Raw genomic sequence first — 60948 nt, forward strand, 5'->3', positions numbered from 1 at the left:
TGTCCAAATAACAGTTCAGAGTCACCCACATTGCTGTGGGTCTGGAGTCACGTGTAGGCCAGACCAGGTAAGGATGGTAGTTTCCTTCCCTAAAGGGTGTTAGTGAACCAGATGGGATTTTCCCAATAATCTGGCAATGGATTCATGGGCATCATGAGGTTGTTAATTCCAGATACTTATTGAATTCAAATTTCACCATCTGCCATGGCAGGATTCAAACCCAGGTCCCCAGAACATTACCTGGGTCTCTGGATTAGCAGCCCAGCAATGATACCACTAGGCCATTGCCTTCCCTTTGGTCCTAACCTATCTCGTTTATCTTCATACCACAGTCCTGCCACCCCAGGAGTCAGTCTGCTAAACCTTTGCTGCACTCCCTCCATCACCAGAACATCCTTTCTTAGAAAAGGGGACTAAAGTTCAGTGCATTACTCCCGGTGCGGTTTCACCAAGACCCTATACCATTGTCGCAAGGCAGCCCTGCTCCTGTACTTTGGCTCCCTTAGAAGTCAAACAGCTAAAGGTGGGGGGAATTAATGTGGTTTGAATTTTGTGTTCTGATTATGCAACATGTGTGGATAAGCATTCCTCTGCTTACCAGTGTATAAGGATGTTATGATTAAAACGACACATACATTTTCTCACCTGGCTGTACATTGCTGACCGTATGAATACAGTTTACAAAATACTCTCTATTCATTGTTCCCCCACAGTCAGAAAGCTTTTCTAGAAATGCCTGAAAGCTGTCAGTTTAATCTACAAAAATTGTGCTGACCAGCTTCAACAAAATTCTCTCCCTTAATTCTGTTTAATGGCTTTTCGAAGAATCTTCACAGTGTGGAAGCAGACCATTCGGACCACATTGATCCTCCAAAGAGCATCCCCTCAGACCCACCCCATCCCTGTATCTCCCCCACCACTAATCCACCCAACCTGCACATCTTTGGGCTGTGGGAGGAAACCCACGCAGACACGGGCAGAATGTGCAAACTCCACACAGACAGTCACCAGAGGGTGGAATCAAACCTGGGTCCCTTGCGCTGTGAGGCAGCAGTGCTCACCACTGAGCCAGAGTGACACTTCTAGAAACTCCTTCAGAGGATCTAAAAGGGTCCTACTTTTGTTGCCCATCCCTACTTGCCCTTGAAGTGGTCACGCTCAGTGGCCTTAATGAGCTGCTGTGGCACTGTCGGTACTCCCATATCGGAATGGTGTGTGGCAACTTTCAGGCTGTTGGTGCTCCCATGCATCTGCTGTCCTTGTGCTTCTAGCTGGTCAACGTCGAGGATTGGAAAGTGTTGTTGAAAAAGCCGTGCATATTGCAGACTGTACTCACTGCTGCCATCCTGAGTCAGTGATGAGGTTAGTGAGCCTTGAGGGTGATGGATATGATACCAATCAAGCGGCTGCTTTGCCCTGAATGGTATCAAGCTTCTTGAGTGTTGTTGGGGTTGCACCCATCCCGGCAAGTGGGGAGTATCCCATCGCACTCCTGCCTTGTGCCTTGTAGATGGTGGATGGGATTTTGGGGAGTCAGAAGTTGAGTAACTTGTCACAAAATTCTCAGTCTCTGATCTGCGCTTGCAGTCTCAATATTTACCTGGCTGTTATTGATCTTTGGTAAGCCCCAGGATGTTGCTGGTGAGGAATTCAATGATATTGATATCTTTGAACATCATGATAAGATAATTGAGTTCCCTCTTGGTATAGGCAGTTTTGCCTGGAGCATATGTAGCATACATATTATTTGTCCCTTGCTCAAGCCTAAATATTGTCTAGAATTTGTAGTGAATGTTTCTGAACAATCATTCATGAATTTCCCCACCTTCTGACATTTTGACAGAGGGCCAATCATTGCTGAGGTAGCTTCAGAAGGTTGGACTTAGGAGGGATTTCCAGAAGAACTCTTGCAGTGAATTCCTAGAGCTGAGGTGATGAACATCACAAACATCTTCGTTTGTGCTGGCTCGGACTTAAACCAGCAGAAAGATGGTCCCCTCAATTCCCATTGGCTCCGATTTCACTCCAATTCCGTGATGCCACGACTTGATTGCTTGATGCCAAGGACCATCACTCTCACGTCACTTCAGACATTCAGCTTGTTTGTGCATCTTAGAGCCAGTGCTAGAAATTTGAAGCTGAGTGGCCCTGGTGGAACCCAGACTGAATATTGGTGAGCAGGTCGCTGCTATATAGCTGCTACTTCTGGTGTACCACAAGGATCTCTTCTGGGTCGTCTTCTATTTGTGATTTTTGGAAATGATTTGGATGTAGGAGTGGAAGGGTGGATTAGTAAGTTCATGGATGATACGAAGGTGGGTCAAGTTGTGGACAGTGCGGAGGGCTGTTCTAGGTTACAAAGGGACATTGATAGGATGTAGAGCTGGGCTGAGAAGTGGCAGATGGAGTTTAACCCTGAAAAGTATCAGGTGATTAATTTTGGAAGGACAAACTTGAAAGCAGAATACAGGGTTAACGGAAAGATTCTTAGCAGTGTGGAGGAGCAGAGGGATCTTGGGGTTCATGCTCAGAGTTCCCTGAAAGCTGCCACCCAGGTGGACTGAGATGTTAAGAAGGCGTATGGTGTGTTAGCTTTCATTAATAGAGGGATTGAGTTCAAGAGCCGTGAAGCTATGCTCCAGCTGTACAAAGCCTGGTTCAGCCACATCTGGAGTATTGTGTCCAGTTCTGGTCGCCTCATTACAAGAAAGATGTGGAAGAGTTGGAAAAGGTGCAGAGGAGATTTACCAGGATGTTGCCTGGAATGGGGGAAAGGTCTTACGAGGAAAGGTTGAGAGAGCTAGGGCTTTTCTCTTTAGAACAACGAAGGATGAGAGGTGACTTGATAGAGGTGTACAAAATGATCAGAGGTATAAATAGAGTCGACAGCCAGAGACTCTTTCCTAGGATGGAGTTGGCTTTAACGAGGGGGCATAGTTTTAAAGTGAAAGGAGGTAGATGTCGGGGAGACGTCAGAGGTAGGTTCTTTCCTCAGAGAATGGTCGGGCCGTGGAATGCATTGCCGGAGAGGGTAGTGGAGTCAGCCTCGTTAGCGGCATTTAAGCGGCTAATAGATAGGCATATGGATGATAGTATAAGGTAGGGGTGGATGTCAGATAGACCTTAAGTTTAGGGTAAAAGCTTGGCACAACATCGTGGGCCGAAGGGCCTGTACTGTGCCGCACTGTTCTATGTTCATACCAAGGAGTCATGGAGTCATACAGCATGAAAACCGAACTTTCAGTCCAACTCGTCCATACTGACCAAGTTTCCCAAACTAAACTAGTCCCACTTGCCTGCATTTGACCCCTATCCCACTAAACTTTTCCTGTTCATGTACCTGTCCAAATGTCTTTTAAATGTTGTAACTGTACCTGCACCTATCACATTCTCTGGCAGTTCATTCCGCATATAAACCACCTTTGAGTAAAAAAGTTAACCTTCAGGCCATGAATAAAATTGTTCTTCCTCCTCTCACCTTAGAAAAATGCCGCTGCTTGTCACACTGCTAATTATTGGGAGTAGACTTTTGGGCCAGATTGGATTTCTCCTGCTTTTTGTGGACAGGACATACCTGGGGAAGTTTTCACATTCCAGGGTAGATTTCCGGGGCTGCAGTTGTAACAGGAAAGGGTGCAGCTAGTTCTGAATCATGCATTCGAGTCAGATCCCCATAAACCTCAATATCCATAGCAATTAGAAAATGTGCTAACATCTGGCTTGAGCAGACTCAAATCAAGACAGTGACTATTGCCAGCTCTCCAGGGTACACAGTTCCAAATATTCACAACCATTTAAGTGAGGTAATTTCTCCACACCTCAGTATTAAACAGCCAGCCTTTACTATAAGACTTCACAGTGGAGAGAACCACTGTCTCAGCATTTAACATATCATGCCCCTTAAACAATCTATATGTTTCAGTTGTATCATTTTCCATTCTTCTAAACCCTAAGGAATATATACTAGTCTATTCGGTTTCTCTTCATCACAGCTACAGACAGTTCCTTCACCCCAGGAACGAGCCTAGAGAGCCTATGTTATATTCCTCTAGACCACGAATGTCCTTTCTGAGGTAAGGAAATTCAGCACTAGAAGGGACATCAGCAATGTCCTGTATGGTTGTAGCGAGATGTCTTTACTCTTATGCCCCAATTCTTTGTAATTAATACTAACATAACACTTGCCACGCATTGCTTGCTGTATCTGCGTGCGAGATTTCGCTTTCATCTATTAGGACACCCAGCCTCCTTTGAATGCAAATACATTTCCAGCTCATCTTTGGAAAGATAATGTGCCACCAGTTTATTTTTTCTAACAAAGTGGACAGTTTCCTACCTCTCACATTGTGTTGCATGTTGCCCACTTGCCAATATCTCTCTGCAGCATCTTTATATCCTCTTTACCACTTATTCTCCAACCTCACTATTTATCGTCAGCAAAGCTGAATGTATTACCCCACGTGATTCATTAGTGTAACTGTAAATGGCTTAGACCCAAGAAAAGTATCCTTGCGATACCACAACTGTTCGAGCCTGTCAATCTCAAAACGCCCCATTTATTCCCACCTTCTGTTTTCTGTGAATTGACCAATCCTCAGTACTGACTAACATATTAACCCCCCTGCTGTGAGTCCTGATTTTACGTAATAACTTCTTAAGTGGAACCTTATCAAAGGCTTTTCGAAAATCTAAGCACGCTGCAGCCACTGGTTCCCTCCATTCACCCGACTAGTTACATCTTCAAAAACCACCCACAGAGATGTCAAATACTAAAAACAACAAAAGCTGGAGACCACAGAGAGTCAGGCAGCATTCACGGAGAAAGAGGAAGCTAGTATTTTGAGTCTAGGTGACTCTTTGTTGAATATTAATTCCGTTTCATCAATCTGTCTTGACTCTGCTTAGTCGTGATATGATTTTCACAGTGTCCTGTTTTCAAGTGCTTATTGGATTCTAACGTTTTTCCTGTTACTAATATTGGGCTAAGTCATATATTATGTTCCTTGTTTTCTCTGTATTTTTCTTCGATTACATGATTACATTGGCCCCTTAAGTTTCCTTTGGAACTATTTTAGACTGTAAGGAGTACAGCCAGTCAAAAACAGTGCACATGCACACACAGATGGTGCCACACACAGGCAGTTACATGTTATGTTCTTCACAGGCAGTAATATTTTGCTGAGTGCTGGGTTCATATGACCCCAGGCACTGTAATACCTGTGTAGACAGGACAGAAACACAATGTCAGATGTGTCGTCATATTTCCACTGAATACAAATTAACTGATTATTGCGATTTTGGCAGGAACTCTTTTATTTTTGTGGAGTATAAGTTTTACAAAATGTTCCACAATAATCTCATCAATTAATTCTTGGCTGCAGGGTGACATTGGAGGGTTGAAAATTCTCCGAAAAAAGTAGTCGAGTCTCCTGAAGACTTCATTAGTGTGCAATGATCCAGCAAAGAAGCTTCACTTTGATGTGATTCAAGATGCCTTTATGTTGCAGCGAGGCCCCCGTGACTGCAAGAGTACAGTTTTTACACAACATTCACCTCACAGTAGTAAGCTAAAAATGAACCCGAACACAGTCATGCCTATAAGTGGTCTATATAATCATATATAGAATATTTTACCTACATCAAAAGTCAATAGGTATGTTGAAATGGCAGGACCTCAAATGCCCAGACAGTGAAAGAGACAAAAAATAAAACTCATGAACACAAAAAGACTTGGATAGTTAGCAACAAGAGGGCACATGAGAAAGGCACAATCTCATATCTACAGAGGGTAAAGGGGGCTCACAGTGAAGGAATATGCATAAGTCAACAGAAATGTGCCCTACTATTGACTGAACATCAGGTCTGCAGGGTCATTGTTACACTCTCCCTAACTTGCCAACTTGAGACCTTGGTCATTTTAACATCTGGGCTTTTTGGAATGAATCACTAGAGCCTGGGGGATAGGTGTATGCTGTAACAGTGATTCGGGATTCACCAAGATAGTTTTTGACAAGGTTTGGATGTAAAATGAAAACCCCTGATGTTGTGGGTGATGTACTGACATGGATTGAGAACTGGTGGGCTGACAGGAAACGTGTAGGAATAAATGTGATCAGAGATAATGGGAACTGCAGATGCTGGAGAATCCAAGATAACAAAGTGTGGGGCTGGATGAACACAGCAGGCCAAGCAGCATCTTAGGAGCACAAAGGCTGACGTTTCGGGCCTAGATGAAGGGTCTAGGCCCGAAACATCAACTTTTGTGGTCCTGAGATGCTGCTTCGCCTGCTGTGTTCATCCAGCCCCACACTTTATTATCTTGGATTCTTTTCAGCATCTGCAGTTCCCATTATTACTGACACATTTTAACCTCACTGCGAAGCCTCTTCCAGGGATGCCTAACCTGAAGAAGTTACCCTCCTCCCTCCGGACCAACCTCAGGGGATCTCTCTCCCACTGCAACTCTCTTGTAATCGCTTCAGCCTTGAAACTGCTCGACCAGGTACCACAGTCACATCACCTTCCTCAGCACCTGCCTACGGAACTGGATCATTCCCATTGGACTACAGTCTACATTCAAGCCTTTCCCATTTGGCCCCAACCGTGACCACCTCTATACCCAGAAAATTCAGACCCTTCAGAAGCGTTTCTCCCTGCGAGTCCTGAAACAGACACTCACGGCCACGCGCCGGCACCTCCAGGCACTGCAATCCAACCTGCCCCAGCTCAGAGCCTCCCTCTCCCAGACCTGCAAAGGACATCTCCTGTTTTTTATCCTCCACAGGATCCACAGACTGAACACCCAGCTCTACTCAGCTTCACTGGACACCAAAAATCATAAGTACAACAAACTCACTGGCTCCTGCCACCTTGAGCAGCATTCCTGCACCTCCCAAATCCCGAGCCTGTCCTTGACACTCCCCCACCATGCACCCGCCACCATTGACCATGAGGACATGGCCGGTGAGCCCACCGATGACGTCACATCCTCCACCGCCAGGCACACCACTTCCGGGACCGCTGCTGCAGTCACCGCCTCCACTTCCAGTCAGAACACCGCACACAGCACCCTCACCGCAGCTGCTGCTGCCCTCCCCGCTCCTCCCACCACCGACGGAACCCCGCCCACGGCCAGTGCCGACGGAACCCCGCCCACGGCCGACGCCAACGGAACCCCGCCCACGGCCGACACCGATGGAACCCCGCCCATGGCGGACAACCTCATCGCTCCGCTCACAACCTCCACAGCCAGCAACCCCAGAGGAGACAGCCACACTGAGCTCTGCCGCATCTTCACCTTCCCCCCAGACCTCCCACTGACTGAGGACGAACAGTCAGTCCTAAGCAAGGGGCTTACCTTTGTCCCCCTCCACCCACACATCAACGAATACCAGTCACGTTTGGACATCGAGCAGTTTTTCCACCACCTTCACCTCCACGCTTACTTCTTCAACCAGGAACCTAACCCTCCCTCCACTGACCCCTTCTCCCTCCTCCAACACAAGTCCTCTTCCTGGACACCACCCCCAGGGCTCCTACCCTCCCTTGACCTCTTCATCTCCAACTGCCGTCGAGACATCAACCGCCTCAACCTCTCCACCCCTCTCACCCACTCCAGCCTCTCCACCGCATAATGGGCAGCCCTCTGTTCCCTCCGCTCCATCAAACCCGCAGACAAGGGAGTCGCAGTGGTAGTATGGCGCACTGACCTCTACATCGCCAAGGCCAAATGCCAACTCTCCGACACCTCCTCCTACCGCTCGCTCGATCATGACCCCACACCCGAGCACCAAACCTTCATCTCCAACATCATTCATGACCTCATCACCTCAGGGGACCTCCCACCCACAGCCTCCAACCGTATTATTCCCCAACCCCGCACGGCCCGTTTCTATCTCCTTCCCAAAATCCACAAACCTGCCTGCCCCGGTCGACCCATTGTCTCAGCCTGTTCCTGCCCCACCAAACTCATGTCCACCTATCTGGACTCCATTTTCTCCCCTTTGGCCCAGGAACTCCCTACCTACGTCCGTGATACCACCCACGCCCTCCACCACCTCCAGAACTTCCAATTCCCTGGCCCCCAACACCTCATTTTCACCATGGACGTCCAGAAAAAAAGCTCTCTGATGAAGGTTTTATTTGAGATCTCAGTATCTGCAGTTCTTTGTTGTATTTAAGTGTAATTTCTCCAGGTTTGCAGATGATACAAAGCTGGGTGGGGAGGTGAGCTCTGAGGGAGAGGAAGAGACGATTCAGTGTGATTTGGAAAGGCTGAGTGAGGCACGATGGAGATGGCAGGTGTGGACAAATGTGAGGTTATCCACTTTGGTAGCAAAAACAGGAAGCCAGATTATTATCTGCATGGTGATAGATTGGGAAAAGGGGAGGTGCAACAAGACTATATTGAATGGCAAAACAGGCTTGAGGAGCTGAATGAAAACTATTTTGTATGTTTCTAAGTGATGCAAGCGGTCATCAACAGTGCTATTCAAACATCGGCAAAAGCCCTGAACTACAGGTAGGAGGTGAGAGTGGTTAATTTTGACATTCAGGCCACATTTAATTGAGTGTGGTGTCTGTGGATCTGATTTGTCCAGTAGTAAAATCAGCTGGGTCACTACACAATTTTTCTTTAATAAGGGACCAAAATGTCACAATGTTTAAGATGTAGTCTCATAATTGTCACGTGTAACTGAAGCATGGCATTCCAATGCTTGTGTTCAGTTTTTCTTCCATAGATTAGAGAGATGAGGTGGATTTATAAAGAGTATTTAATTTTGCTTGTCACAGTGATGGTTCTTTTGTACCTTTCCTTTGGTTCCGTTGTGTTGAGTCCCCTTTAGGAGTAAGCCCATGTCTGCAATGAGTGTGTACAGCATTATAAGCATCAATTATGCCTTGAATAGGCCTGATAAGGAATACAGATCTGAATGTTCTTCTTTGTGTCAGTACAGAGGTCAAGTTCCATCACCAAGAGCTGGCAGTGTAAGAACCCAAATGAATTTGGAAACTAAGACAGCATAGATTTCCTCCCTGTGCTGACAGGTTAGTTAGTGAGTAACCAAGAAACCCACTAATCTATAACTGACATTAGCACTTTTAGATTAGAAGTCAAACAGGAGCAGGATCTCAGCTCCTTATCATTGAATTTTGCTAGAAATGCACAATGTGTGATGTTCTAATTAAAAGCCTGTGATTCCCTTCCCCCCCAGGCTGTACAACCTGTTGACACTTGCTGTCTAAGCTTACGCAATGGAGGATGGCCATTTAGCTGAGAGAATGACAAAACCATTGAATTGTGTGCCTATGAAGAATAACTGTATTCCAGAAATACGGAAGAAAACTGATGGCAAAACAGAAATGGGGGAGGGGAAATAATGTCAGTTCATTTCCATCGAATCCCTACAGTGTAGAAACAGGCGCTTCAGCCCAACAAGTCCACACCAACCCTCAGAGCATCCCACCCAGACCCATCTCCCTTTAACCCACCTCATCTACACATCCCCTGAATACTATGGATAATTTAGCATGGCCAATCCACCCTAACCTGCACATCTTTGGACTGTGGGAGGAAACTGGAGCACCCGGAGGAAACCCACTCAGACACGGGGAGAATGTGCAAACTCCGCACAGACAGTCACCCGAGGCTGGAATCGAACCCGGGTCCCTGGTGCTGTGAAGCAGCAGTGCCAACCACCGAGCCAGCGTGCAGACATGGAAGGCATTTAGCTGATTGAATTCACACCACTCTGCGAGAGTAATTCAACTGGTTCTATCACCCCGTCTCTCCATAAGATCATAAGACATAGGAGTGGAAGTAAGGCCATTCGGCTCATCAAGTCCACTCCGCCATTTAAATGATGGCTGATGGGCATTTCAACTCCACTTCCCTGCACTCTCCCCGTAGCCCTTGATTCCTTCTGAGATCAAGAATTTGTCGATCTCTGCCTTGAAGGCATCCAACATCCCGGCCTTCACTGCACTCCGTGGCAATGAATTCCGCAGGCCCACCACTCTCTGGCTGAAGAAATGTCGTCTCATTTCCGTTTTAAATTTACCCCCTCTAATTTTAAGGCAGTGCCCAGGGGTCCTAGTCTCCCCACCTAACGGAAACAACTTCCCAGCGTCCACCCCTTCTAAACCATACATTATCTTGTAAGTTTCTATTAGATCTCCCCTCAGCCTTCTAAGCTCTAGTGAGTCCAATCCCAGGATCCTTAGCCGTTCATCATACATTAAATCTACCGTTCCAGGGATCATCCGTGTGAATCTCCGCTGGACACGCTCCAGGGCTATTATGTCCTTCCTGAGGTGTGGGGCCCAAAATTGGACACAGTATTCTAAATAGGGCCTAACCAGAGCCTTATAAAGCCTCAGAAACACATCGCTGCTTTTATATTCCAACCCTCTTGAGATAAACGACAACATTACATTCGCTTTCTTAATAACGGACTGTACCTGCAAGTTAACTTTGAGAGAATCCTGGGCCAACACTCCCAGATCCCTTTGTACTTCTGATTTGCAAATTTTCTCACCATTTAGAAAATAGTCCATGCCTGTATTCTTTTTTCCAAAGTGCAAAACCTCACATTTACTCACACTGAATTTCATCAGCCATTTCCTGGACCACTCTCCTAAACTGTCTAAATCTTTCTGCAGCCTCCCCACCTCCTCAGTACTACCTGCCTGTCCACCTATCTTCGTATCATCGGCAAACTTCACCAGAATGCCCCCAGTCCCTTCATCCAGATCATTAATATATAAAGCGAACAGCTGCGGCCCCAACACTGAACACTGTGGGACACCACTTGTCACCGGTTGCCATTCCGAAAGAAAGACTTTTATGCCAACTCTCTGCCTTCTGTCAGACAGCCAATCCTCAATCCAAGCCAGTAGCTCACCTCGAACACCATGGGCCCTCACCTTGCTCAGCAGCCTCCCATGAGGCACCGTATCAAAGGCCTTTTGGAAGTCTAGATAGATAATATCTACTGGGTTTCCCTGGTCTAGCATACTTGTTACCTCTTCATATCATCCTGCTTTTTAAGTAAATCTTTTAGGTGTTTCTCCAATTTCCTTTTGTAAGCCATAATTGAATCTGCTTCTACCACACTCTCAGATAACTAATGCATTCCAGATCAGAGCCACTCATTGCAGCAAAAAGTTTCCCTCTCGCCTTGACTCTTCAGCCAAGCACCAGAAGATCTGTGTTCTCATCTTCTCGATCCCTCACGTGAATAGGAAGTTGATGAACTTCAACTGAGGCTGTCAATCTGTTGGGAATACTTTATTAAATGTTCACATCATGAAGGACCATTGATTTTCCCTGGCCACTCCTCTCCAAAAGAGTTGCTTATGTTGACCAGGCACGATCTACTCGTTACAACTGCCTTTCTCTGATTAGCTGAAAAATGATTAGTTATTCAGTCATTCTATCCTTAATCATAGACTTTAATAACTTCCCAACAACAGATGTTCGATTTGTTCATCTGTAATTCGCTTTAAACAGTGGACTGACATACATAGTTTTGCAATAGAAAGTAACAATTCATGATTTGAGAGAAATTTCAAAGGTTATGGTTAGGACCAAAATACCTTCGAATTATTTTATGTCATGTGTGGCCAATTTAAGTGCCTGAGCCCTTTAAAGCCTATTGTGTGGCTCCATGGGTGCAGTAATGTTGAGGGTTTTGATTTGTGCAGAATGTTAGGGTTGCTGTATGGCTGTTTCCCTGTGCTTTCTCTTGGGGACAATGGTTAGGGGATCTGCAATCTGTTCACCTACTTCCTTTCAAACCCTGAGCTGGAAGCCATGCTGTACTGTCACCCTTTTATGGCATCATGTTTTGTCCCTGTTGTTTTGTTTAAACTCATTTTGTTCAGTCCCTGTCCCCAATTTAATATTAGTTTCCTTGGCAAGTCACACACGCCATCCTCCTTTCTACACACAAATGTATTCGCATGTGTGTAGAGATGTGCTCATCAGAGCATGGGAACTGGAGTAGGCCATTCAGCCCTTTAAACCTGTTCCACCACTCAGTGAGATCATGGCTGGTCTGTTGCCTAACTCCATTTACCTGTCTTTGGCCTATTCCCCTTAATACCTTAACAAATATGTATCTGTCTCAGATCTAAAATTAACAACTGACCCAGTATTTTACTGTCATTGTGGAAGAGAGTTCCAGATCTCTCACATCCTTTGTCTGTAGAAATGCTTCCTAGCATCTCTCTTGAATGGCCTGGCCCTAGTTCTCAGACTAGAATCTCCAACCAATGGAAATAGTTCATTTTTGTCTAACCTGTCTTTTTCTATTAATATATTGAAGACTTGGATTAGATTGCCCCTTAACCCTCCAAATTCTAATTTGTATAATCTCTCCTCATAACTTAACCCCTGAAGGCTAGATATCATTCTTGTTGTACTCCCTCCAAGGCCAATCTACCCCTCATAAGGCGTGGTGCCTAGATCTGCTCACAGTGCTCCAAGTGGGGTCTAACCAGGGCTTTGTATAACTGCTGTGTAACATCTCCATCCTTGTACTCCAGTCCTCTAGATAGAAAGAGCAGCTTTCTATTAACTTGATTATCTTCTGCACCTGTTTCTGACATTTTATATATCAATGCACCTGAACCTCCAAGTTTCTTTATCTTTATACCATCTAGCAGGCTCCCTGATCTGTCCTTTCCAAGTGCTCACAGTTGCTTACATTGAAACCCATCTGCTACAATCTTTTTCATTCACTTAGTTTGTCAATATCTCTTTGAAATTGCATGGTATCATCTACACTCTATATAATGTTGTCTAACTTTGTGCCATCAGCCAATGTGGAAATATATCTTTCTAATGATCAAGTTATTAACTAATAATGTGAATAACTGAGGCCCTAACCCAGATTCTTGAGGGACAGCTCTGGTCACATCCCGCCAATTTTGGCAACTTACCCATTATGCCTACGTTTTGTTGCCTATCATTCAACCAATTTACCGGCCACATCAGTAATTAAGCACAATTCTACAGGCTTTTACCTTATCTAACAGTATTCTATGTGGGGCTTTATCAAATACATCAGGAAGTCCATGCAAACAGCATCCATAGACATTCCCCTGTCCACTAGTGTGGTCACTTCTTCATAAATGCTCTGAGGTTGGTCAGGCATGAGCTACCTGTCTTGAATCCATACTGGCTCACCCTGATTAACTGAAAATTTGCGATATTCGGTTACCCTATCCTTGATGATAAACTCCAACAATTTCCCCACCACAGATGTGAGGCTGACTGGTCTGTGAGTGCCTAGTTTTTGTCTTTCACCCCTCTGAAAAAGCAGCCAGGGCTGGTGACCAGAAATTCACAGTACACCCAAATCGTTGCAGTGTAAGTAAACTCCTGGGATGGAACCCATGACATTCTGATCGTAGGAACGAATGAGTCCGATTAGATCCCCTTTTGTGCCAGGCTTCCTGGTGGTTATTCCATGGATCAGTTGGGAGAGGAGTGAGTATAGCTTGGGAATTTCAGTCAAAGTGCCATGACCTCATGCCTGAGGAGGATGAAGATGAGCAGTTGATGCAGGATTATGTCGTGCACGGGACCTGTATCTTCGCACAATAAGACTCTGATTGTAACTGCAACTCGGGAGCTGTGACCATTTCTAGCCAATTATCATTTCCATGAAGTTAATATGTGCCTGGTTGTCAAACACTTTCTGATACTTTGGAATGTGTAGTAATTTGTAACCTGGATCAAGGTGGTCGTGAGAATTCTGTGCCCTGCCATCGCCATTGACATGTCACTGATCTCCCAATTCAACACCAAGGTCAACCCAGTCTCCTCTACACAAGATGGAGCAATCTGCAAACTAAACAGACAGCTGGAATTCCGATCCTAAACAGCTGCTGGGATATAATTCCAGCCAGCATATAGAAGTTCTGTTTCACTGCATATTCCTTTAACCCATAGTTGTGCAACACCGTCTCTTCCCTTACTAATTAGCCGAAAATGTGACCCAAAGATGAAACTGTGCTGCTGAGCAGTCAGACCAGACAGATTGCTAAAGTATGTTCAGCTGAATAAGGCAGGGTTCAGCAGTTCACAGCTGAGAAATGGAGCTGTTAAAGCTGCTCATTTATACTGCCACAGATCAGAGCAGGAGAAATGGGAAACTATTGAAACAGCACGTAGGGATCTGCTGCCTGGCTTTGGCAAAGTGGTGTATTTATTTTAGTACATTCACAGGCTGGCTGGGCAGCTTTGTTACCCATCCCAACTTGCAGTTAAGAGTCAACCACATTGCTGTGGGTCTGGAGTCACATGTAGGCCAAACCAGGTAAAGATGGCAGTTTCCTTCCCTAAAGGACATTAGTGAATCAGATGGATGCCCTCCCGCAAGCAATCAACAATGGATCCACGGCCATCATTAGATTCTTAATTCCACATTTTTATTGATTTCAAATTCTACCATCTGACGTGCCAGGATTTGAACCCAGGTTCTCAGAGTGTTGACTGGGTCGACAGTCCAGCGATAATACCACTAAGCCATTGTCTCCCACGCAGAATTGAAGCATTGACTTGTTTGTGTTTAAAAGTGGGGAAGAACGTGGAATTTTATACAAAAAAGTTTACATAAATTCATGAATGCTTGTGCGAAACAGACAAAACAAAACTGCCAGGTGCAGTGAATCTGCTCATGTCTCAGGCATGACTCCTGTGTTATGAATGGAATGCAAACACAGACAGATAATAGTTCAAAAGGAAACAGAACAGTTTGCGTGTTTTTCCTTTAAACAAATAAATATATGCTCCTTTAATCACAGGTGTTATATTAGACTGGATATTAATTTACTTGTCATTAGTGTTCTTTCTCCTGTCCCTTCTCAATCTATTGGTGTGTTTGAGTCTGTAAGTACAAAACCATGGAAGAGGGTTTCGGTAGTAGATTGGCTGTAGTAGATTTGGTGGTCAGTGCTGTTAGTTGGCTGTTTGTGCAGAAGAAGATATGTGATCAGAAGCTGTGTTCTGGTTTGAATTAAACAGCAAGCTTACAAACACTTCTTCAGTCTGAGGTGATGACTGGTTTACTGGCTGGGATCTGTCGCAATGATGTGGCGTTTTTGGCTGGTGCTAGTAGTTTAGGTTTGTCGAAGTTCATCAGTAGATCCAAGGCAAGATGTGGGATAAGTAATCAGAGGCAGCTCAGCAGCTGGAACACAGTAGGACAGAGTCTCACTAGCATACTCAATGAAAAGTAATCCTGCATCTACGGGATTTTCTTCAGTGTCACTCATCATCCCTTCAGTGGGTCACTGGATCAAGATCCTGTAACTCTGTCCCCCATGGCATTGTGGGTCCACCAACACCAAACAGACCCTGGTGCTCTAAGAAGGCAGCTCACCACAATTTCCCAACAGCTACTAGGGGACAGGGCATTACTGCTGAGCCAACCTGTGAAAGAACTTTAAAATGACAATGTTATCGAGGTGCGTTTGCAGATGGGAAAGAGGATAAGGCCATGGACAGATCCTTGCAGGATCCGGAGTGGATGATACATAGCCTGGATTGGAAACCTTTTGTACAAATACTGGGAGGTAGGTGGGACTGGCAAAGCCAGAATTTGCCAACTGTCTTGTTGTGATCAGATAGGTTCATGTGGAAGCAAACAAGCTTCATCCTGTCGAGCTGGAGAACGGAGGAGAGGCTTTGGAATGAGGTGGTAAGCTGGACTGTTTGAGGTTAAGTAGCGAGTCATACAGTGATAGAAACAGATCCTTTTCTCCACCTCGTCCACGCCAACCATGTTCCCAATCTAAATTAGCCCCATTTGTCTGCTTTTGGCCCAGATCCCTCCAGACCTTTCCTATTCTTGTGCTTATCTAAATGGCTTTTAAACATTGTAACTGTGCCTGCACCCTTCCCTTCCACTGACAGTTCATTCCAAAAATGAATTACTCTCTGTGTGAACAAATTGCCCCTCATTTAAAATTTAAGTCTTTCCCCACTCACCTTAAAAATATAGCCTGTAATTTTGAACTCCAAAACCTTGGGGAAGAAATCATTGCTATTTATCTTATCTGTGTCCCTCATGATTTTATAGGGTCACCCCTCAACTTCCTACACTCAGTGAAAAAGGTAACCTCAACCCCTTCCAGCCTATTTTTATAACTTAAACCCTCCATTCCTGGCACAGCCTAGTAAATCTCTACTGAACCCTCTCCAGTTGAATATTATCCTTCCTACTGCAGGGCGACCAGAACTACACACAGTGCTCCAGAACAGGCCTTACCAATGTACTGTACAACCACAACGTGACATCCCACCTCCTATATTAAATGGTCTGATCAATGAAGGCAAGTGTGCTAAAAACATTCTTAACCACCCTGTCTACTTGTGATGCAAATTTTAAAGAATTATGTACCTGAACCCCTAAGTCTCACTGTTCTACAACACTGCCCAGAACCCTACCATTAATTGTCTAAGTCCTGCCCTTGTTTGGTTTACCAAAATGCAATAGTTCACATTTATCCAAATTAAAGTCCACCTACCACTCCTCAGCCCATTGATCAAGATCTCTGTAAAATCTAAGATAACTTTCTTCATTGTCCACTATACCAACAATTTTTGTGTCATCCACAGATTTACTAATCATGTGTCCTATTTGCTCATCTAAATCATTAATATTAATTGAATTGTATCACTTGAATGCTTGTCTGATGTTTGTCTGTCCTTCCAACTTCATTTACAAGTTACATCAACAATCTCCTCTTTATCATTGGCAGATGATGGTCAGTTACACAAAGCTGGTTCCAGTAGTCACATCATTGAGGAGAAGAAATTATTCAAAAATCCTGAACCTATTCTGAGATTTGAACACTACCAGGTATGAAAACAACCATGAGGACCAATCTCTGTGCAATTGTTTCTGGGGAAGGGTCCAAGCCCGAAACGTCAGCTTTCCTGCTCCTGAGATGCTGCTTGGCCTGCTGTGTTCATCCGCTCCACACTGTGTTATCTTTACGAGGATGTTGCCTGGTCTGGAGCGAAGGCCCTATGAAGAAAGGCTTGGGGACCGCTTTGCAGAACACCTCTGCTCGGTTCGCAACAAACAACTGCACCTCCCAGTCGCGAACCATTTTAACTCCCCCTCCCATTCCTCAGACGACATGTCCATCATGGGCCTCCTGCAGTGCCACAATGATGCCACCCGAAGGCTGCAAGAACAGCAACTCATATTCCGCTTGGGAACCCTGCAGCCCAATGGTATCCATGTGGACTTCACAAGTTTCAAAATCTCCCCTCCCCCACTGCATCCCAAAACCAGCCCAGTTCTCCCCCTCCCCCCACTGCATCACACAACCAGCCCAGCCTGTCTCCGCTTCCCTCACCTGTTCTCCCTCTCACCCATCCCTTCCTCCCACCCCAAGCCGCACCTCCATTTCCTACCTACCACCTCGTCCCGCCTCCTTGACCTGTCCATCTTCCCTGGACTGACCTATCCCCTCCCTACCTCCCCACCTATACTCTCCTCTCTACCTATCTTCTTTTCTCTCCATCTTCGGTCCGCCTCCCCCTCTCTCCCTATTTATTCCTGTTCCCTCTCCCCATCCCCCTCTCTGATGAAGGGTTGAGGCCCGAAACATCAGCTTTTGTGCTCCTGAGATGCTGCTGGGCCTGCTGTGTTCATCCAGCTCCACACTTTGTTATCTTGGATTCTCCAGCATCTGCAGTTCCCATTATCACTGATACAACATCCTGGTAAATCTCTGCACCTTTTCCAATGCTTCCACATCCTTCCTAAGGAGCAACGTTTTTACACAGAGGGTGGTGCATGTATGGAATGAGCTGCCAGAGGAAGTGGTGGAGGCTGGTACAATTACAACATTTAAAAGGCATCTGGATGGGTGAATGAATAGGAAGGGTTTAGAGGGATATGGCCATATGCTGGCAAATGGGTCTAAATCAGTTTAAGATATCAGGTCAGCATAGATGAGTTGGAGTGAAGGGTCTGTTTCTGTGCTGTATAGCTCTGAAGGACAGCCAGTCTGCTCATCTTCTCTTCAGAGAATAACCTCGCAGTTCTGGTCTCACCCATGCACTTGTCTTTTGATGTTTTCTTGTAGCTTGTTGCAGTCTTCTCAGTGATGATCTTCCTCCTAATTTGGTACTGTATTAGATTGTGTGCAGCCCTGGAGTGGAAATTAAATCATATTAGCCCAAGAATTGATTTTAAATGTCCATCAGGCGTTCTACATCGGGCTGGGAGTGGGTGGGTGGGAGTGAAAGAACCATTCAGGATTCCTGCTCTGGATTACAGTCAGGTCGTCTTTGGTCGAGAGCAGGACCGCATTTAGCTGGATGCCAATCTATGGGTGCAGAGGGGGCTGACGAGACAGATCCACAGAGGAAGGGCAAGCCACTTGGATTGCTTTTGGAATTGTGCTGATATGATCAGGGTAAGTAGGGTGGGAAGTGAGAGCCCAAGATGAGATATTATGTAATATTATGTGTACAGGTTGACTTTAAGGGACTATCAGTGTTCTGTTTCTCCCTTGTGCAGGGGCTTCTGTGGCTCTCCCAGCAGAGTTATTCAAGTTGCAGTGGCTGATTGTGATCAGCACAAGACATTGCACGACTGCATCTTTGCCCCGAGTGCCCAGGCTAGGTGGGTTAGCCATGGGAAATGCAGGATTACAGGAATAGGTGGGATGCTCTTAAGGGAATTGGTGTGGATTGAATGGGCCAAATGGCCTGCTTTCACACTGTAGGGATTCTAAAATTCTATCTGTAGTCTCCCACTTTACTCAATGTGATTCCTGCCGCATGTGGAACAGTCAATTTGAATTTAACCATGATATGACCTGCTTCTAGTTGCCTATATACAAGGTGAGACCTAACATAACCACTATCAGGAACTCAGATTTATGAATGGATTTATGAATTTGGCTCTACTGCTCAGTTCAAACAGTTTATTTAATCACGGTAGTTTACAAAGAATGAGCAAATGGTGCCAACAAATTCCTGCTCCCTTTCAGTTTTTGAGATTTGTACTTTCCCAATGCTACCCAAGGCAGGACAAAGTTAAATCATTCTGTTTTGTCCAAATAAAAACCAATTATATTTCAGACGAAAGCCAACAACTTATATTCCTTTCTTAAAAATATATATTTTGGGGACTCTGAAAAAAATTATATACACTCAAGGAGCAGAAGTAAATCCAACTAAATCTGAATTCCATTATTTTCAGTACACTGAATGAGACAATGAGTTTGAGTTCTACTATGGAGGGAAAGCTAGCTAGTCAGGTAAACTTCTACCATGGAATAGATATTGGCCAGTGCCTCTTTGGATGAGCGGATCTGTTACTGTGCCTCGCAGTGGCTAAAATGTGCTCTGCAAATGCTTTGCTGTATTTAATTGTTTACATAACACACATTCCACCCAGTGGATGATAAAACTCCTGTATTATTTCCAACTTTTCCGACATTTTTCTCTCTTTAGGGTTGGTCGATGATGTATGATGATTGGATATTGAAGGGTTGAACTGTTCATTAGCAAGAACTAAATCAGAAAAAAATCTGGGGAGAGTCAACAGGTAAAAGAAGTGGGAAGGGGAAGTGAGAGGAAAGATGCTTTACAATTTGTCTGCATGCATTAATGTCCTCTGGAGAAGAATTAGCTCAATTTTCTTAGCAGGAGCTTCCAATGAAATAGTATTTGTTAAAGTGGGGCAAAGTTCGATTGTCTGAATAAGTTTATTCAGCGAGTTTTACCAAATATGGCAAGGTTTCTGTTGTCACAGCTGAAGATGTCGTGATATTGAGGAATGCAGCAGTCACTTATTACAGACAGTCACCAGGTTACCTGTTCTGCAGTCAGTTTTTTTTTCTCGCACGATGCAGGATAAAGTACAACGGTGACTCATCAGCACATCTTTGGAGCAGGTGGGATTTGAACCTGGGCCTCTTGGACTTGTGATAGGCACACTACCACTGCGCCACAAGCACCCTCAGATACATCCCTCCCTGTGTAGACAACAAGGCATCATGTAGACTTGTGGCACTGGCCATTTCTGGCACTTCTGCTGCAACTGTTAAACCAGAGAATAATGGACTAGAGGTTAATGCAGCAAAGCCTAAACCATACTTCACTTGCTGTTCACTCTTAGGACCCTTTACAGCTGAGGTCACCTCCCTGCCTTAGTCAACATAATTCTCATCTAACTGTGGCTTTCCTCTTGCGGTATTATAACAATATAATTGCTAACTTTCACCAGATAGTCATGTTGTCCCCAATTCTTGAATACTTACCGACTTGAATGATTGGTGGTTAAGTTCAAAAGTTAATACAGCCGTTGTTAATTGTAGCTTGAGTTAAACCCAGGCAACACAATGTGAGTCAATGTGCCCGAACACACACTTGTAAGTGCCTTTTCTTGCTCCATCTATCACTTCTGATATAATGCCAGGAATCCTTTTAACTTCTTGATGGAAGTCTGCTACATTAGTGTAAATTTAATACCAAGCTGAATTGTGGACAGTTGTAGACCCTTGGATTCAACACAACATACAGATTGTGTTTGAAGCCAGGGTGTGCTGTGGAAGGGCAATGCCTAACCCAAATGACCATCCAGCGCTTCCTTTAAAACTGAATCTGTGCCAATTGTTAAAGGTAATGGCTGACTTTTGCTGTGCGTGTGACTCCCTGAACCTTTCTAATGAGAGCTGTTTGAATGAAGGTAACATTAGGCTCTCTTCTGTTACATTGAACCTGGATGTTTCTTGCTTCTAGCAGGGACGTTTTACAAGATGCTAAAAAAAAGGCAGTGCTTTAGTGGTGTATCAGTCACCAACAAGTAATACACTAATCTGTCCATCAGTTGTGGGGGCGCTACCAAGCATGTTGCTCAATGATTTAAAGCAGTGAGCTTTAGAAAGGACACACTCCACATTTTGTGGTCTCCATCTGTGCAAGTTGGCCTGGGATTGGTCGTATGATTAATTGTTTCAAAAATAACCATATGGGTCTATTGTGCCTCGTCTAACACTCAAGGAGGCAAGATTGTGGAATAGTCATTCTTTTTTAATGGAATTGTGTCAGATGCCGTAGCATGTAGGAAGATGATAAAGAATTAAGGGAGAGACGTACCTCTTTTACAGTACAGCCATTTGCTCCGTCGTGTCTGTACTGGCTCTCAAAAGACCTACTCAACTAGTCCCACTCTCCTGCCCTATCTCTGCAGCCCTCTAATATCCAAAACTATATCCAGCTCTCTACTGAAACCTGTAACAGAATCCGCGTCCCAGACAGTGCATTCCAAATTGCAACAACCCTCTGAGGAAAGAAGTTTCTCCTTGTCTCACTCCTAACTCTCCTGCTGACAATCTTGAAACCGGTGTAAATTTTCATCGCCTTACTGCAGCTCTTTCCCACTGACATTCTGATCAGGCTTTGGTTCAGCTTCAGGGGCAAATTCTGGAGAACAACAGTTAATTGAAACAAATTTAGAATGACCACGACGCCCAACAGTTTAAAATTATTATTTGTTTTTCGTGCCGATGTGTTGCCATAATATTTTCTTGCATTTCACAACCTGCAACAGAAACTATTCTGGGGTTGTGGATGATCATTCAGATGCATTGCTGAACTGTAAGATCCCCTCAGTAACCCATTGTGAATGAAGAATATAAACGTTGATCACCAAGGCAATTAGTACGAATAGCTGTTTTGAATGGCATCCATCAGATCATGGTGTCCAAAAGCCTCCAAACTCAGTGATCACCAATTCTATTGACTTTGTTCATTTTGCCTGTTGCATTCTTCTCAATATTTCTCACTTTCTCAGGAACTCAAGAAAGACTTGATGTTATGTGGCCCATGACAGATCCTGACAGATGCTCAGCTTTGTAAGAAAGGGCTTGGAGTACAAAAGTAGCTTTTCACAATTGATTTATTTTAATCTACAAGTGATTGTAGATACTTAAGCTGGAGAGGGTTCAGATGAGATTGACCAGAATGTTGCTGGGTATGGAAGGCTTGATTTATAAAGAAAGGCTTGATAGGCTGGGGTTTTTTTCACTGGAGCACAGGAGGTTGAGAGGCGACCTTATAGAAGTTAATAAAATAATGACTGTATGGATAGAGTTAATGGTACTTGTCTTTGACCTAGGGTGGGGTATTTCAACTTTAGGGGGCACATATTCAAAGCGTGAGAAGAGAGATTTTGAAAAGACACGAGAGGCAGTTTTTCTATACAGAGGGTAATTTGCATGTGGAATGAACTTGCCGAGGAAGTGGTGGATGTGGGTACAATGTTCAAAAGACGTTTGGATAAGTACATGAAGAGAATGGTTTGGAGCAGATAGGCTGCGTGGGACTAGTTTAGTTTGGGATAATAAAAACAGAAAGAACTGCAGATGTTGTAAATCAGCAACAAAAACAGAAGTTGCTGGAAAAGCTCAGCATGTCTGGCAGCATCTGTGAAGAAAAATATCAGAGTTAACGTTTCGGGTCTGGTGACCCTTCCTCAGAACCCCATGTCTCCTACTCAGAGATGTGGTCATACGCCTCTGCGATAGGTAGGAATTGAACTTAGGCCTCCTGGCTAAGAGGTAGGGACAGGGAGAGAAAGAACTCTGTCTGATGTAAACATTGATGTGCGGTGATTTTATTTTTTGGTGTTCTTTCTATATTAAAAAGACAAACATGCCTCTGCTTTATTAAGATGATTTCCCTGTGAGGAAGTCATTATCGCTTGTTTATATGCCTAACAATCTGTACAAAATGAAACTGTTTGTTTGTTTTTGCATTAACATTGTGAAGTGTTGTCCATAATGATGGTAATTTGTGGTCATTGTTCATTGGGAGTCAGGTTTCTCTGTCTTCTGAGGATCACGGCCTTGCTTAAAATTGCAAAGACAGTGGGAATGAGGTTTTCATTCAAATTCACCAGAGCCAGTAATCGTTCTATTTTCATCTTTAGTGTGAGGACGGCAAAATCGTTTAAATTCATTTGCTGCATTCTGTATGGGTAGCCCGAGATTCGCGGCATGTTATTCATCTATTTACTGGGCATTTTGATGATCAAAGTCAGTAAAACCAAATTTAATGCAGGATATTTGGGATCCTTCCTCTTGGCATTATTGGTGAGGTGGAAGTATAGCTTACACTTCCCCAGCCTTCCATTATGATGAATATCAGAGCAGCCTTTTCCATAAGGAGAGATGGAACGTTAAAGGAAAAGATGCAGTGGGCTAAGTAATTAGAAGGTGAAAGCTATATGTGATAAAGAGAGAGCAAATCTATTTCATTTATAAGTCACATTTGGGGTGAATCATTGTTATCCCACAAGTAACAAGGCATTAATCAATTTCCTTTTGGAAGCTGTGAATCAATATCCAATTTTACTGAGTGATTCACTGTGATCTGGAAATACTTTGCTCTTCTGTGCTTGATTCTTCATTTATAGGCCGTGTCAGGTCCTCAGGTGGTCTTTATCCTATCAAAAGCGTTAGTATGCCTATAGGGACTAATAATCTGAAAAGGAAGGAATTTCCAAACAATCCCTGATGCAAGGAATCAATGGAAAAGATAGCTCACTTTTTCCATTCAATGGATTTGCTTTCACTAGCAAACATATTCTACCAAGATGCCCAGCATGGTTAATGCCCAAATGCAATATTTATGTAGATTCTTATTAGCTGGGTTCTCAAAAGACTTGATACCACAAATTCCCCAGAGACTCTTTTATTCAACCCCTTTAATAAATCCTGTAAAACAATGTGGCTGACTGGCAAAGCTGAAGCAATAGCAGTATTTACAGACCAGTTTAGAATTTCTACCCTAATTCTGGTTTTCTGCTTGTTTAAGTGTTTCTCAACAACTATTCAGTGAATTACTTCCTCTCTGCACCAGGGACCCAGGTTTGATTCCATTCTTGGGTCACTGTCTGTCTGGAGTTTGTATATTCTCCCTGTGTCTGCATGGGTTTCCTACGGGAAACTTCAGTTTCCTCCCACAGTCCAGAGATGTGCAGGTTAGGTGGATTGGCCATACTAAATTGTCCATTGTGTTCAGGGATATGTAGTTTAGGTGCATTAGCTATGGGAAATATAGGGTTAGGGAATGGGTCTGGTTGGGATGGTCTTCAGAAGGTTTGGGTAGACTGGTTGGGCCGAATGTCTTGTTTCCACACTGTGGGGATTCAGTGATTCTATGATACTCGATAAGTGGCTTTAAATTTTTAAAATTTCAATATCTAATGAATGAATACAATCTCAACTTACTCAACGTCTCCTCATAAAACACTCCCTCCATGAGATTAACTTAGGGAACCTGCTCTGGCACACATCTGATGCCAGTCTATCATTCCTTAGATAAAGGGCCCAAAACTGTTCACAGTATTCTAGTTGTCATCTGATTGATGTCTTTTGTAGTTTTAACAAGTTCTCCCTAGTTTTGTGTTCAATTCCCTCTGAAACAATGGCCAACAGTTTATTTGCCTTCCTGTACCTTTTTAACTTGGATGCTAGTTTCTTTTCAGTGATTCATGCACAAGGGCTCTGTGTCTTTTTACTTTTATTTAATCTGTAATTTTGTCAGCTGAAACAAGAAAAAGAATTGTTCCAGGACCAGGAATTGCAAGGATTGCTGTATAGTTTGAAGGTAAGTAATATATGTTAGTTGTGAACATTGCTGGAATTGCTGTTAGAACAGCTGGTAGTAGGCATAGGTGACTATGGCTGAGGATAACATACAAATGGAGCTTCAGTTGGCAAACAGGTGGCAGAATGGTTTGTGCATTAGTAACTAATTGCCAATAACAAGGAACTTCTGCCTGCCAACAACTATATGATTGATTCTCATGGGGCTGTGAACAAGATACAGAAAATCTTTTGGACCATGACCAGCATAAGAGCTCTCCTTCTGTTCTGTGCAGTATGAAACTATATCTGATGAAAACTAGTTAATCTTTCTTTCAGCAGTTGCTGTAAGCTCTAACTTTTACAAATAAATCAGAAAGCCCGAGTCTTTTGCAAATCAGTTGATGTAAAAGCAGTGTTCTGAATAGCACAGAATCATAATCATCCCGATAGATCAACGGAATACAACAACCAATAGTGTGTGTGTGTGTGTGCGTGCGTGTGCGTGTGCGTGTGTGCGTGTGTGTGTGTGCGCGTGCATGCATGCGCTTAATGGGGAGTTTACAAAAAGATTAGAGTTTTAATTTGCAGAGTTAAATACCATGGATTCAAAACTGTTTACATGTAGCTACAGTTTAATTGTTAGCAATAAATAGCAATGTTTGTTCAGTATAGAAACTAAGTCCATGCTTTCTGGGTCTAAAAAATGTCAGTTTTGGGATTTTGCATGTTTGTTAAAGCTTTAGTTTTGTGAAGACTCTGGGAATGGTAGTCCTTCATTTCCATCATGCTAACCCACTGAGGGGTAACGACACTCTGAGCTAGAGTTCCAGCAGTGTTTTGCTGCTTAAATAATATTCAGCTTTGCTACTCTTCCAGCCAAAGTCAGAACCTCACATTTTCCCACATATTTCATCAGCCATATTTTTGCTCAATCACTCAACCGTGTCTATATCATACCCATAGATTAATTGTGGCAGGAACCGTGTCTATATCATACCCATAGATTAATTGTGGCGGGAACCTTAGCTATATCATACCCATAGATTAATTGTGGCTAGAACCTTGTCTATACCATACCCATAGATTAATTGTGGCAGGAACCTTGCAAATCTAATTTCTGAAAAGTCTTATAGCCAGGAATTTCAACTACCCCTCTTTCCAGCATTCTCTCTTAGTTCTATAGAAACGTAGAAAACTGGGAACATGAATAGGCCATTTGGCCCTGCCGCACCATTCAGTATGATCATGGCTGATCATCTAACTCAGTCTCCTGTTCCTGACTTCACCCCTTACCCTTTGAACCCTTAGGCCCTAAGAAAGTTATCATTCTCCTTAAAAACAAAATGTGAATTTGGATTAAAATGATATGTCACAATCACAAATTTTTGGCAAGTAAAGAGTTTGTCTGTAACAGGTTTTTGGATTTTTAAAGTAGATAATTCTTATGGCTTTATTATTGTAATTTGCTCCTGGAAGAGAATTTCATTGACCCCTGTATTTAGCCATGTATCTAAATAGGCAAGAGGAGAATGAGAGGATCAAACAGAAACCCTTTGTCACGATGCCCTGACTTACTAAAATGCATCTCATTCTGCCAGTGAATTCTCCTCATCTTCAGATTAAGACACGGGGCGGCACGGTGGCTCAGTGGTTAGCACTGCAGCCTCACAGCACCAGGGACCAGGGTTCGATTCCAGCCTCGGGTAACTGTCTGTGCAGAGTTTGCACATTCTCCCTGTGTCTGCGTGGGTTTCCTCCGGGTGCTCTGGTTTCCTCCCACAGTCCAAAGATGTGCAGGCTAGGTGGGTTGGCCATGCTAAATTGCCCATAGTGTTCAGGGATGTGTAGATTAGGGGGATGGATCTGGGTGGGATGCTCCAAGAGGTGGTGTGGACTTGTTGGGCCGAAGGTCCTGTTTCCACACTGTGGGGAATCTAATCTAATCTGGAAACCAATAGTCTATTTTATTTGACACTAAGCAGGTCAATGAATAGTCAGTGGAAGGCAGTCTACACATTGTGATTTCCAAATGGTACTCTGCATTGTCTGTCAAATCTCAAAGATCCTACCCTGAGCTATTTTTCAATGTATCTAACTCCTGAAAATGATTGCTTATTTCCTACATATTGAAACATTGTGATAAACTCAAATCAGCACAAGCTTTCTAGTTGTATATTCACCTTTTAAGCTTAATACTGCTGCTGAAGTATACTTTTAAATTGTTTGATAGTGAGAAGAATCGGAAGAAATCTGCATTTCTCTTTATGATGTGAATGGGGCAGATTTGTTATCCTTTTGATGTTTATAATTAAATGAAGTGGTTAATTGATCTATGTGAAGTACTTTCAATTGCCAGATGCTTCCTTTCCATATTCACTGGCAGCCACCAGACCATGCATACCAAGGATTTGCAGAGCTCTGTTTGTTTCTGCCTTGCCCTAAGGTGGAATATTAGTCAGGCTGTAAATTATTTCCAACATGTAACAAGCAGCCTGATGACTGACTTACAAAACCTTCAATCTAAAATACTTTTGCTCTTGTCGCAGGGAACTACTAGATCTGAACATTTTGATCATTTGCAAAGCACAATGACGTCTTTCTACCGAGAAATGATCTCGCTGGAGGAGAGGAGATTTTTAAAAACTGCATCAATCAAAAACTTCAAACAGGGTCATAGTCAAGAAAAAGTGTCCTTAAGTTAGACCTGTAAAGGGGCTGTTTGTTTTTACTTTACTCAGTCTAATGCTGTTACAAGAAAAGAAACCCTGTTAAGAGTTCGATACTGATCAATTCTTTCGTCAATTGTGGTGAACATGATGATAGCAATGTCACTGTCAAGGGATTGGTCTTTCCAGTCATGACAAAGTTCATATCTAATATTTGATCATGTCGTTACGTGGTGTAACTCTCATTATGTACAACTCGGTAAGCAAGAGGACAAATTATTTTATTACATATTGTTGTATAAGGAAATGGTTCCAATTAGGCTAATGTTGGTGATTGCATTCATCACCACTAATATGAAGATGACATAAGGATTTTTCTAAGTTACAAATGTTACTTCTATCTAGTTGTAATCATGCAATAAACTATATTTTGTTTCGGACAAGAATCTGTTGTAGACACTCTAGTGGTTTTGCTCTTGTTGTGGTTGCATCACGGCACATACAATCCATATAGCTCCCTGTAGAAGTACACAGTGAAAGAAATGGTACCAACGAGCATGACAATCAAAATGGAAACATCAGCGTGGTGTTTTTGTGCAGGTGTGGGAGAACGTGACTTGTGTACTTTTGTAGCTTCCAACTGTCCCGTCACATAGCCATCTAGCGCGGTCAAATCTCAATTTCCTATTTAATCTTGAATGATTTGAGCCTTATCCATCATCAGGGCTGTCTATTTGCTCAGCAATGTCATGTCAGCCTTGCTCTGCTGAGACACTTATCCATACCTGTCATCTCCAAATTCACATCTGTCAAAGATTTCTTCAGTAGCTCCCCAAGCACCATTCTGAATTAATACCAATCAAATAATTTATTCATTCTCTCTCAAGTACCCATTGTTTGCTGGTTCTCAGTCCAGTTTCAAAAGCCTATTTTTTCAACCTTTGATGACTTCCCTAATTATCTTACTCGCACTTAAGTATTATACAAGCGTAGGTAGCCAATAGTGGCCTTTGCAAAGATAGACTCAATCCTGGAGTCTTGAAAATCTGACTCCTTTTACTAACTCAATCAATGACATGATTGATTTTCCTCCTTCAGTGTTTTTCTCCATTTCAAGTACAGTGCAGTGCAAGTTGTTGTAGTAAAATAAGATGCCTGTATGTAAAATATATCAATGTATACACACAACGCTATATATTTTGCTAACAAGCAATATGTTTTATGCAACAAGAACAGAAATTCCTGGAGAAACTTAATAGTTCTGGGAGTATCTGCGTACAGAAAACAGAGTTAATGTTTTGAGTCCAGTGGCCCTTCTTCTGAACATAAGAACACGGAATGTATGTTTTATGCAATGTGTACTTTTTGCAACATTTAGCTGGTTCGAAGGATGCACTATGAGTTATCAACAGGAGGATGCCACTTGGCCCCTTGAGTCCCTGCCATTCAATAAGATTGTTGCTATTCTGTTTGCAACCTCAGTAGCGTGATAGTTCAGAGGTTAGCACTGCTACCTCACTGCACCAGGGACCCAGGTTTGATTCTATCCTCAAGCAATTATCTTTGTGGAGTTTGCACATTCTCCCTGTGTCTGTATGGGTTTCTTCCCACAGACCAAAGATGTGTACGTTAGGGTGGATTGGCCATGCTAAATTGCCCTGCAGTGTCCAGGGATGTGCAGATTTGGTGGGTTAGCCATGGGATATGCAGTGTTACAGGGATAAGGTAGGGGATTGGTCTGGGTGGGATGATCCTTGGAGGGTCGGTGTGGATTCGATGGGTTGAATGGCCTGCTTCCACACTGTAGGGATTCTATGAATACCACATTTCCACCTACTACTGATAAATTTCACCCCCTGCAACTGGTATTCCCTTGCTATATTATTCCAAAATATTTTGAACTGTATTGTAATATGTAAGTATACACATCAATGGAATGACTCTCGATCACTCCCATATTAAAAACGAAACCAATAGTGTATCATGGATCAAAAGCCCAACTGGTCCATCAGTGAAAGAAATCTGCCTTCCTCCTTCAGTTTGGCGCACATATACCTCAGGCCCATTGTGACGCTGTCGCTCAAAGCCAGCAAACCATGGCATAGGGTGGATCAGAGCCAACAAGGGCTGGCTGCTAACAGTTGGCCCAGCCAGCAACACCCAGACATCCAGATTGGATGAATTTTAAAAATTCTGGAATAAATCAGAGTAAAATGAGTGAAAGGCATGAAGCAGTTGGAGGAACTGCACTGTGCATTTGTTTTGAGTGAACCAATCTTCAAAATACTGATCCTGTGAACGATACAGTAACTGCATAAAGTCTCATCGATGGGATTATCAATGACTGTATCCCAGTTCAGGAGAATCACAGGGATGCTGAAACAACAGGACAAACAGAGAGGGGGATGGGGTGAGGGTTCTGGAATAAATAGGGAGAGAGGGGGAGGTGGACCGAAGATGGGGAGAAAAGAAGATAGGTGGAGAGCAGAATATAGATGGGGAGGTAGGGAGGGGATAGGTCAGTCCAGGGAAGATGGACAGGTCAAGGAGGTGGGATGAGGTTAGTAGGTGGGAAATGGAGGTGCGGCTTGAGGTGGGAGGAAGGGATGGATGAGAGGAAGAACAGGTTAGGGAGGCAGAGACAGGCTGGGCTGGTTTTGGGATGCAGTGGGGGGAGGGGACAATCTGGGCTGGTTGTGTGGTGCAGTGGGGGGAGGGGACGAACTGGGCTGGTTTTGGGATGCAGTGGGGGAAGGGGAGATTTTGAAGCTGGTGAAGTCCACATTGATACCATATGGCTGCAGGGTTCCCAAGCGGAATATGAGTTGCTGTTCCTGCAACCTTCGGGTGGCATCATTGTGGTGGCACAATGATGCCAAAACCAGCCCAGTTCGTCGTCCCCCCCCCGCCCACTGCACCACACAACCAGCTCAGCTCTTCCCCTCCCCCCACTGCATCCCGAAACCAGTCCAACCTGTCTCTGCCTCCCTAACTTGCTCTTCCTCTCACCCATCCCTTCCTCCCACCCCAAGCCGCACCCCCATCTACCTACTAACCTCATCCCACCTCCTTGACCTGTCCGTCTTCCCTGGACTGACCTATCCCCTCCCTACCTCCTCACCTATACTCTCCTCTCTACCTATCTTCTTTTCTCTCCATCTTCGGTCCGCCTCCCCCTCTCTCCCTATTTATTCCAGTTCCCTCCCCCCATCCCGCTCTCTGATGAAGGGTCTAGGCCCGAAACGTCAGCTTTTGTGCTCCTGAGATGCTGCTTGGCCTGCTGTGTTCATCCAGCTTCACACTTTGTTATCTTGGATTCTCCAGCATCTGCAGTTCCCATTATCACTCACACAAACACTGAAGTCTCTCTATTTAATCACTGTGAGGATTGCCAGTGTTTAACGTACAGAATACCCATAATGTAAAGTGACAATAGTTTCCTTTAAAGTACAAATGATTACTTTCATTCCCGTTGTACTGTCTGATTTGTAAATTATTTCTGGGGTCTTCAGTTATTACCAATTAATTTTTCTATTTTATGTGACTTATTAAAGTATACATAGACAGTATGTGTATTTAACCTATACAATTCAGCACATATAGATATATACATCTATAATATATCAATGTATATGAATTATATATCACTCAGTGAATGGTCCTGTCACACACAGGGCCCTCGGGGGGAATGATCTAAAGGGGCGGAACGTTTGTTCCGGCCGTGGGGACAGTCGGACTCTCGATCCGGTGGCGCCAGCAGGAGACCGGCAGGAATTGTGTTCCCGGGGCTCGCTGCGGCCTGAGACCACTGGGGGTGGGGAGGCCCGACAGGAACAGCATCAACTCACCGAGAGTGGCCTGGGGGATCAGCTCCACCCGAGAGACCGTCACCACTACCCCACACACCGGGTCTGTGCCCCGGCGCCTTGGGGAGGGGAGCTCTGTGTCTGTCCCTCGGGGGGCGGGGGTCTGTCTGTGTGTGTGTCCCTAAGGGTGGGGGTCTGTGTCTCTGTGTCTGTCCCTCAGGGTGGGGGTCTGTGTCTCTGTGTCTGTCCCTCAGGGTGGGGGGGTCTGTGTCTCTGTGTGTGTCCCTAAGGGTGGGGGTCTGTGTCTCTGTGTCTGTCCCTCAGGGTGGGGGGGTCTGTGTCTGTGTGTGTGTCCCTAAGGGTGGGGGTCTGTGTCTCTGTGTCTGTCCCTCAGGGTGGGGGGGTCTGTGTCTCTGTGTCTGTCCCTAAGGGTGGGGGTCTGTGTCTCTGTGCCTGTCCCTCAGGGTGGAGTGTCTGTGTCTCTGTGTCTGTCCCTCAGGGTGGGGGGATCTGTGTCTCTGTGTGTGCCCCTCAGGGTGGTGGGGTCTCTGTCTCTGTGCCTGTCCCTCAGGGTGTGGGGATCTGTGTCTCTGTGTCTGTCCCTCAGGGTGGAGGGTCTGTGTGTGTGTCCCTCAGGGTGAAGGGGTGTGTGTGTGAACCTCAGGGTGAGGGTCTGTGTCTTTGTCAGTGTCAGTTGAGGTGAGGATCTCAGTCTGTATCTATTGACAGAGATTAATGTTTCATGGCCTGTGTCCAGTTATAGAGGTGTGAGTCTCCATGTTTACCTGCTGCTTTGACAGGAGTGATGATCCCTGGATTTGTCTCCTTGCATCAACAGGATTGAAGATCTTTGGATGCTCAACAAAAGGGTTTAAATCTTTGACTACATCTCTCCATGATTGAGACTCTGGGTTGTTCCATTGGCATCTCCCACTCCTCTTTGGGTCATTGAGTTCGCTAATCCCTTGGCACAGTACTTCAGGCTGAAGCCATTCGACAAGCCTGGAACCATATCTCTGGATGGTTGTTGACTTTGACAGAAACATTGAGAACAGAAGCCAATCCACGCCAAGAGAGATGATGATGACAGAAACTGACTAAAAGCTGAGTGAGTGAAGGAAGATGATGTACTCCTCCAGACGCAAACCTGTCCTCTATTTCACTAAGGAAGATAGCAGGTAAACTGGAATGTAGCATGCACACTGAATAAGAGAGAACTGAAATCTGCATTTTATTTCTCAAGGCATTTAAAATAACTTGAGTATTTCCTAAATGGTGAAATATTCTGCGCTGGCTGATTGCTTTTCCAGTAAAGCATTCACCTAGTAAGTGAACTGACCCAAGACTAGTTAGTTTATGGTACAGTGTAGATTAGCAGTATGAATAGCTTTTGTGTTATGATTTGCTGGTTGTGCAGGTCTACAAGTATAGAAGATGATAAAATGGGTAAGTATGCTTCGGTTTTAAATCTTGCTGCAATAGGGAGTTTTTTTTAATCTTGCACTTATTAGGACAGATGAATGGCAAACGACAGAGGGAACAACAGTTTGTCTTGCATAGGACATGGTGTTGCTTGGTTGGCAAGTGGACTCTGGTTGACATGGAGAAGGAACCAGAGATCAGTATCCTTCAGGTGGTAGTAAGAGCTGCCGATGCTGGAATCAGAGATAACACAGCACAAAACTGGAGGAACACTTTAGTTCAGGCTCATTTCTGAAGAAGGGTCCTGACCCAAAACATCAGCTTCCTTGCTCCTCAGATGCTGACTGACCTGCTGTGCTTTTCCAGCTCCATACTTATTGACTATAGCTTCCCACATCTGCAATCCTTACTGTCTCAAAGAGATGTGCTAAGTGATGCTAGTTTTGGGGGATTTAAAGCCTGTGTACCTGGTATCACAGTGACAATGAAATTCGGGTACCATATTACTCATGTGGGAGGATGTCATCTTTTTGGCTTTATGGCATCATCCTGTTCACAGTGACTGTCTTGTAGCAGCATGAAGTGACCATCTTCACCTTTCGTTGACAGTTTTAACCCATCTTAACCTTCCACAGTAATCCTAAGGTGGACCGAAAGTGTTTGGCTACACAAGACTGAAAGTGGTTGGCTACATCTCCCTCCTTGTCTGTCTACTGATTTCTGCACCAAAGTTATCACAGCTTGTAATGTTTCTGATTCATGGTTAAACCGCTTTGCACTTTTGGCACACTGCACAACATCCCTGCTTTAGAGTGTGATTGAACATCTACCACCCAAAAGCTTGATGGGCCATCGACCTAGGATATGAGTATACGTCCACGAATTGTGCATAATTATCAGCATACCTTACTCATTTGTCTCAAATTCAGCCATGGGATGTGTTAGGACAGACATCACTGACTGCTTGTGAAAATGTCATGATGAGCTGTTGCTGTGAACTTCTGCAGTGCAAATGGTTTGATAAAATTTGTGGTTTGTTAGGCCATTTGAGAGTGTAGTTAAGAGTTAAGCACGTTGCTGTGGATCCAGAGTCTCATGTAGGTCAGTTCAGGTCAGGCCAATTGAAGACCTACAAGAGGTTGTGCCTACTTTGTTTTTCAAGGTGCTACTGAATGTACTGTGTTGAGATGAGCATTTTGCAGTGTACAGTTAGTGTTCAATGCAGTATAGAATCACTGTAAGGTGCTGTGTAACTCATAAGTATGAGGTTATATGTTGCAATTGTTTTTGGCAAATATCATACAGAACCTTTCAAGGTACAGCATGGCTCAGAAATAATACATTTTTAAATATATGGGGTAGCAATGTGCTTTGTTGGCGCTGTTTGCACAGAGCCCTGTTTGGAATCTGTGTGTCACCATTATGTTCAGTGAGCTTTGATTGCTGTGTTTGTACAGTATTCATCTTCCTTAAACAGTAATTTGTACTTTAATCACTGGTAGTTAAATAAGTATTTACTTCTGCCTTTTTCTGAAATGTGGGTTTGTTTTTAATTTGTGTCAAATTGGCATTTTGAAATTGTGTCTTGCTACTGTTAAGGTCACTGTTTCACTCTTGTCTTTAAGTAGGAATTTGCCTTTTATAAATAATAAGTAGATATTGGTGATTCGAAAAGCATGCTTATAAAGTCCCTAATCCTCCTCCTCCTCCCCCCCCCTCATGCTGTCTCTTCTCTTACCCCCACCCATTCCTGCTCCCACTTAGTTAAACTAGAGTAACGCTGCAAAATGGGATTTGAGAAAACAGTGAGCATTGACATCAATTACCCAACATTTCGAGCAGACAGGACCCAGGTGGAGTAGTCTGGGCAAATGCAGCACGAAGTAAGCAGCTTAGCGACGCATAAATGATTGAAAAAATATCACGAGCAGTGACTTCACCACTGGCTGGTGTTCTTCATGTATTGTATGCTTTTTAATCGAGTTAAGAAAGTATGGAAAAAGATGGTATTTTGAGACATTGTAAAACACCTTATTTATCACATCTGCATGAAGGCCATTGTTCCAGCATAAACTCAAACCACTTGTTACAGAAGGGGGAAGTTAGTGGATACAATCCAGTGACTGTTAAGAATTTAGTACTACTTTAATGCTCTCTCGCTGTGCATGCAGCAGCTTGTATTGAGCATTAATGGCCACTTGAGTGATCAAATTATCTCATTGATATATCTTTTAATTGTTTGGTTGTTTGGCAAGGCTGGTGCTTGAGTCAGTCTCTCCATAGATCTTGTTCTGGGGAGGGGTCACCAGACCCGAAACATTAACTCTGCTTTTTTCCTTCACAGATGCTGCCAGACCTGCTGAGCTTTTCCAGCAACTTCTGTTTTGTCTCCGTAGATCAGTCCAGTTTGTGAGTGGCTTATGTTTTTGCGCTGCTGCATATGAGCAAGTGTTGTATAACGTCAGGATCCTAATTTTACAACAGCAACAAAAACAAAGTTGCTGGAAAAGCTCGGCAGGTCTGGCAGCATCTGTGGAGGAGAAAACGGAGTTAACGTTTCTGGTCCAGTGACCCTTCCTCAGAACTTTACAGCATGTGTAACTATCCAAAAATACTAAGTGTGTGTGTGTGTGTGTGAGAGAGAGAGAGAGATGTCCATGTTAGTGTATCAGTACTCTGCAGTTAGTACTGTGAACATACTGACTTGCACATGAGCCCAAGTTCTGAGTGTTTCTTGTTTTTCCCACAAAAGGTTCCTCTATCAGAAGCATTATGTTTGTTGTTCTGCTTCTGTTTGGACTGATTACTTTTCAGCAATTTTAAAATTTTGTGCTGAGGGTGATGAAAGACAAGGCTACTTTCAATGACACAGACTATTCTGGGAAGAACACACATTCATTTCTAGAGATAGTAAGAACTGCTGATGCTGGAGTTCGAGATAACACAGTGTGGAACTGGAGGAACACAGCAGGCCGGGCAGCATCAGAGGAGCAGGAAAGCTGACGTTTCGGGTTGGGACTCTTCGTCGGAAATGGGGGAGGTGGAAGGGGGGCTCTGATATAAATAGAGGAGGGGTGGGCTGGGAAGGTAGGTGAGATGGTGATAGTTGAGTGCAAGTAGGGAGTGGTGGGGATTGAACAGTGAGGTGGGAGGGACGGATAGGTGGGAGAGAAGATGCAAGGTCCAGGAGGCGGGGATGAGCGGGAGACAGGTGGGAGAGAAGACGGACATGTTCACTTCACGCGTGTTTTTACACCAGGCCTTCAGTAACCACTTGAGACTACTTGTCGTTTAATATTTCTAAATGTTGCCAAGCTGCAGTATGGTAATGTCATTAAAACCAAGCACACTTTGTTTATTTTGAGTGGGCAAGGAACACTGCCTGGGATGGGACTTCTTTTAAAAGCTAATGATTTTACATTTGGAACAACACTTACTAAGCTTGACAGTTGATGTTGGAATCCAGATTTGAATAAACTGCATGAAGTTGTGTGTAATAATAAGTGTTAACCTGCAATAGTATTGTTTCTGGGTGTATGCATTTCTCAATGTATAGGCATGCCAACTGTCTTGAGTGGGCTTAGGAGCTAATGAATTGCAAAATATAGAAATATGTTTTGAATTGTTTAAACTTGCAGTAAAGGCTGCAACATTTAACACCTACAGTACTTTGGCATAAGCAAGACTGTCTCTGGTTAGGACCTAAGCCCATTGCAATCAGGAAAAACAAGCCGTAAGCATTTGCAACACCTGTTTTGGTATTCAGTCCCACTACCACGAATGTTTTCTGTAGCTTTATTAAAACTTGCTCTTTCTAGGCGTGCCTTTTAGTCTGTCTGGAAATTAAAGTGTGTGTGTGTGTGCTGTTGTGTTTTTCAGGTCAGGCCTGCTCCTTAGGATGTTACCAAGAAGATGCTCCATCTTTAAACTGTTCTGTTCATTAATAATGCTCGGATTCTTCTCAGTTATATGGTTGCACTACAACTGCACGATAAACAGCAGTCAGAGCCGCACTGACGATGCGTTGGTGCACGAGTCCTGTCAGGAAGAGACAGACAATTCTGCATGGGGCCCTCACAAAATCGCAATCATTGTCCCTTTCAGGGAACGTTTTGAAGAACTATTGACTTTTGTGCCATACATGCACGCATTTTTAAACAGGAAGAAAATCAGACACAAGATCCTTGTAATCAACCAAGTTGACCACTTCAGGTACTGGGCTTTAATAGACGGGGTTGACAGAATCACTTTTGTATAATCTTTTGTCAGTACGAATCAAATACTTTTAGTAGTAACCATATATTTAAGGAAAGTCCCAGCAGGCTGAGAGTTTTTAATCGAGCATTATTGGAATCCTGCCTTTCCATTATCATAGCAAGAGCTATTAAAGATATCTGAAATTAATTTGTCTTTTTTCAACACTTCACCTCAGACCACGTTCCTGCCATTAATTGCTGGTATTGTGCTGATCGCTGCTCTGAGATCTCAAAAAGTAGTGAGTTTTCTGCCCTCAAAAATGATTAATGAGATTCTTACGATGCCTCCACGGAAAACAGTCTGCTTTCAATTCAGACCAGAAGAATACAGCCACTGACCACAGTCTAAATGGAGATAATATGTTATATGTATAACTAAGGTGAAGAACATACAGATGGAGGTCATCCACCAGATGATTTCTTGAGCATCTGTAGAGAGACACTTGTTGCCATTGGTGGTGGGTTTGGAGCTACAGACTTGTACGATTTCAATTTGTGAATAAATTTAAAACTGAGTAAGGATTGACTTCTGGCCTCCTTCACCCATTGGCTGTCAGGAATTTAACACAGTGGGGCATGTGTGCATTTGGTGAATGAAGTAGGAGAGGCACAGCCAGGAGGCAGCAGAGGCTGTCTGTCTGTTTGTGACTGTCCTGCGCGAACACCCAGGATTTAAATTTGCTACATGTTATGTACATGTCCCACTCTGGTATATGCATGTCTATTCAAAAAGGGTATTTTAATTGACACGCTCGGACATATTGTGACACATCTCCTGGGCAAGTATGACTTTAACCCGGACCTTCTGGTCCACAGGTAGGGACGCTACCACTGCACCACAAAATGCTTCCTTTCCAATACACACTTCAAATTTATTTTTGGTTGGGTTGTTTTTGGGCTTTCTATTTTGTCTGTTTTGTGTGTTTATTTTTCACTTAATAACTTGCATCTGCTAATGATTTCCAGTGTATGATCTGCATACCTATAACTGTTTATTTTCCCTCCGGTAGTAAATCTTCCACTTTAGTAAGATAACTCCTGCAATATCAGTAGACGGGGTTTCTGGTGGAGGTAACTTCAGGCCAGCTGGGGGGGAATAGCTAAACAGGAATCAGGAGTTCTGTGGAATTAGGCACCAACTCGATGTTACATCCAAGTGCTACCTGTAATTGCAAAGGCAGCAGTGGTCAATTTTTTTTTTCAGCTTTTACTTAGCTAATCTTTCCACTGCCTCCAGCTTTCAAAGGAAAGCTCTCTAGCCCGTCACACAATCAATAATGGTGGTGGTCAGTAAGGCATGATGTATGAATAGGACATTCCATGAATATCCTATTGTCTGCTTTGGTAAACTATACGAAAGTGAAAAAGACAAAGCCAAAGTGTTGGCGAGTACCTTTAGTTAGAAGTGCTGAGTAAGCAGTCATATTTGTCTCTCAGTTGTGAAAGTTAGCTGAATGCAATGGAAACAGCAAAGCCTATGGGTCCTGGCAATGTTCGGAATGCTGGAGACTATGCACTGCAACTAGCCATCTCCTTACCGAAGCTTTTTGAGGCAATTAAACTGGCACTAACCAGACATTGTGAGGAGACTCCAAGATAATAAAATGTGAGGCTGGATGAACACAGCAGGCCAAGCAGCATCTCAGGAGCACAAAAGCTGACGTTTCGGGCCTAGACCCTTCATCCTGATGAAGGGATGAAGGATGAAGGGTCTAGGCCCGAAACGTCAGCTTTTGTGCTCCTGAGATGCTGCTTGGCCTGCTGTGTTCATCCAGCCTCACATTTTTTTATCTTGGAATCTCCAGCATCTGCAGTTCCCATTATCATTGTGAGGAGACTGTCCAAGTGTGTTCAAAGCGCAGAAGGCAGGAGGAATCTAAAACTAACCAACAGTCAGCCTTTTAGTTTCCTCATAATCATCAGCTAAACAGTGAGAAGAATTATCAACCTGGTGATTGAGACTCAAGTTTTGCTAACCTACCTTGCTGTTGTTCAGCTCCTTCCTGGAACTGCAGCCCAAACAACAATCTACTTTTATAAATGCAAGAACAGAGGCGACAGTTCTTTGCACCCACACACAACGAACCCCCCCCCCTCCCCCGCGCGCGCGCACGCACACACACACACACACACACACACACACACACACACATTCTTGTTATCTAATGTTTTGCTCCTGAAGCTACATTTGCATTATAAAGATTTTGACCGTGTTCCTCAATCCCATCCTGCTACCTTAACTGCATCTGTACAAAAAGCCAGATTATTTAGATCAGGCCTCAAGGTAGATGGCAGCCCATGAATTGATTGCTCTGATTCTCATAGACAAGGCTGTCCTCTGTGTGTACTTTTTTTTAATGGTATCTCACAAAAAGGAAACTGGCTTTGATGAAGCAACTGCATTCTTTAGAACTAGTTAACTATTCAGCCATTGACTTCAAATCAGTGATCAGTTTTATTTTAAACTTAGAATCTATAGAGAGGATCCTTTTTTTAGAAGGTAAGAGAGGGACCCTGAATATGTGTTCATCTTAATTTGTATCTTCAGGTTTAATCGAGCTTCTTTGATAAACGTGGGCTTCCTGGAGAGTGGCAATGATACAGATTACCTCGCTATGCACGACGTGGACCTGTTACCCCAGAATGACCAGCTGGATTATGGCTATCCTGAAAAAGGGCCATTTCATGTGGCTTCTCCAGACCTTCATCCTCTGTACCATTACAGTAGCTATGTAGGAGGGATACTCCTCCTGACCAAGCAGCATTTTGAACTGGTGGGTAATAATATTACTCAGAGACCATAACTGTGAGGTAGCGTTGGTTCAATGGATCAGTAGGGACTGGTGTTAGATAGATAACTTAGTAATTACTGCCACTGTGAGCAATATTACAATCACTTGTCATTGGTGCACAATGAATCCTCAGTTTAGGAACTATCCTGCAGGTCTCAGTAAGAAAAGAAAAATAATTTTATTTTTAGAATGTCCCAAGTTCTTTGGATCCTGTGAAGTACTTTTTAAGTGTAGTCACTGTTTCAATGAAGGGAAACACAGCAGCCAGTTTGTACTCAGCCAGATCCCAGGAAACTACTGGCAAGATATTCTGTTGTAATTCTACGTGAAGTATAACTACTTCTCTTCGTTCAGTATGATCTTTTACCCCCGCCTGAGGTGGAAGACAGTGTGTTAAACATCAGCAGCTCTGACACTGAAATACTGCTTCATTCTACTGTTGAAATATCAGCAGAGATTATGTTTCTGAAATGGAACTTGAATCCACAAACGAGAGGCAAGGGTGCACTACCAGTTAGTCAGTCATGGCTAAGGTCACTGGATCTGAAGCGTTAACTCCGATTTATTTTCTTTGTAGATGCTGCCAGACCTGCTGAACTTTTCCAGCAGCTTCTGTTTTTTTTATAACCACACAAAGTAGTTTCCTTTAGTAATCATAGGGCTTAGTGATCATAAAGCTTACTGGAGCCTCACCTCTTAAAAACAATAGTATATGTTTGGGGCATAGGCCTTTCAATCCAATACAGTTTCATTCTCATATTTTATCTCCATCATTAGTCACCAAATTATATCCTTTATAAACAGTCCCTGGGATGTGTTATATTGAAGTGATGAGTGTTAGATTGAAAAGGCACATTCATAAATGCCCTCATTACGTTTATTATCTAAGCTTCAGTGTGCATTTAGTGTAACATGTTTCTTTTATTATTGACTAAATTCCTTGATTAGTTCCCTGTCCAACATATTCAGATCGCAGCCACTTTTCAATAATTATAACCTGAATAAGGAAGACAGGAGAAACTTCTATACTCCGATGTTAACAGGACTGTGAAACTGGCTACCAAATGAAATGTTGAAATGATTAATGTATACTAAGACAGAAAAACAAATGAAGGTCAAGAGAATGGAAGGATTTATTGTGGGATGAGTTGAAGTAAGTTGTCAGCAAGCATGTACTTGTGGAAGCTCTGATATTGATGTATCATCCGAAGTGGCATGTTTCTTTATTTTGGAATCTGTGTAATTTCTGTTTGTTCTTTTACAGTGTAATGGAATGTCGAACCGGTTTTGGGGATGGGGCCGTGAGGATGATGAATTTTATCGTAGAATAACAGCAGCAGGGCTGCAGGTAATCGCTTTGCACTGCCATACACCAGAAGTTGAGATAGACTCGGACCTTTCAGTGTTTTGTGTAAGCAAGTCTGAACTCTGACATACAGTGAAATTCCTGCTTTGTGTGACCTTGGTAATTTCTCATTCTTGATTGCTTTGGCCTGAATGGTGATTGAACGTACAGGTGGGAAAGACTTTACGGAGTAGCACTGCCAACGTTAAGTGATTGACGTTCCAGCATCAGTTCCAGTTTTCTTCTTTCTTCTCCTCACTTCCCAATTCTCACTGGGATGAAAACATCAGAAATAGCTGAAGGAAGCTTATTAACCCCCTGCACCCCTCCATTATGCAGTAACAGGCAAGCAATCGTGTACGTCCATGCAACATGAGAAATTTATTAGAGTTCTTTGAGGCTTTTAAAAAGTTGTCTAAATAAAGAGGGGCCAGTAGATGCCATCTTTTTGGGTCTCCAAAAGGCAGGTGAGGTGCCAGATTAAAGGTTATTGCACAGCAAGATCCAGGGTCATACAGCACAGAAATAGACCCTTCAATCCAACTCATCCATGCTGACCAAGTTTCTCAAACTAAATTAGTCCCGCTTGCTTGTGTTTAGTCCTTCTAAATATTTCCAATTTATGTACCTGTCCAAATGTTTTTTAAATGTTGTAACTATACCTGTGTCCACCATTTCCTCTGGTAGTTCATTCACACATGAATTAATGAATGGTGGTGCTGGCTCGAAGGGCCGAATGGCCTACTCCAGCACCTATTGTCTATTGAATTACTCTGTGTGAGAACAAGCTGCCCCTCGGGTCCCTTTTAAATCTTCCTCCTCCCGTCTTAAAAATATGGTGTCTAGTTTTGAACTCCCCCCACACTAGGTAAAATACCTTTGCTACTCACCTTACCTATGCTCCTCATGATTTTATAAACCTCTCTACCTCCTTCATTCCAGTGGAAAAAGTCCCAGACAATCCAGCCCCTCTTTATAACTCAAACCCTCCAGTCCTGGCAACATCCTTATAAATCTTTTTTGCACCAACTTCAATTTAATAATATCCTTCCTATAGCCGGGTGACCAGAACTGCACATAGTACTCTAAAAGTCGCCTCACGAATGTCCTGTACAACAGCGACATGACATCCTAACTTCTATACTGAATGGTCAGAACAATGAAGGCAAATGTGCTAAACAGCTCCTTATCCCTGTGTACCTGTGATGCAACTTCCAAAGAATTAGGTACTTGAACCCTCATGTTGGATGTGATTTATTAGCATGGACAGAGGCTTAGTTGATAGAAGGAAACAGAATTAATATATACCGGTCATTTTTAGTTTGGCAGACTGACTACTGGAGTGCCACAGCCATTTAGTGCTTAGCCTGAGCCACTTATAATCTAAATCAATGACTTGGAAGAAGGATCCAACTGTGTAGCAACCAAATGTACAGGTGATACAAAGTGAATGCTTGAGGATACGAAGAGTTTGCAAAGGTATGTTAAGATAATGGGCAAAAAATTGGCAGGTGGAGTATAATGTGGGAAAATGAGGTTTTCCACCTTGACAGCAAGAATAGAAAGCAGAGCAGTATTTAAATGGAGTGTGATTTTAGAACGCTGAGAGACTGGGAGTCCTTGTACATGAATCACAAAAAAGTTAACAAGTGAGTACAGTGAATAATTAGAAATGCAAATGGAAAGTTGGTCTCTGTTGCTAGTTGGGTGGAATATAAAACTAGGGAATTATACAGAATATTGATGAGACTGCACCGGGAATGCTGTGTGATGTTTTGGTCTTACTTAATGTATCATATGCATGCATTGGGAGCGGTTCAGAAATGTTTACAGTCATTTCCTGGAATGGAAGGGACTGTCTCCTGAGGAGAGGTTGAGCAGATTGAGCCAATATACTCGGAGTTTAGAAGAATGAGAGGTGATCTGACTGACCAAGATAGGACGCTTGATTTGGCAGATACCGAGAAATTCTGTGCAGATAAGGGAATCTAGAACTTGTAGACATGCGCCTGATTGGAGATAGAACACTGAACTGTACAGCAGTGGCGGCACGGTGGCACAGTGGTTAGCACTGCAGCGCTAGGGACCCGGGTTCGATGCCAGCCTTGGGCCACTCTCTGTGTGGAGTTTGCACATTATCCCTGTGTCTGTGTGGGTTTCGTCCGGGTGCTCCGGTTTCCTCCCACATCCAAAGATGTGCAGGCTAGGTTGATCGGCCATGCTAAATTGTCCGTAGTGTTCGGTTAGGTGGCTTATAGGGGGATGGGTCTGGGTGGGATGCTCTGAGGTTTGGTGTGGACTTGTTGGGCTAAACGGCCTGTTTCCACGCTGTAGGGATTCTATGATCTATGATTGAGCACAGGAACAGGTCCTTCGGCCCACAATGTTGTGCTGAACATGACGCCAAATGAAACTAACAGCAGAGGATGAAAGAGAAAAATGGAAAAATGTAGTGGAGAAGAGCATAGATCTGATTGGAGAGAGAAGCAACAGAAGAAAGGCTGGGCGTGGGAGAAAAGTACAGGCCTGATTGGAGACAGCAGACTGCGAGGTGCTCTAGTTTAAAAAGTGGAAGAGGAGAAATCAAACCATGACGTTGTGGGAAATTGTGTTGATCGGCTGGTGAGTACTGCAGCTTTGTTTCCCTTCTCCAAAGTAAATGACTTAGGCTTAGGAATTGGGAAATCAAACATGGTTTTTTTATTTAGATAATAATACGGACGTCCCTAATCCGAACTAGTTAGCTCATGGGTCTTTACTTCTTTTAGGTATTCAGTATTATTAGCTCATACGTAGAGGAATGACAAGCCATTTCCAGCCTCTTGAGTGTATATCCTGTGGTCTTTGGAAACTCCCTAATACATGTAACCCAGCTGTTGATTCTAGGATAGTAACTCCAGTAAGTCGTACATTGCAAGGGAATCTGCATCGTTGCCACTTTTTGGGAAACCCACATTGTCAAAGGAGCTTGATTTACACCTAAAAATACAAATTTAAAATGAACACAGTTATTGTTCCTCTTTTATCTCTGAAATTAAAACAAAGATTCTTTTTATGGATTATGAGTTTTGCAACTGTCCTTGATAACCATCTGGGCAGAGAGTTCTGTTAGCTGCAGCAGCTCGAGGTTTGGGTTTTTGGATCATTTGATGTCACCGCAGCACTGTTATGGAATTGAATGCCACGTGGTGAGCTCACTCATTGGTGATCACCATAGGTGAGCATTCACCAACCTTTTATAGATTCTGGGATGGTGAGACTGTCCTCTGAAGAGATATTGGGAAAACTGGGCTCATAGTTTCACAAAATCAGAGGTGGTCTCATTGAAAGCTCCAAAATACAGAAAGACATGGACGGGGTAGATGCAGTTAAGATGATCTCCCTGGTTAGAGAGGTCTAGTACCAGAGGATGCAATTCCAAAATAAGGGGAATGCAGCCTAGGATGAGGAGCAATGTTTTTACCCGCAGGGTGCTGAATCTATGGAATTCACTGCCACACAGGCCTGTGGAAACTCGGCCATTGAGTTATGTTTAAAGTGGTGAGTGACAGATTTCTAAATATCAGTGATGTAAAGGGGATTGGTGAGGGTGGTAATGTGAGGAAAAAGGCAGTGGATGATCAGCCTTCATTGTATTGAATAGTAAAGCAAGCTTTACAGGGCTGAATGGTTTCCTCCTGATTCTCTGTCCCAAAGTTTATTGATGTGGTCACACCACAGCTTCAGAGTGTACTGGGAGAGCAGGAATCACGAAGTAGGTTGGTAGTGTGAGGGCCCTCTGAGTGCTTCTCACTCTCCAACCAGTCAGTATTCAGCACAGAATTCTAATGAGTGTTTGTGCAACTAGAACGAGTCCATGGTACCACGGGCAGTCAAGCTGTACAGTGGTGGGGTGGGGTGTGAGAGTGACGAAGACTGGTAGAGCAATTGTGACAGATGATTGGATTAGTCCAGAGGAGCAGACTGGCACGTGTGCACCCATTGATGTGAATCCAGGATGACGTGTTTCGGTATGTTGTCTCTTTGGTGCTAGGGTCAAGGGTGTCACTGGCTGAATGCCACTATAAAAGGCGGGGGGGGAGGCAGGGGTGTTGGTGGTCATTCAGTGGCTGTGGTCCAAATCAGTACCAGTGATATGTAGAAAATGCAATGTGGCTTTGCAGTCACAAATTAGGGAGCTAGGTTGTAAATGAGAATGAAAGACCACAAGAGAAGTGGTCTCCTGATTACTCACCTTACAACGACGAGTAAAGGATTAAAGCCTATGAATCCATCTCTGGAAAGGTGATGCAGGAGGGAAGGGCTTTAGATTCCTGGATCATTGGGACCTGTGTAGCACAGATTGCTTGCATGGAAATAGAGCCAGGGCCAACTTCTTTGAGGAGCGATTCTCTAATCCTATCAGTGACACCAGTCTGGGACCCAGGAGGTGGTGTTAAAGGAATACAAAGGCTCACACAATAATGGGTGGGAGAGACAGCACAGAGAATTAGAAAATTGTGAGGTGGTAGGTGCATTCAGCATAAGGGAGAGTGGTGGAAATAGTAAGCCTAAATTGGGGTTACTCTGAATTTACGTGAATGTGCTGCGTAGTAAGAAAGATTGAGGCATTTCGGGTAGGTGGAAGAATGTTACTAGGCGATGGTAGAGACCTGATTCAAAGAAAGGTAGAACTAGATATTAAATATTTTTCAACAGAAGGTTTTCAGAAAATGAAGGGAAAAGAAATTGCAGTGTTAATTAAGGAGACCATTGCTATGCTAGAGAGGTAGGATATCTCCCGAGAATCTGTGATGCAATGAAGGAACGACAGATCCATTACTTTGTTTAGTCTGTAGGCAACCAACTAGAAATGTAGGGAAACAGATTTTCAAGACAATTGCAGACAGATGCAAGCTTTATAGAATGGTTATAATTATGTTGTTATAACAAGCTTCAAAGCAGGTGGGATTTGAACCCCAGGCTGCCTGGCTCAGAGCTAGGGATACTATCGCTGTACTACAGAGCCCTATTTTTGATTTATAATGTCAATTGTATAAATTAAGGTTAAGTGCGTACAAGTGGGAACACTCAGCAGATAATGATTTGTGTACTCGCAAGCAGACAGTGATGATGCATGGCACTGAGCATAGTTGCATTCCGGGTCGTTGACTCAGGTTTGATTCTTGGACGTGGGCACATGTGACTCAACTAGGAATATCTCCAGCCTCCTCTTATTTAGCAGTGTTTCAGTGGTGTACGCACAGGGGGCTGTGGTTGCCTTATTAGTAAGGAATGAAATTAAATCAACAGCAAGAAATGACGTACAGTCAGATGATGTAGAATCTGTGTGGGTAGAGATGTGAAATCACAAAGGTTTAAAAACCATAATGGGAGTTATGTACAGGTCTCCAAACAGTAGTCAGGATGTGGGCACGGGATACACTAGGAGATAGTGAAGGTGTGTAAGAAAGGCAAGGTTACAGTGATCATGGCATATTTCAATATGCAGGTGGACTGGGAAAATCGGATTGGTAGTGGATTGCAAGGAAAGGAATTTGTGGAATGTCTACGCGATGGCTTTTTGGAGCAACTTGTGATGGAGCCCACTAGGGAATAGGCAATACTGGATTTGGTGTTGTGCAATGAGACAGACTTGATAAAGGAGCTTAAGGTGCAGGAATCCCAAGGAGGCAGTGACCATAATATGATTGAATTTACCCTGCAAATTGATGTAAGGTGGTGTGATGAATGTGTTGGGGCATGTAGTATCTTGCTGATGATGTTTGTGTAATAGGCATCTTCTGACCCAATTTTTTGGATATCCATAATCCTTGAATACCTGGAAGAGGTATTCTTCTTGGCGTAGCTCTGTGCTGCTGCAGTGTGTTGTTGCTTCTTTAAATAATGTTGGCACACAGCTTCGTTTGTGTGTGTTAGGATGGTTAATGAAGTTCAGTACTTGGCCCGTGTGCATGGTTTTCCTATGGACTTGCGTTTGGATTTCCCCATTTGTCCTGTGCTCTACCATGACCTCCAGGAACGGGTGATGTTTGTTCTTCTCCTCCTCTGTAGTGAATTTTATTCCAGTGAGGGTGTTTATTAGTTTGTCTGTCTCCTCCAGTTTGGTCCATTTAATGATGACAAGGTGTCATCCATGTAGCGTATCTATAGTTTTGGTTGGATTAGCGGAAGGGCCACGCTTTCAAGCCTTTGCATCACTGCTTCACCTATTAGTCTAGAGATAGATGATCCCATAGGTGTCCCATTAATTTGTTTGTATGTTTGGCCATTGAAAGTGAAGTGGGTGGTCAGGCATAGATCCAGTAGCTTCAGCATGTTGTCTATGGAGATGCTGTCACTGGGATCTTGTTCTTGTTCCAGTGGTGCTGTCATTGTTTCCCTTGCTAATGGTATGCCGATTTGATGTGGATAGGGCAGTGATATCAAACGATACCATGGTCTCATCGTTATGAATCTTTATGCCTTTGGAGTTGAGGAATTCTTGGGCTGAGTGGACAGCATGGGGTGACTTGTTGACTAGGGCACCTGAGTCTCATTTGTAGTTCCATGGCCAATCTGTGTGGTGGCGTAAAAACCAAAAGACCTGGACCTTATCAACCTTATCAATTTGTTCTTCAGGGATTTGTGAACGTGCTGTCCAAGAAATCTCACTCTCGTTATATTCTCAATGCCCTGCTATTTATTGTCTATTTATTTAATTTGTTTGCCCTCCCTGTGTGTGTCCAGGTTGAATGCCTTTTGCCATTGTTCTGCCTACTCAACCAAACTATTGATATTATCCTGCAGTCTTTACTATCAACTGCACAGCCAACCTTTGTGTCATCTGCACATTTCCCAATCATGCTGCACAGATTATCTTTGTAAGGACACTTGATGCATCAAACATCTTAGTGTCGAGCCTACAGCCAGTACCATTGGTAACCTGGTTGGTTCTGACAGCGCTGATAGTATTGAGTCACCACGGGTATGTTGTGGACTCTTGTCTCAACTGGATAGAATTTCAAACAAAAACAGAAATTGCTGGAAAAGCTCAGCAGATCGGGCAGCGTCTGTGCAGAGAAATCAGAGTTAACATTTCAGGTCGCGTGACTCTTCCTCAGACCTGAGGCGTTCTGAGGAAGGCTCACTGGACCCGAGACGTTAACACTGATCTCACTCCACAGATACTGCCAGATCTCCTGAGCCTTTCCAGCAATTCAGTTTTTGTTTCTGATTTACAGCATCCACAGGTTTTTTTTCTCGGTATGTACCTTGGACAAAATTTCAGATTGGCTGTCAGTCCTGAAACTTCCTTTGGGAACCTGCCCCCCCCCACCTCGTGTTTGAGCTGTCTCACAGAAATCCCCCACTCTGTAAGGAGGGGTTTCCTGTACTACTGCACATCCTGCATTTTCTCATCCTCGTCAAACACCCAGACACCTCATGACGTTCCATCCTGCTCTCTGGAGGTCCCTACACTTCTCAATGGGAGGCTGGTAATGTGGGCTGCTGTCTTTTATCTTTGAAGATTTGACATGGAGGGTATTGCGTAAAGCTGTCCTGTGCAATGGGAGACTCCGACAGTTCAATTCCCAGGCTGCTTGAGTTTTACTTTTTAGCTTGTCCGTTTATTCCATGGTTACAAGGGTTACACAAGATTGCAGGCCCTCTTTTATTCGTTTTGAGAAAGTTCCTTTTGATTGTGTCTCAGCCGTCTGCACTTGGCTTTGCCCAGGGAGTGGGTGGGTCTCCTCACTGGTATGTTCCTGGGCTTGTCCCACTTGGTCGTTAATGTGTCAGGGCAGTGGCCTGAGGGCCGAAAGGCTGGTACTGCGCTGTATTGTTCTATGTTCTAATGGGTCGCGTGTGTGAACTAGAACCTTGCCTGAGACGGAACATGCTAAGGTTTCGGATATGCTGAGGTCGTCTGTGAATGGCGGGCTGCATTGCTGCTGGAGCGCGTCATCGGCACTCTGGCATTTTGCTTTAAGCCTCCTTTTGAAGGGTTCATTTTTATTACATTGTTGCTTTATGGGGCTATTATTAGTTAATTTGGTTGTTATTTCAAAATGATATTGAGAGAGAGACTTCCACATTGATGGTTGCATAAGAACTGAAGTGCATCATCACCATGAGAAGTATTTTAATTTAGTTTTGAGGTTTCTCATGATGAATTCGTTTTTGTTACAGCACTCCATTGAAGGTTAGTTTTTCAAGTTAACTGTTTAATTTGTTTGTTTTGAAGAAAAGGTATGAAGAGATACTGATTGACTCTGGTGATTGGATAGTAGAGTTAAGAGCTGTATATTTGTAATGTTTCATTTTGTGAACCAGTTTAAAATTGAGAAAAATGGACTTCTGTGCTTCCCCCCCCCCCTCCCCCACTTCCTCAAACTGTTGTCAGAAGTTTACAAGGGATCCCCTTGCCACCCCAGTTATACTCTCTTCCCCCCTCGGCCATCAGGCAGAAGATATACAACTTTGAATACATGTATGAACAAATTCAAGAACAGCTTCTTCCCAGCTGTTATCAGGCGTTTGAACAGACCTCTCAAATGTTAAATTTTGATCTCTCTCACTGCACCTTCTGTGCGGCTGTAGTACTGTAGTCTTCACCTCTGTTCAGTTACCCTGATGTACTTTGTATAGTACGATCTGACTGTATAGCACAAAAAACAACATTTTTCACTGTATCTCGGTGCATATGCCAACAATAAATCGAACTCAAACTCACATTGATGGCTATGAAGGGAAGCTGGGAAAGCGGAGGTGGGGCCATAAAGAGACCAGAGGTGTGACATGGTGGCTCAGAGGTTAGCGTTTCAGTGCTGGGGACCGAGCTACAATTCCACCCTTGGGTGACTGTCTGTGTGGAGTTTGCACATTCTCCCTGAATCTGCGTAGGATTCCTCCAGGTGCTCCGGTTTCCTCCCACAGTCCTAGGATGTGCAGTTTACGTGAATTGGCTGTGCTAAATTGCTCTCGGCATCTAAGGCCATGCAGGTTAAGTGGGTTAACTGTGTGAAATGCAGGGTTACACAGACTGGGTTGCAGGGGTGGGTCTGAGTAGGCTGCTCTTCGTAGTGTTGGTGTGAACTCAATGGGCCAAACGGCCTCTTCAACACTGTAGGGTTCTATCATTCCATGAGATGTGACCTTATTGAATGGCAGAGCAGGCTTGTTGGGCCAAGAGGCCGCCCTTTTCCCCATACAATCCCACTCTGCGTGCTGGCACGTGTGTTCGTTTTCTCACACCAATGGTTCAGTTGCTGAGTGGACATTGTCCCCACTGCATATCTTTGCCTCCCATAACTGACCCTTGCTGTCCCTCTGATTACTGCATTGAGAAAGCATAGGCAGCTCTGTTCCAGCCTCCCCACGGAATGCTCCTGTTCCTGGCCTGGCAAAAAAATAATGTGTAACTCTGTATGAACAGGGTTATTGTGAGACTTGTTAATTGTCTCTGCATTAGACATTTAGCAAGTTCTTGCAATTTCATTATGACGTTTAATCCATTCAGCCATGTCTAATTGTGCCTTTTCTGAAATTATCTGCCTCAATAACATAAAATGGCCTGTGGTTTTTCTACTGTACGAGAGACCTGTGTCTTGTTTTTATTTTAAATCTCTAGCTGTACCGTCCTACTGGAATTGAAACTGGGTATCAAACTTTCAAACATATCCATGACCCAGCATGGAGGAAGCGAGATCAGAAGAGAGTGTCAAGACAGAAGCAGGTAAGGAATGTATAATTTCTCTTTCACAGGATTTTCCAACCCACTCCCATATCAGGGGATCCAAATTTCAGTCTCTCTCTCGCTCTCTCAGGGGACCAGTAATATCCTCCATGTCAAATCTTCAAAGATAAAAGAGAGCAGCCCACATTACCAGCCTCCCATTGAGAAGTGTATTCTGCAATTGTCTGTACTTTCTGGTCCAACTGAGGGGATAGCTCATTTGATTGGGCAATTGGTTTGTGGTGCCAACAGCCTAGGTTCAGTTCTCATACTATCTGAGGTTACCATGAAGGTCCCACCTTCCCTATCTTGAAGTGGTAGTGATCTTCAGGTTAAACCCGAGCCAGTTGTCTCTCTCTAATGAGAGAGCAGCCCTGAGGTCCTCTCAGACTGCAGTACTCCTTCAAAACAAGGGGTCATACCACACCTGAAATGTTAACACTTTCTCTACCTTTCTCTGAGTTTGTTTCAGATTTCCAGCATCCATCGTATATTGCTTCTACACGCTAGTTATAGTTCTGTTGATTCCCATTTTTGCCTTTCTCACGAATTAATTTGGCTCATAGATCAGGAAAGCAATTTTCTCTTAAAGCTACTAATTGTAGAGAGATATGTGATATCTTCCCAGGAGTTATTAATCTGCTTATCTTGGGGTTATGTTGACACACTCCCCAGCACAGTTCATATAAGGAATTTGCCATTTGCGAAATTGCAATGCTCACTCCCACGATTCTCGGCTTAAAACAATTTCCCTTGTTAACAGTTTCCTGATATGACACCAAAATTAAAACAACGTCAAACTATGGATGCTGGAAATCAAAAACAAAACAGAAATTGCTGGAGAAACTCAGGTCTGGCAGCATCTGCAGAAAGAAAGTAAAGTTAACATTTCGGGTCCAGTGACTCCTCTTCAGAACCCTTCTTCACTTCTGAACATGTTCTTTGCGTGTGTGTGTGTGTTTCATCTCTTTTATCTTCAGGAGCAGTTCAAAACTGACAAAGAAGGTGGTTTGAAAAACTTGAAGTACAGTGTTGTGTCCAGAACAGAGCTGACAATTGAAGGGGTACACTGCCTCATCATTAACGTCCTACTGGAATGTGACCTGAATGAAACACCTTGGTGTGTCATAAACTGACTGGAGGAAGCTGGAAAATAACAGGATCTCACTTTGCTTACGTGGTTATGGTGATATCATGAGTGGACCTATCACTGTGTGATCATGGGCTGCTGTTCTTCCCAGGGATGCCCTTAACACAGAAACAGGTGCTAAAGTAATGCAGTATTACAGGGAGGTCCGAATGGAATTTCTCTTCTGCCGGCTGAACTGTGCTGATCATTACGGTTATAAATTACTGCATTGTAAGAAGTCGTCTCAGATGGAGTAATATGCTACCTTTGGGACGTTGCTCACAAAGGAACAAAGCCCAGTTTTTGTTTCTATTTGGAATGTTTTAAAGCATCAAAACCTTTGTTTTATTATTGAGAACAAGCCCGTTAAACCATGTGGTTCCCCCAGTGGATTGTACCATGCCAGTGGTGACGAAGTCATTATCTATCATTGTTGTACAACGGTTTATTCAGTTGGGAGCCCATGCGTGATCGATCCATTGAGTAATGAGGAGCATTGTCAGCCAAGGGAGCCTTTTCCCTGAATTAATTGGCGACCCAGGAATTGTTCAGTTTGTAAACCTTTGCCTTTGTGATAAACTGTAAACCTCCTGTGAGTGTGATCTAAAGCCTAAAGGTGCTCCTTTCTGATTCCGACTGATGGAACAAATGTTTACAAAGAACTGGGTACTGTTATCACCGCATTGATTTATTCCATTTTGTTGGTGAGCATGGCTGTTACAAAGGACAGTGCTCTAAAAGTTACTGCCTCTACAGTTAGAAAAAGCTACATTCCAGACTTCAGTGTAAAGTATGGGAATTATTTTATAATGAAGCAAAAGGACACATTAGGCTAATATGAAGCAATGTACTTGACATTTTTACCGCTGAATCACTGTGATGTCATTTAAATAACCTTTGTGTACTTGAGGCTACTGTCACAGTAACAGTTTGGATGGCTGCACAGCTGTGACCTATGGGACCCTGCTCATTCTGATTCTTTCGTAGCAAAAATTATGAGGAGCAGGGACAACGCAGTGATTCACTTGGGTGTTCTGCCATCTGGTGGAATATTTGCAATCCTACAACAGTAAAGTATTAAATGGGTGAATGTTTATTCTGGGCCACATGATTTAGTTCTACGTTTCAAGCTGTTGGTGATTTTTATTTGCCCTGCTTTGAAGCTGTTCTCAGTTCCTGCAGTTTCTTTTGGAATTGTCTTTTTTTTAAACTTAAACAGATTTTTTCAAAAATAAAATCTTTCTGCTGATGAAATATGAAATGAACTTTAATGCAGAGATGAAAGGAATTGTATCAGATTCACAGGAAGAGTATAACAGAGGTATAAATATAAATATTGTTTGATCTCTTTCAATATTCTTGAAGCATTTGGATCCATTGAATTAGAAAAAAATGTCAGTGCTTTAAAGTTGCACATTCCTTTTTTACGTAGCTTAAAAGAGACTATGTTACCTGTTACTTCACACTTTGGCTATTTGAGGGTTAAAGCAGTGTTGGCATTAATGGAAGAAATGGAAGGGAAGATTTATAAGTAAATTTAAAACTGGAAAGACCTTTTTAGAAAATTTCCATTTGTTTTGGTGTCTATTAAGCTTTGCTGGATAGGTCCATGAGATAGAGGGTACAGTGAATTCAGTATTAGTGAGTAGCAACTGCCACTCCAGTGCATTTCTTTATCGTATTTATTAATTTTGCAGGTAACTCTTAGAAATAAATTTAATTTTACCAATTGTGTTGTGCTGTCCTTTAAATACACAGAAAAAATTACTTTAAAAACACACACTACTTCATGAAGGAACTGAAATGTTCAGCAGGTTTGTAATTCTCTCTTCATTGTTCACCTGAGAGTTTCCATATGTAGTCAAGATACAGTGACATAGTCGTCCCCGATGGAGCCAAAGTGGCATAATAAGCCAGAAAACTTCTGTGGATAAAGATACTTCTGTACCTGAAAATTTCAAGGGAATTTGAATATGTTGGGAGGGTTAAGGTAGGTATTTTGCAACAACATGTAAAGGGTCGCATTGCAGTAAAATCACCTGAAGGCAATGAAGAGTCATTACCTCTTGAGCAAAATGTACCTGAAGAACTTTTTCTTGCAGGATTCTCTTCTTGAACATCTTTGCCATGCTGTAGCCTTCCGTACCTTCAAAAGCTTCCCTTTTCATCCATTTCCCAACCTGTACACTCCCATTCTTGTCAGAGTTAATGAATATTTAATTACTTCTGGTCCCCCTGCTATAGCAAGGATGTTGTGAAGTTTGAAAACGTTTAGAAATGATTTACAAGGATGTTGCCAGGGGTGAAGTGTTTGAGCTATAGGGAGAGGCTGAATAGGCTGGGGCTATTTTCCCTGGAGCAGTGGAGGCTGAGGGGTGACCTTGTAGAGGTTTATAAAATCACCAGGGGCATAGATAGGGTAAATATCAAAGTCTTTTCCTTGGGGTGGCGAGGCCAAAGTTGATGGCGTAGGTTTAAAGTGAGAGGGAACGATTTTTTTCACACACAGTGGTGAACTGACAGAGGAAGTGGAGATTGGTACAGTTACAGCATTTAAAAGGCAGGTGGATGGGTATATGAGCTGGAACGCTTTAGAGGGATATGGGCCCATACGTTGACAGATGGAATTAGATTTATCTAGGATATCTGGTTGGCATGGACAAGTTCGACCAAAGGGTCTGAGTCTGTGCTATACATCTCTATGACTCTGCTTAGAGGCTACTATGTTCACCTCTCCTACAACTCTCCATTAATGCCTTTCAGCTTGCATTGCATCCTGCCCACTGCAGATTGACTGTCAGAAGAAACTCAGCGCAGTTCCTATATAACCCCGTACCCTCCCATCTCTTCAACATTGTACACGGTTGATTAGAATATCCATTTCCTCCATAGTTTTCCTCATTAGGGCTGTCATAACTACAGTGACCCCGGTATATTCACTTCTTTATTCTCTTAAGAATCTATCTTCTGTGGCCTCCTCTTATTCATTTACATGCTCCCTCTTGGTGACACCAACCATTGACAGAGAGTTAGTTTCCTTTAGTATGCTAATGATACGCGCTTGTTGTTCTTCATTTTTCTCAGTGCCATAACCATCATTTTGTTGTGGGTTCGCCATCACCTCTGATGTCCAAACTCTGTTAAGAACAAAGAAAAGTACAGAACAGGCCCTTCGGCCCTCCAAGCCTGTGCCAATCTAGATCTTCTATCTAAGCACATTGCCTATTTTCCAAGGATCTGTATCCGTCTGCTCCCTACCCATTCATATATCTGTCGAGATACATCTTAAATGACGACCTCCGCTGACAATGCATTCCAGGCGCCCACCACCCTCTGCATAAAGAACTTCCCACATATTTCTCCCATAAACTTTTTCCCTCTCATCTTGAAATCATGACTCCTAGTAATTGAGTCCCCCACTCTGGGGAAAAAGCTTTTTGCTATCCACCCTGTCTATACCTCTCATGATTTTGTAGACCTCAATCAGGTTCCCTCCTCAATCTCCGTCTTTCTAATGAAAATAATCCTAATCTATTCAACCTCTCTTCATAGCTAGCGCCCTCCATACTTGGCAACATCCTGGTGAACCTCCTCTGCACCCTCTCCAAAGCATCCACATCCTTTTGGTAATGTGGTAACCAGAATTAAAAATGTACATTCTTGCTACTGATTTCACCTTCCTTTGTAGTTCTGTGAGGCTCAATGAGACTGTATTCAACTTCTGCATACTGTTTCAACCAGAGTGACTTTATAAAAAAAAAATTCTATCTGTTACTAAGGTTTTTTGCTGTCCATTTTTCAACTTTGCTAGCTCTGACCTTGCCTCGGCAAGTGGCTTCTGCAATCATTACCCCCTCTACTTCTCCAATGTCCTAATGGATAATTCATCTATAATTGCATCCTGTCCTGTAGGAGCTCCTTTGTACTTGTCCTTACTGATTTAGCCAATAAAACCTTCCCATCTGGAGCTCGTCCTTTTCTTTAAAAAAAATTCAGATATTTTCTGCGTTGCTAGAACAAATGAGACTTAAACCCAGGATTCCTGATCCTGAGATAGGGCCACGACCACATAATCCTGAGTGCATAAACAGTCTCACTAACAATTAATTTCAGATAATTAGTCAAACTTGTAAGATGGATCAGGAGGGACTCTTGTGGTGCAGTATCCCAGCCTCTTAGACCCGGTTTCAAGTCCCACCTGCTCCAGAAGTGTGTAGTAACGTCTCTGAGCAGGCTGATTAGGGAAAATCTGCAAGGAGGCTTACATACGTGATAATGGGAACTGCAGACGCTGTAGAATCCGAGATAACAAAGTCTGGGGCTGGATGAACGCAGCAGGCCAAGCGGCGTCTCAGGAGCACAAAAGCTGATGTTTTGGGGCCTAGAACCTTCATCAGACCCTGTCTGATGAAGGGTCTAGACCCGAAACGTCAGCTTTTGTGCTCCCGAGATGCTGCTTGGCCTGCTGTGTTCATCCAGCCCCAGACTTTGTTATCTAGGAGGCTTACATACGTTGCATCCAGCAAGTGTAAATTTCTGCCAACAAAAGGACTATGTCCAAACTTTAACTTGTGCACTGTTTAGTGCAATTAGTGACACAGTGGTTATACCAGCAAAAAACCACTATATCCAGAAGTCCAGGTTCAAGTTCTGGGGACATGGGTTTGAATCCACCATGCCAGCTGGTAACAAAAAGTATCTGGAATAAATAGCAAAACGATAATCATGTCATTGGGAATATCATATCACCGTCATTGTTGATTCTCCTAATAACCCATCTGATTTACTATTACCCATTCAGGAAGGAAATCTGCCATCTTCACCTGGTCTGACCTATATGTGACTCCAGTATGTGGTTTGCTGTAGCTGTCTCTGGCAATCAGGGTGACTGAATAATTAAATAAAATACTGCACATGCTGGCAATCTGCAACAAATACAGAATGCTAGAACAACTCAGCAGATCTGGCAGCATCTGTGGAGGGAAAAACAGAATTAACGCTTCGAGCCCATTCTGAAGAAGAATCAAATCGGGCTTGAAACTTTGTTTCTCTCTTCACAGATGCAATGAGACTTGCTGAGATCTTCCAGCATTCTTTGTGTTTGTTTAGTGGTTGCTGGCTTAGCTAGCAATGCCCGTATCGTGTCAATGAATTCTTAAAAACAAATTCTACGTGACCTGATGCCTATATAATTCCCTGCAGTTTACTGTATAACACCACCTCACTCAATCAAAAGTCAACTTGCTAACAAATCAGATCTGTATGTCTCCTTGGGTGTAAATTTATTGATGATTTAACATTGTAGTGTCTATCCTGATGGGTACAATCCCTTCAGGTTTAATGTCACCATCTGCAGCAACATAGCTTTTGTTTCGTATGGGTATTCACTTTAGTAAGGATCTGTAGTGTCATGCAAGCCAGTGTTGGTAATGGGTAAGATTCCTTGGCATTTGAAGACCCACACAAGCTATCTTACATTCTTCCACTTTCATTGTATGAATACCACTTAAAAATGTTGATTAGGTGTGTTCTCTTTCTTTGTTTTTGTGGAAATGTGCAACAACGATTTCTGTACAATACTTTGTGGTTGGGAGCTCTTGACAGGCTGGATGACATGGCAGTATGTTTACTTATTTGGAGTTAATGTTTCCTTGGTTCTGAGAAAGACCTGGGCTTGCATCCCGTTAACACATTATAATGGAAATGACTGTAAGTACTGGATTATTTTAATCAGCAAGGTGATTTTGAGACATTGGAGGCAAACCCAATTATGCAGATTAGCTGACCCTGAATATTCCTCAGAATAGCTGTTGGACCACAACATTACTGCTTTTATTGATGAGACTGTACCGTGCATTGCACAACTGATAATTGGAACTTGTATCAGAGTATTGACAATTGTTTGTCCAAAATATTGAAGTGCTGCCTGACTTTGATTCCAGCTTCTTTCTCTCTTTGGAGCTGTAAGATCGCTTTTTTTCACTTCACTGTGTAGCTTAAACTTCAAATGCTTTTATTTCTATTCCACCCTATTGATAGACACCTTAATATCTCCAAACCACTTTAGCCTGTGTCCTCATCCCCACCCAATGTCTGCATCACTCTCCTTGTCAAGTTGCATCAGATTCCCAGATAATTGAAGGTAAGTCCTAACCTTCAATGGCAGGGATGTTTTGGCCTCAACTAATCAGTAGCTTCTTGCTTACACATTCCAGTCATCCAACACAAAACTATTCTTTGTTCTGTGCAACAACTGATCCACTGTCAATGTCACTCCTTCAGTTAATACCTTCTAGCAGCTCTGTCTTTTCAGTTTTTTATCTGCCTTAAATAGCCCCTGAAAACCTTCACCACCTTCTGCTCAGTGTCAGCTGCTTCTCTACTGCTTTGTAAAGTGCCCTGCATGTAAGCAGCGTCAGATAAATTAAATGTGTTTTGTTTCCCGGCCTTGTTTAGTTATAGATTCAACTCTTGATCAGTCAGAGTTTGTTTACCAGCTAGTGTACTCTTCAATTTCCTAAAAGTAGAACACCCACTCTGCTGTTTAGCACACACGAACCAGGAACAGGAATAGACCACATGGACCATATTTCACCATGCAGTATGATCACGGGTTCAACTCCACTTCTCACTGGCTCCCCGAATCTGAGATAAAGTGTAGAGCTGGATGAACACAGCAGGCCAAGCAGCGTCTTAGGAGCACAAAAGCTGATGTCTCAGGCCTCGACCCTTCATCAGAAAAGGGGGAGGGGGGAGGCAGATCGAAGATGGATATTTCAGAACCCTCTCCCCATCCCCCTTTTCTGATGAAGGGTCTAGGCCTGAAACGTCAGCTTTTGTGCTCCTAAGACGCTGCTTGACCTGCTGTGTTCATCCAGCCCCACACTTTGTTATCTGGGATTCTCCAGCATCTGCAGTTCCCATAATCTCTGGCTCCCGGAATCCCTTTGCTCTTCTGATGCTGCCTGGCCTGCTGTGTTCCTCCAGCTCCACACTGTGTTGACTCCACCATCAGCAGCTCCTGCTATTTCCAAAAATCTAACCACTCTCAAATGTACTCAGCAATGGAGCATCCACACCGCTCTGGAGTGAAGAATTACAAAGATTTCCAAGCTTTTTCAGTGAAGTAATTTCTCCTTGTCTCAGTTGTACATAATTGGTTCCCTATCCCGAGACCATGACCCCTTGTTTTAGATTCCCTAGCTAGCAGAAACAGGTTCTGAGCATCTACCCGATATAGACCATTAAGAATCTTATCTGTATGAGTGAGATCATCCCTCATTCTCACAAACTCCAGAAAATAAAGGCTGAATTTACTTACTCTTTCATTATAGAATAACCCCATCATCCTAGGGACCAATGCAGTGAACCTTTGCAGTACTACCTACATTGCAAGCATATCCTTTCTTAAATATGAAGAGCAAACTTGTCAGATTTCCAGCTGTGATCTCATTTGTCTTTGTACAATTATTTTAAGACTAATTAATTTCTGCATTCCAATTTCCTTGTAATAAAGGCCAAATTTGTAGTTTACATTAATTGATACACATACACTTGAGTTTAGAAGGATGAGGCGTATAAGATTATTAAGGGATTGGACACTCTGGAGGCAGGAAGCATGTTTCCGCTGATGGGTAAGTCCAGAACCAGAGAACACAGTTTAAGAATAAGGGGTAGGCCATTTAGAACAGAGTTGAGGAGAAACTTCTTCACCCAGAGTGTGTGGCGGATATATGGAATGCTCTGCCCCAGAAGGCAGTGGAGGCCAACTCTCTGGATACTTTCAAGAAAGAGATAGACAGAGCTCTTAAAGATAGTGGAATCAAGGGTTATGGGGATAAGGCAGGAACAGGACACTGATTGTGGATGATCAGCCGTGATCATAATGAATGGTGGTGCTGGCTCAAAGGGCCAAACGGCCTACTCCTGCACCTATTGTCTATTGCTTGCTGTACTTGCATGCTTGCTTTCTAATTTTTAATCTATATGCATACATTTGAATTCTTTGTGCTGTTTGAATATGAACATTTTCAAGTTTCACATCATTCAGGCCTTTGTCCAATCCTCAATAACAGTGTACAAACTAGCAGACATTTGCAGTCAAATTTGCATCGTTATCGCTATAGAACTTTTATAAAAGCAGAATTTCCGGTTGTTCTTTCACCTAAAGGCTTTGACAGCATCAGGATGAAGTTACCTGTGTTTAAAAGCAGGCCCAGGAAGAACAGCACAAATTTGTAAAAGGTCTGACCATAGTTACTGAAACATTAAGTCTGATATTCTGGTGAAAGGCTGGGAAATGTCTGATGAGCTCCAAATTATTCATCCAAATAAATGTTATTTCCTTAAAATCAGCCTATTATAGTTTCAAACTCCTTCATTGGAGAAAATTTCTTGCTAAATAACAACCTTGTTCCATGAAAACTTTTATTTAGGTTTCAAGTTTCAAAGTAACATTATGTAAGATCCTTCTTTGAGCCGATACCTTCATATGCCTCCACAGCCCCACCCACTAGTGAACCCAGGAACAGATGTGCCAATTACCGTGACCAATCAAACCAACAGGGCAGGCAAAAACTTACAATTGTTATTGCAGATGTTCAATGCATTTGTTCAAAATTCCATCATTTGAAGATTTTAACCGGATTACTGAATAAAATTAAACCTTGCTTCTGGAATGCAGATTGAAAATAGGCAACTGAAGTTAAATATGTGTTTTAATATTGCCTGGAATGCAACATTGGCGTCCACATCATGTTAGTCTGCAGTGCAAACGACTGATATTTCTGTACACAGGACAGGTTCCCAGTGAAAATATCAGTTTAACAGCTCAAGAAATGTTTTTCTTTGGGTTCTCCTTGCTCACAGTGATAGATTGCATAGACACATTCTGCAATAATTAATTCTGATGGATACCTTCCAACATGCTATTCTTTTATGGTCATTGTTGTGTTTTCTAGACTGTGCGTTTTTTTTTTATGGATTGCTAATTTTAGCCCACGCATTTGACAAGCAGATATACGTAAGTTAGTCCTCGGGCCTATTGTATGCTTTTTAACTGTTAATAATTAATTAATTCTTTCAGGATATTATTAAACTTTCACTTGCTCAGCATGGCTTGTGTGCTTTTATATATAATCTTTCTAAGTGTACTAATAGTGTGTAATAAATATCATCT

General features: G+C 43.2%; 1 protein-coding gene across 1 annotated transcript; it reads left to right on the plus strand.

Moving 5' to 3' along the window:
* Positions 1-31038: 31038 nt before the first annotated feature.
* Positions 31039-53466, plus strand: b4galt7 (xylosylprotein beta 1,4-galactosyltransferase, polypeptide 7 (galactosyltransferase I)). Its single transcript, XM_048543890.1, has 7 exons — positions 31039-31211; positions 31947-32286; positions 36410-36742; positions 39335-39560; positions 40843-40926; positions 50537-50641; positions 51622-53466. Exons 2-7 carry the CDS (start codon positions 32231-32233, stop codon positions 51775-51777), a joined length of 960 nt encoding a protein of 319 aa, XP_048399847.1. The 5' UTR covers positions 31039-31211; positions 31947-32230; the 3' UTR covers positions 51778-53466.
* The last annotated feature ends 7482 nt before the right edge of the window (positions 53467-60948 follow it).

Source organism: Stegostoma tigrinum, chromosome 13, assembly GCF_030684315.1.
Source record: "Stegostoma tigrinum isolate sSteTig4 chromosome 13, sSteTig4.hap1, whole genome shotgun sequence".
NCBI classification, from domain to species: Eukaryota; Metazoa; Chordata; class Chondrichthyes; order Orectolobiformes; family Stegostomatidae; genus Stegostoma; species Stegostoma tigrinum.

Coding starts and splice junctions, on each gene's coding strand:
- b4galt7 (XM_048543890.1), top strand. CDS start 32,231: ATGATGTACTCCTCCAGACGCAAACCTGTCCTCTATTTCACTAAGGAA. Junction 40,927..50,536: donor TAACAGCAGCAGGGCTGCAG/GTAATCGCTTTG, acceptor TTAAATCTCTAG/CTGTACCGTCCTACTGGAAT. Junction 50,642..51,621: donor GAGTGTCAAGACAGAAGCAG/GTAAGGAATGTA, acceptor TTTTATCTTCAG/GAGCAGTTCAAAACTGACAA.